The sequence below is a fragment of the Aptenodytes forsteri genome, unplaced genomic scaffold (assembly GCF_000699145.1).
Source record: "Aptenodytes forsteri isolate BGI_AS27 unplaced genomic scaffold, ASM69914v1 Scaffold193, whole genome shotgun sequence".
Classification (NCBI taxonomy): Eukaryota; Metazoa; Chordata; class Aves; order Sphenisciformes; family Spheniscidae; genus Aptenodytes; species Aptenodytes forsteri.
The window spans coordinates 12,942,399-12,998,217 of record NW_008795405.1 but is presented as its reverse complement, the minus strand read 5'-3'; the positions used below and the strand labels follow the sequence as shown (position 1 = coordinate 12,998,217).

Below are 55,819 nucleotides of genomic sequence, written 5' to 3'. Positions count from 1 at the left end.
AACTGCTGAAATCCCACAGTTAAAAAAAAAAAAAAAAAAAAAAACAACAGAGAAAATGCAAGTCTAAATTGTTACAAAACTGCTGATGCCAACTTTCCCCGTTTTCACCTCTGACTTTTATTCACAACTTGCAATGCTTAGGTAGATCACTTGGAACGGAACAGCCCTGTTTTCAGTCTCCCAGGACAGCACCCCAGCCTTGAAGCAATAAAGTTATTTGACGTATGAATCTCTCCTATTGACACTGTTCCACTTTGGGAAATAAGCATTTCCTAGATCAAAGACCGAAACTTGAGTGGGTATCTTAAACACAAGACTGCATAATTACTTTATATAAAATACATCTAGCTTGAAAGCTCCAATGTAATCTCAGCTTCAAAATGCACTCTGGCTGGGGAGTTATGTACTCTTCTGACACACAGGAAGGACTTGATTTAAATCCCTGTCATCGGTTCCTCTGTGAGAGCCCGCAGGACAGCGCTTCCATGGAGAGCAGCTCTGAGGAACCAATTTTTCAGGAAATAATAAACGAACATGCATCTGCGTATGTGCTGCAACTTCTGTGCAGCTGAGAACTGGGAAAGAAGGATTTGAATGTGAAAACGTCTGTCCTCTACCAGTACCTCGGGCACTCAGCATGAGGTAGGCCAGCCGGCATGTAAACACCCAAATCCCTAATCCCTGCCTGAACCATGAGGGAACGGCACCTGCCAGTGTTACAAAGCGGAAATCTTCAGAAACGTGATTGCTCATTGGTAAGGGGTGTTTCTACCTCGTTTCCTCTAATGGACGTTTCTCCTGTTCACTAGCAGGCCTTTACTGGTGTTCCTGTGGAGGTAACCAAAGCCAGCCGGTCTGCTTTGAGATAAACCCTGCGATGATGCTGGGGTCAGCACTAACTGGGGGAAAGCAGGCATTTAGAAGCCCTTTAGCAAAGATCTCGGTAGGTCTCAAAGACTCAGTCTGCAGCTTTTCCAAAGGAGTCAGGCTGGGGGATCCATTTGAAGACTCCAATAAGGTAGCGAACCTGTTGTCTTAACGATCTGTCCTTTCTCATCTGCAGAGGGAAAGCAAGTCGAGTGTGTCCTTATACACTACTTTAGTAAAATGGATGTGCAGTACACACTTCATTACAGCCGCCATGGGGATTAAAAGTAACTTGAGCAAATGGCCCCAACTCCTTGTAATTATCTTTTGAAGACACTCGATTGAAGACACTCGAAGACAAAAAAAAAAAAAAAAAAAAAAAAAAAAAAAAAAAAAAAAAAAAAAAAAAAAAAAAAAAAAAAAAAAAAAAAAAAAAAAAAAAAAAAAAAAAGAACTAGCTCAAGGACAGCAGAGTTTGCCAAGAGACTGGTAAGCAGGTAACACAGGCTGTGGGCTCAGCGGTTCCCCCCATGAGCCTGGCTCTCCCGCACAGCATCGCGGGCCGATGGCAGGGGCGGTGGGCCCCATGAGCCAGGGAGTGTGCGGAGCTCCTCAGAGAAGAAGGAGCCTTTCCATGGATGTCTGCAGGACAAGGCTGAAAGGCATCTGGCTTTGTGTCTGAGCAATGCTGCCCTCCGATGGCATGTCGCTCAGCCCACTCACTTCTGCGCTGACACCCCTCGGTCTCAAATGCTTCAACAGGCCCTTAACGGCACCGAAAAGGCAAAAGGAGGGGTTACGTGACGATCAATCTGTTACTCTTTCTGGCTCGGGGCCTCTGAAACATATTCCCAGATGACTGATCCAGCTGGCAGAGCCCCATACTCTGTCCAGTCCCTTGTACTGGGCCACAGCCCTTCCCAGCCTTCAGGTCCTGTTTCCCTCTGAAGTCTCTTGGCTGTGGAGCTCATTCCCCTGTTAACCCTTTCAGAGGTAATGCAACAGAGAAGCAAGAAGCTGAGAAGTTTATCTGAGAGCACAAATGCTCTTTTAAAAACAAACCTTCAAATCATGACAAGTAGAGGTCTGTAAGAAGCTCCTGACTAGAGTCGCATGCTCCTTTACTGCACCGTCCAGGGGGACTGCAACCCAGCCTGGGTCCTTAGGCCAACCCAGTACTGAGTCTTCTTCCTTCTGATGGAAGAGTAAGACCTCTCTTGCATAAAGATTATTTTTCTTCTGAAAACAGTTTCTGGCTCCTTTCTTACCTACTTACTAGCAAAGTTCCTCTTTGTTGCCACAAAGTGGCTGCAAGTGGCTGCGGAGTTGTCTCTGCAGACCCTGCTCACTGCACATCTCTACAGCTTTGTGTGGACTCCCTTCAATACAGCCACTCAGCCCTCATGGCCCCCTTTTGGGTTTTTTCAACCTACTAAAACGTCTTTCCATTACACCACCAGTCTCCACTCGAGTCAGTCAAGGCCTGTTGTTTATTGGTGGGACCTGGCTTTAAGTCCTGAATACATGTGAAGATTTATTAAATAAACACACCACTTGTCTGAAATGTGGAACAGAAGACTAAAAGGTCAGTGAGTAGTTCAGCAACCACAGAGGCACCCACACCTGAAACAACTTTTATGTGGACAAAGGCCCATGGCTACATTTTTGTGAATGCTCTTTGTGGAGAATGAGGCTTGAACTGGGTACACCTCATGCGTTTACAAGGAGCTGCAGAATATAAATGTATAAAGGAAATTATAAATTGAAGAGATTTAGCATAGCAGGAGAAAATGGCAAACCATGGACTCTGCTCAGATCCAGTTGGTGCCTTGGCTGATAACCGCGTATTTTGTGCACTTAGTGAAGTTGGTTGCATAAGGTGCTCAGATACATGGAGCCACTTTTAGCTAACAGGGAATACTTTTCTGCCTCTCCCTCAAATCCCCCAAGTACCTGTGAAATCACTTCTCCAGCACAGAAATAGGTCTGCCTCAAGCCACAGCAGCCCACTTTCCAAATTTGCTGTGGTCAGAGCTCTGCAGTTCTGAGGCAAACATGTAGCTTTTATGTAATAAAAAAGTAACTGACATTGTGTTTACCACATGCCTTCTCAGATGCTTCTCACATCTGCATAGTTTCCAGTGTACATATAGAGTTTATATATGTCTATAACTTTATAAAGTTTTAAAAGCTTTGGCAGTCTCTCAAGCCAGAGCTGTGATGTAGGTCTAGTGTGTGTTTATGGGGCCTGAGCTGAGTATCAAAATACTGGGAAGTTTCAAGTGCCTTTATGGACTTGCAGGTGGAGCTAAGCAGAAACTGTAACCCAGGTGAAGAGGATTTCTTCTGCGTGTAAAAAGCAAAGTTTTCCTACAACAACAAATTCCTGACTGAGCCTCACTGTAATCACTTAAATCACCAGATCCCAGGCAGTGCACTCCTCCCAGGAACCTGCAGAGCCACACAGCTGTCTGAATGGACACACAGGCTGTCATCTCTCAGTGCCACCCCAGGTCTCACAGCCCCCCTGGCCCCTCTGCAGCCCACACTGCTTTGCACGTGATGACGACAAGCCCGAGCTTCAGGCCTGGCCCACCCTCCAGCCTCCAGCATGCCTCATGTGCCATGGTCATGGTCTTCCTTTGTCAGGCAGGAGGGCCCTTTGCACGACTTAACCCTGGCCTTGCTGTGCCTGAATCGTGGCAGACCCCACTGGGGAGTGGGAGAAGGGAGCATCAGCAAGTGCCTGTCTACTCTCGGATGTAGAATTTATCTTTAGTCTCAGGCTTTGGTCCCACATCTCACCCCCAGACTTCCCTGGGCTCCTCCTCAGCGGGTCTTCCTGCTCCCACCCTTGCTCTGTCCTTGAGCAAAGCCATACGCAGTGATACACTCCACTCTGTGAATACCTGGCAATTGGATCTTAGAAGTCCATTTCTGAAAAAAACTCCCCTTGCTTGATTGTACACTAGCCCCTATATGGGCTACCACACACAGTGGTTTTACCACCCCACTATGACATGCTCTTGAAACCTGATAAATAGCTTCCGATGGTCGGCCACAGCTGGCTTCAAGCAGGCAATCCAACAAGCAGTGGAAATTTTGCATATAAAGCTATTAAAACAAAAGGTAACATGAAGGGTCAACTTCTTTCCATGCTGCTATAGCAAGCAGTGAGAAGATAAAGACAGGACACATTTCTGTAATGAACTAATTACAGTTAATACAAAAGAGCGTGGGATGTCTACTCAGAGAGGCTGTGTTCAACACTGATGGACACTGTAGTCTGCATTCCTTACAATACCTGAGGATCTGTTTCAAACCATTTCCTGACAATCTAATTTCCCCCTTGAAATTTCAGAAGATGTAGGCACTGCTTTTGTCTCCCCTCACTACCCTCAGAAAGTGAAGCACAGCTATTTTTACTAGCATTACAAAACACCTTCCATTTAAACCAAACTTGTATAAACAATGGAAGACTTTCACCGCTTTTATACATTATGCGGAGCATTGTTATTGCCCTTTTTGAGAAAACATCCTCTATGAATATATAGTTAGAATTCATCCCACAAACTGATGAACTGATTGCAATCATAGAATTACTAGAAAACTGACAAATTGTAAATAATTATTTCAAGAGGTAAATATACCTAGTCTTTAACTAATGATGTACTTGCAGCTTCCTATAAAATAACAGCTTATAATTTTGAAAAGACCAGATCCTCAAAATGCAAAGAAAATACATACCAGTTCAATGTCCCTACTTGTACAACGTGGAAGGTTTCAGGACTGTAATGGGAGAGATTGCTCTAATTGTTGCAAATAATTAAACAATCAGAATTTGCTTTTGCATAGGGTTCTTTGTCTATGAAGTGCAAAGAACTTCTCAGAAGCAGGCTCTGAGTTTTCCCCATTTCTTAAAGAAAGGTAGGAAAGGCTCTAAAACGAATCTAGTCTCAGCAACAGAGACAGACACTGAACCCAGCAGCATGCTGACTCCCAGCACCCTGCTGTAAGCATTAGGAAGTTTCCCTCAGATAAAAAGGCAGAAATGTGCTAACTTCTGCCCTCCATAACACCAGTGGAGTGCTAGCTAATTAAGGTGACAACACAATCTAGTCAGTTAACCATCTAGTGTCCGCCCAGGTAATTATATTTTAACTGTTAAAGGGCTTTGGGAAACTGGAAGTCACATGAATGCTTGGTTGGTGCAGCACATACATTTGCCATCTTAAGGTGATTAATGTAATTCCCAGCCCAGGAGAGGCCAGATGATGAGTTCAGTGCAACCCCTGGTATTTAAAAGCAACTGACCAAGAGAAATAATTGAGGACATACCCACACCACTCTTCATTTGTGACAGATAGATAAAGGAGTTTAGAGAAGAACCTGTATAACTTCCACTACAGATAGCTCCTTAGATTTGACTGAATGGACTGCGGCTCTTTTACTCCACAAGGCCTCCATAGGACATTAACATTGTACCTAAATAATGTAGCTGGACAGTGAATCAAGAACAAATGCTTTTCAGGACTTCCATGAAGGACCAGGAGAGGAAGTGACATGTGCTAGCTGGGGATTTTATATGCAGTTTAGCACCTGACTTAGTATGTGATGCTGAGCAAGCTGAACAGTGTTTCTGGTCCCCTGTTTTCCTGTCTTTAAAAGGAAGAGGGTACCTAGTTCCTAGATATGACCTCCTCCTACTGAGGCTGTAAGGCTCAATGTTTGTAGAATAGCTTGGGATCTTTGGAAGAAAGATGCATGAAATCATTATTGATCCCAAATGTTTTGTATACTCTGTTGCTGCACTCAATAAAACAATCAAATATAGAACATGTTTCTGCAAAGCCAGCATGTAGAAAATTCTCTATTGTCCCTTTCTACTTTATCAAGCAGCCCATGGAAATCTCTAGAGTCCCTAGTCAATACTATTTAAAACATCAAGACTGATTTCACACTCCACATTCTTTGTAATTTCTTTCTCTCAAACAGGTAGTATACTTGCGGGAAGAATGCCTTCCCTTCATAATTACAACACACAAAGCTTCAGACATGCACATTTCAGGTGAAGGCCTAAAATTTTAAAGGCTCTCATTATCCTTCCAACACAAAGAGACTTTCCTGGGGACCACTGCTTTTGCCTGAAAGGATGTGTATTTTGTTTCCTTTCAACGTTACAGTGAAAGATAATGTCATGACCACCTCATAGACTTACTGGTAATCCATTTCATGAACAATCAAATCCACCTATTGTATAAGTGTAGCTTTATTATAATACAAGAACTCATACAGGGTGGCCCAGGAGCAAACCAGTTCCAACTTGTCCCTTCCAATCATTCAGCTTCCACTGCGTGTCTCTTGGAGTCATAGGGCTAGCACGTGCATCTTGACAGCCCTGGAAATTATTCTAAATCAGTTCATCGTATTCCAACCCAACACTTCTTCTGATTACAAAGTTAATAGCTTGAAATGGACGTTCTAGAATTAACCCTGTGACCTGCTTAATTGGTGACAAGAAGAGCAGCAAAGTGTGGTGCAAGCACCAGGCTGGGAGTGACAACACCTAGTGATGCTTGAGGCTCCACTACTAGAAGCAATGCTGGAAAATGGAGGTAATTGTAGGTTTTTCATTTCTCCTTTTGGCCTGCAAAAGTTTCCTTTTCATAATTGACTTTCACATGCTACTTATTATGTGTATTTCTCAATAGGAAAATATCAGTGATGAGGCACAATGATGCAGCTTGATCGGATACTTGGCTAATTCTCCACTGTTTGAAGGCAGAAGGGAATTTCTAAGAAAGGAGTGTAGGACTCTTAGGACAGGACAGGTATTCAGAGCTGCCCAACAACTACTTTTGGCCAGTGACTGAATGATTTACATCCAGCCCAGTAACAGATGACATTAAAGTATTAAGGGCCAGTGAAAAAGAAGTATTTCTTAGATAAAAAGAGTCTTTAAAAATTCCTTCTGAAAACAAACAAACAAACAAACAGGTTTAGCTAGCTCACCACAGGCTCGAATGAGCAACATTACTGGCACAGCAAAGGGGGCAGGAACACATAGCTAGAGAGCAGCAAAAGGAAACGGGACTGTGCTACTGACCCCGTGTGCCCATTAGACTGGCTTAGTTGTAATGTGAATCTACTCTCTGACTGATATCCAGCCTATCTATAGAAACGTGTAAGACAGGAATCAACTGAATGAGTCTCGTTCTCCAAGTATAAGACTTGACAAGTCTGAATGTGGGTTTTAAATGCCTGAACAAGGAAGGAAAGAGATTCTGGTGATGAAAATTTTTTGCAGAACAAAAAAATTCCAACCTGAATCCACACTGTGTAAAGCATTAAGGATGTCTTTTTATCTTTGGAAATTATTTGCAGTTAACTGAATAACATCTCTGAAAACAAAGCCTCTTTTTATTCTCTCTCTTTGGATTTGCAATGGGAAGGATTTAAAGAACTATATTTGATCCATTAGGTTGAGGAACTCACAGTACCGTACATTGTTTTAGTGTACTAAATTTAGTTGACTTCTGTCTCTTTCAATTACCCTTCTAAAAAGGACAGGTGAAAAATAATGTCTCTCTTTATATCATTTGGTTTGCTGTTGATTAGTTCTTCTCTTCTAGTGCTTGCTTATGTTTTGCAGGGTAGGAAGGACTGAACAGCTTAAGGGGGGGGAAAGCCTTAATAAAAAGCTTTTTTTCTGAGTTTGAGCTTGTAGAGTCTTCCCTTTCATATTTATCTCTCATCAATAAAATGTCAGGATTGTTGATAAGGACACAAAAGTCAGACAGAGAATGGACTGAATCTTAACTTTGGTAAAATAGGCCAACTGTAAGAAATCCTGAACGTAAAAGTAAATTTCTAGGCATGCTATCTTCATCGTTAATGTGAAGCAAAACTAAATACAAGTTTTACATAATTAATCCACTGACTTGTCCATTTTTGCCACAGCAAGAACTGTAGAGGAATAGCATGCCCTAATTCTTAAAAGAACTGTGCTCTGCATCAGAGGTACTCTTAGACATTTCAGAAATAATTCAATCCCATTTGGTATCACTTATGTGCATGCCCTGTGTAAGCTATGTACAACTCTTAACACCCCTCAACCTCTCAAAAGGAGGTAGAAAGTAGGCATGAATTCTGGGGCAGGTCTTGAACTCAGCTTCTTTGCAAAGGATACAACAGTGAGAGGCAAAGGGTTTCTGACTGTGATGTCCTCCAACCATCAAATGGTAATCAAATACTTTGATGAGGAAGAAGCAAAAAGATGAATGTATTTTAGTGATCCGTTTAAATTTCCAAAATAGTAATTGCTGAACTTGGCTGCTCTCAAAACCCTTGTTCTGAAAACAGAAAGCAGCAGCAATGATCTGCCCTGAGTTTCTGCAGAGTCTGAATGATCAAAGATATATCGAAGTTTTATTCCCCCACCTTGTTTCAGTGCTCAAACTGGGCTGATACTCCACAAAGACCAAAAAAAACCAGGCTTCTGGAGAGGAAGGAAGTGCTCCATTCAGAAATTCGCTAATTCTTTCCAACCTTCCTGTTGGAAACGCTAGAAGACTCTACCTTACTACATTTGATAGCACATCATTAATTATCAGGATTAATCTACCACTAAAATCTAATGCAGAAAATTCGGCAGTGAACATGTATGTTTCATTGATTCCTCCAGAGAAACACGAAGCAAGAAATCCAGATCCCGTAATAAGACCTGGAAGAACTTTTCAATCCAACAACTGGATTGAAAAAATTTCTAGTGCATCCTACAACAGTGCTGGTGACAGCAAATTGGGTAGTAAACTAGTATCAAAGGCAGAGGTGATGATTAGCAAGCCTAAACAGAATTGTTGGGAGTTGTGACTTCCTGGAGACAGGTGTCTGTGGAGCAGATATCCTGAAATCCCTCTTTCCCATCCACCCACCAGATTTTCCCTACCCTTCCTCTTGATGAATGCCTTCTTCAGACATTGAGATGTCACCAGGAACTGGGGAAGAATGGATCACATCAGCACCATAGCTGGCACAAACATAAGTAACTGGTGATGCCTGTAAATTCTGCTATAAGGTATGTAGGTACGCAAGTCTGATAGTCTTTTGTGGGCTGATGGCTTAAATAACTTGCCAGCAGATCATATACTACAAACATGTTACTGCTTGTGATACAACGGCAGGTGTGTTCTTGCCCATAACTGGAACGCACCTATTAGGGCAGAGTTTGAAATTTACCAGTTCAGACAAAGATATTTTCTTCAGGTTGTGACAAAGACAACAAAAGAATGGAAATACCTTAGTAGACATTCATTTTTTTTCTTTATGAACAATCTATTTAATGAATGTTGTTACTCAGTTAAAGCTCCGCTTTATGAACAGGCAGTCATTCTTAAGACAGAAAATTATGCAAGTCCCTTTGCCACCAGAGATGCGGGTCCCTGTTTGGCTGTGTTCTACTAGACTGATCAACTGTTGGGCACATAATATCCCCTGGCACTTCTCTAAAGAAGTCTTGCAGTTTGAAATGAAACTTGCAGTTTTAAGAAGTTGGACACTCTCCATTGCTTGCTGCTGACCTACATGGGCTATCCACGCATTCAAGAAGGTTTCCACAGTAAACAAACTCCCAGTGGAATGTGACGTGACATGCAAAAATCTTTGTCCGTCTTCCAATCTAGATACTTGAGAACTCATGAGATAATTAGGGGCTTATAATCTATGCTGTCTCTCCCTTGGGGACAATTAATACATTAAGAAACTCAAACACTCCCAAGAAACCATACCAAGACAATACGTATACACAGAAAACTATCATGCCTATGAAGTAAAGGAATACTCTGGTGATTGAACATCACACATCTGGATAAAATTGTTTTCCAGAAGAAACCACTTCTTCAGTAAAATTTTTTCATTCCCAGTTTGATGGTCTTTCAGAAAAACTAATAGGATTGTGGAAGGCAACACCATGATGTGGAAACACAGTGAACTGTAGGCTTCTCTGATGAGTCTTCAGATGTGTCTGTGGGGGAGAAGTAGAGGGAAAATGACTAGAAGGGGAAAAACAATGTCTGCAGATCCTGTAAAGATCTGAGGAGATGCTACGGTGGAAGAGAGGAATAAAAGGAGAGAAATTAGGGGAGAGTGAAGAGCAAGCCCTTCTCCACTATTTGTGTCCCCTTGAAGGCTCCCTGTAGCCCCTCCAGAGTCCCTGCCCAGCTGTGAAACCCTGCCAACCCACAGCGATCTAATGGGTCCCCCAGTACCCATGCAGGACTCGCACTTCTGGTCCCAGGGCTTTGAACACTGCATGCATGGCTCTGATTAGAACAGTGCATCAAATAGCAATTAAAGTTGTCTGCACTTGAAGGGGGAAGAAATCAGATTGAATAGGACTGAAAGAGACAGATGAAGGGAAGACCCAAGGTGGATGGCTCTGTTTTGCTTTTTCCAGGCAGATATGATAAAGGGGAAGCATCAAGGCAACCACTGTTGTAGGAAAGGCCCACACCTTGAACCTTCAACCCTAGGCAAGAAGCAGAGAGCCTGTCCAGAACAGCAATCCCATTTCCCCAGCTATAAGCACAATAGTCTGTTGTGCCCTGGCCTGCTCCAATGCCTGCCAGTGCCTCAGGTCAGCTCTGGCTCTCCTAATTTTCAGTGCTCTTTGGGGCAATGTAAATTTCAATAAGGCTAATAATTAGCCTAATGAGGCTAAATAATTAGTATAATAAAGCTAAACTACTTGTTGGAATAACCCAAAAATTCCCTTGGAAGGCAGAAGGAAGAAGCATACTGACGTGAAGTAAGCAAAGTAACTAATAAAAGAAAATTAATTTTACCATCTCACATTCTAGTACACCAGGTGCTATGCAGATGGGTAAGAAGACAACCACCTCTTGAAAGAGCTTAAAACAAAGCCAACATGCAAAAACTGTGAAGAACACAGCAAAAACACAAACACATTTCAATACATTTATTTCCCACTCCTGCGGTTCCTCATTACCTTGGTCACAGTACCGGTAGTTAATCAAGGAATATCAAGTTCAAGCATAAGTTCTGTGGGTTAGCTTAACAGTTATTGTGTTGCATCGTGCAATTTCACTTATGAATTACTCATTCCCTGTTAGGGCCTCTCCTGCGATTTTGCTTCTATCACTACTCTTAAAGGATAATTCAGCAGTGTGTTAAACAGCCAAAAATATCATTATCTTTCCCGCAGGCAAGAGGTACATTTTTAGAAGAAGATAAACTTGATTTTCAGAGATACAGGATACCTGCAGCTCTTACTGGCTTCAAATGATATTTTGGGCACTACAACCTCAGAAAAGTCAGGCTTTCCATACAAACAACTGGAATTCACCCCCAAAACAGAACAGTTTCCACACAGAGAAAAAAGTATTCTGGTCAGATTTAGAGAAAACTTTGTGCTGCGCTTGTACCAGAAATGGATGATGAGTGTCAAAATTGTTTTTAGGAGGGCTTTGACCTGAGGAAGGGAAACAAGCAATCAGTGAGAGAACTCACTGCCACACACAGAACCAGCTAATGTACAAAGGTAACAGAGGCAAAAAATGTTGCCAGTCTCTAAGTGGTATACCAAGTGACACCTGGTCTGGATAAGAGATGAGTTTTAAATTCCACCTCCTTCCAGGTTTGACAACACTGATTGAAAAAACCCCAAAGCCTATAAATTACTGATGATCAGCTCTGTCAGTGACAGAAGGAATTAGTTGTTAGACCATGTCCAGATATTTTCAGCACCATATTGTCTTCTAAATATGGTGCTGTTTACTGTATACCTTCCGCTACGGCCATCACCAAGCATTATTAGAAGTGAGTCAGGGATTGCACATTTGCTAGCACGGATCCACTCTCACCATTCCAAGGAAACAGCTCCACAATGAGAGATTAGTGAGAATGTAAGAATAAAGGCATTTTTATTTTTTATAGATATACCTGTTTTCAGAAAGGAATTCAGTTTACTAGTAAAACTATTTTTGTTCTGGTTTAGCAGCAGATAAACAAAACTAGTTGCAGGGTTACTTACTTTCAAGTAGCTCCAGTGTTCCACTCCTCTCCTGGCAGAAAGGAAAAGGAAAGTACCTTCAGGTTTTCAAGGCACAGATCATGTATTTCTTGTGGTATGAAGCAATTTCTTTTAACATTCGGCTGTGCAATTCACCAATTCCCAGAACTGCATGTTATAGTTTGCATTCTGAACAAAGCTAAGTACCTTCCCTTCCAGGGCTCTTTTGTCTTCTAAATGCATCCTCCTTGGTTGTATTTCATGTTATTGTGTTCTCACTTTTTCCGTATAAATGAACATATTAATCCTTAATTTTCTAGGTTTCTTGCTCCATTTGCCAGGTAAGCATTTTTCTTCTCTCAGAGCTGCAGATGCAGATTACCACTGTGCCAGCTTCTTCCTGTCTGGAGTGGTCTGGCAAAAGGAATTAGCTCAGGAAAGTTCATAAAAATGTATATTTTCTTTTCACTTCTGCTGTACTTCACAGCTGTCTTGTTGTGTTCTCATCACTTTTCTTTCAAGTATACTTATGAAAAACCCATCACAGCAGCTAAGGTCTGCAGGGTTGGAAAGCTGACCTTCCAAGACAAGGCGTAGAAATACGGGAGGCAATCTTTCTCCCATCAAATGACAGTTCCTCCACAACTCTCTTACCCTTTGGGGTATCCCTGAGAAAATGCAAAACCTCAATTTTGGTTTGCTGCAGCATTCACAACGGTGAAAAAAACGCTGTCAGGATTCACTCGTCAGCAGCTTAGGCAATTGTGGAACTTGAGGTCCATTTGAAAATACTTCACGTATTCATATGCAGTAGACCTAAATGCAAGGGAATTAAAAACCACGTTTAAAGTCTGGCATGGAAGGCTACATGGGCAGGATATGCTCCAGTCTGAAAGAAGACAGGTTTTGGTCAGGATAAGATGAAACACAGACCACTGGAAAGAAGTACAAGTGCAATACTGCTGGTGACTTCATGTTTAAAAATATGGCGTGTCTGTGTAGAGAAAACTAGTCTGTAGCATCCGATTAGAGCTGTTGCATTTTTCTGAGCTGTCTGGCTTACTCTGCATACAGGCAAAACTCAGTTCACAGAAACAGTATATTCCCTTTTCTACATACCCCTTCAGGAGAAAAGGAAAAAAAAAACCAAAACAAAACTGTTGCTATAGAGGTATCATCCATAGAGGTAAAGAAGGCCTAAAATGAAGCAAAGAATTCATAGAATCACCTTTCTAAATCTTCAGCTGCTCAACCCTGAAAATATCAGGGAAGAAAACCAAAATGCATGTGAGTTAGCATGTAGTTGCATAAAGCTATCCATGAGATCCCAACTAGGAGACTAGAAATTTCCAAAGAAGTTGATCCCACCACCCCTGCTTTGTCCCTGCCTGTGAGAAAGGACATCATGAAAATCAGTCCTCGGGCAGACAAAACAGATTCCTTCTCCCTTTGAGACTGCATCATTGCAAAAAGCCCAGCACCTCCAAAACAGCATGGGAGGTGAAGGAATTGGCACTTATTGCCACAGAGCTCTTCCAATCAGTTTGATATCGCAGTGCAGCTACAAACGATGAGATCTGACTCACGTTCAATGAGCACCAGCTCTATGTCCTGTTTAACAGTGGAACTCGTGCACTATGGAAACTAATTTAGATGTCCCACTATATATGCTGGTAAAAGCATATATATACTGGTTATTCAGACATAATCTGGGGTTTGCCTCACACCTCCTACAATGAAGCTACTGATACTTATCTCTCGTCACCCATACAGGGCACTGCAAACCATCCTCAAAACAACTCATCAGCAACTGGTAGACTCTCTATTAAAACTGTAGCAGTATTAACATCTGATGTCTTCACAACAGTACAGATTTTTTTTGAAAAAGCAGAAAAGTCTGAGAAAGCCATTATTTGTCACAGGATGATCCAAAGGCTGTTAATCTCCTGTCTACACCTTAAGAAAGAAAAGAGGAGAAAAATCTAATTTAAACAAGTGCTACTAGGGATAAAAAATTCAGACTGATGCTACGTTAAATTACTCGGGAGGCTGAGGTATCCAGCCATGGTCTTCAGTAAAAAAGAAAATTATAGGGTCTATCAATTAGAGAAGCGGTGCTCTGAGCCTATGTGCTGGCATGCTTACAGTTTTTTTAATGTCTGGCAGGATGTTTTACAAACTAAACTCAGCAAGATGACAATTCTACCAGAAGGTGCTTCAGATGGTTTTGCTAATAATTTTGATCAGCTGAAATGGAGAAAAACATCACTTCGTTTATTTGGCTTTTCCAGAACCTGTCAAATCTGAGCAGAACCATTAATTGCCCCCTTCTGCATCTCCCCCACCTTCTTCCAGAAAAGACATACTTCAATTATTTTTTTTTTTCCTACAAGTCTTCTGCATAATCGGCCTTTGCAAACTTTGGTCATTCTTCGTGCACTTCCTTTGCTAGAAGGAAGTGCCATTTCTTGAGAATATTCATTGGAGGCTGGTACTGCGACTGCTGCAAACATGTAAGTGCTAACCACCATATATTGGCTTTTGTTTTAATAGCCTTTTAACCAACTTTGTTAATGGACTGAATGCAATTTAGATATGGAACTTGGCTAAAATGTAGCTTCAATTGGCTATTAAAATTTAAGAGCCAACTAAGATAGCTAATTACAAAAAAGCTCCAGTGATAATGCTAAGCAGAATTAGTAATAGCAAATGACAGTCTGTCTGGTCTTATTCCCAAAGGGAAAGAAACTCTTAACTGAGAAGTCAACCAGACAACGTGCAGAAAACCTAATTGCATTACTGGTATTATGGCATCCCAAATCTGGCAGCTCACTGGGACAAAACAGTGAGTAAAGTCTGTCAAACTACTCAGGAAAGCAGCTGACCCTCTTCTTAATGCTAGCTGCAACAGATACTGGGAATTATGTTATTATTTTGTATTAACTTATTGGGAAATACTCCCGTAAAAATTATCAAATCAGCACCATCTAAAAAATATCTTATACCCATCCTGAATTTGATTCTCTCTCCAGATATTTTAGATTAGGGGAAAAAATACAAACAATCTGTCTGCAAAACGTTCGAGCACCAAAAGAAGCATTCCGTGCTTCATTATCAATATCCTCATTACACCATCAGCTGAAGTGCCGACTAGTTCTCCTGTGAAGATTTATCATGTATGGTGGCCACTTTGAAACATAGGTAGCGGAGTCTTTAACATTCCCTACTCAAGTGTCTCCCTGCTGTGCCTGTAAATGTCAGTCCAGTTTTTTCACGGCTGTGCGCACAGATTAGAAACAGCAGGAGAGCTTGGGAGTATGACTACAATACCAGTAAGGACACTTGTCTTCATGGCACTGCTCAAGTGATTCTTGGAATGCAGGACCCTGCTGTTTTCTAATATTTACACACAACTGGAGTCATCAAGAGCAGTAAATGCAGTCTAAAGGCAGCTTGCTGCTTTTGTGTTAGGGGCTTTACTTTCAAATGGGGATGTCGACAAAAACCAACTACGCCCTCCACCTCTTCTGAAGCGGTGTATTTCCCCATCACTGTTTTGCAAAACGGCAAAAACGTGTGCAAGCGCATACTGTATGCAATACCTACAGTAGTACTGCAGGTATTATCACAGCCTTCCACTTGGCTCATCCTGACCGTCCCACACTTTAAACATCATTGCAGTTTACAGTGAGCCAGAGACATTCTTGCCCGTGACGACTGTAGTTTTGCACAGTCTCCTGTGAGCAGAGACAAGCCCTGAAACAACATTCACCTAAAACGGAAAGCACCCTTTTTCTTTACAGAACACTTGCCAGTACAAACTTTTTCCAGGACATTTTTGGGGTGGGAAGAGGTAGGGGTGGCTTATGAAATCTGCACCTCAAAACATTCTTTTCAAATATATGGAAATGTCTGTGTTTGTTGCATTTGGCTTTGGTAGTGTCAAAAGAAAATACACTCCTTGAAAACTTGGAAAGTAAAGAAAGGAAGTTTACCAGTAAATAAGTTACTAAAAAGATTAAAATGTCAAACAACTAAAGTGCAAAAGAATGACACTGAGTATGCAAGACAAGCGAGAGAACACAATATGCTTTCCTGACAATAGTTCTTCAGAACAGTGTAACTTACTGATGATTAAATGAACTCATTAAAATGATAGTTTGATTTGAGGAGTTTTAAATATGAGAGGCTTCAGCAGTCCTATTTTTACACCTGAAACAAAGAGAATGCTATGCTTAAAGTCATCAGCCGCACTTCGCTAATACCCAGGAAAATGAGTCTGTATAGCAGTCAGAACAGAAATAAGAAAGCACTAGATCTTTTAAATATGTTATTCCAGTTTTATTTCAAAACAACGGATTCCCTTGTTTTCAAAACATAACCTCATCATTCATTCAACATTTTATGCTACAACATACTTATTTCAGTGAGTAGCTACTCAGGCATTACACAATCAGGCAAGCAGAGCACTGGACATCCACACAAATACACTACCCATTGGCTCATACGGATTCCTTTTGGTTTGTCAAACTTCATAAAGCAGTCTCCCTGATAAGAACGATGTTCATGCCCTGATTACATGTATTTTTGCAGTATCTAAATGAAAAGTAGTGGTATTTCACACTGAAATTAAACACTGCATTTTTTGACTTACAATTCTGAAGAGAAGGCTCAAAGCCAAGCAAGGAAGTACATTTACAAAAGGTAACGTGCTTCTCAACTATTAGAAAAGGTAAACCATTCTTTTGTTACGAGAAGTACGTTTGAGTCAAGCTTTCACTGGAACTAGACACTTTACAAAGTTATTCATAATTATAACTTTTCTGGCCTTTTCACTAATATAAAAAGAAAACCTGAGGGGGGGGTTGAGAACGGGCATTGGTTTTTGGTTGGTTCTTTTCTTTGCCCTGGGCCCTATATCTGAAATTCTGGTCTCTCTCTTTCAGAGAAATTCTGAATAATTGGAAAAGTGATACAAACACAAATACTATGCAAAAAAGTAACTAAAATTCACTACCTGTCCTCCAAAAAATTTTTTAAACACATTACATAACAAACTAGAATGGAAGGACGTGATTTTTGTCTTATGTTCTCTTTTTTTCTATTCAAACACTTGAGAAATATTTAAAAGATGTCTCCACCATTTCAGACTTCATCTCAGTGTACATCTAAGTGACCTCCAATAAGACTTTACTCAAAATTAGAAGAAATCAGATGCACCACCACTGTTCCTTACAAAATACCCATAACGAAACTAAATAAGGCTTTATTTCTACATTATAAAGCAGAAAAAAGCACTTTCTTTTAGTTTGCCTTTAAGACGTGAATTTGTCTATATAAAGAATAAAAACACATTCTCACTTCAAAGTTGGCAAAATTTTGCATTAGAATTAAAGTATACATAAATTATGCAAATATTTTAATAAAACATTTCTTCTCAAAACCAGGTACAAACAGCAGTCCATGTTTTTACAGGACTCATCATTTAAAAGGGAAAGAAAAAGATTCCAGTGCTACAGTAACTGAAAAAAACCTGGAGATGAGCCAAAGAGCAACTTCATTTGTTGCTCCACCTATTATTTACTTCTGGACTCTCTTTCTGGTTGCTGTGCCTTTCTTGGATTTTGATGAGGTCATCTTCCGGGTTCTGGTAGCTACCGCATCTGCAATTCAAACAAAAAAAAGACAAGACTTTCTATAAAATAAAATAACAGAAGTGGATCACAAGAAAATACTTGTAGTCTTTAAGAGGACTGATCAACTCAAACCATTCATTTAGTTTTGACGGGGTAATGGGAGGACACGTGACATGGACTCAGAAGAATTCCTGGGCACCGATTTTCTCCTGAAAAACACATTGTACAATTCCACTTCTCAAACAGTAGCATTACATACAGTTGAGCAATTTAACAGCTCACGTCCACCAAAGCATGAAGAATCAGATCCTCTTCAAATCCTAATCTGGACTCGATGATCTTAGAGGTCTCTTCCAACCTTAATGATTCTATGATTCTAAACCCCTCCTTCCTCCCCATGCGCCAGCTTTCAGTTCTATGATCCCTCCCAGTATTAAGCCATTTTTGGTGCTATTTGGACCTTGCGCGAAGCTGATCCAGCTCCGCAACCTGGCAAAGAACTTTTTTTTGGTCTACTATTCTCAGTTTAGTGAGTTGCAGCACCTTAGAGCGTTCTGAATGGAGCTTATACGAGGGGAGATGGAAGGCACACAGGTAGAAAAGAGGAAGATTTTTGTTTGGCAGTGTCGAGCTGTTAAATCAGTTCAGCTATCAGTGCAACTTTACCTACAGATTTCAAGCTTTTATTTGACAATATTTTATTAACAAAGGTAACAAACAGTGCCATCTAAATAAGATTCCTGACAAACCTGGCAGGCAGGTTGTTCAGAGAGAGCATACTTAAATGCAATACTAAAAAACTCCCTGTACTTTGATTCTTTCCTGCCCACTAGCAGAGACAAGGAAAAAAAAACCCCACCACAGCTCATTTCTGTGAATCACATTCAACTGTAGTCACTGTGAGAAAAAAATATTACGTATCATAAAAATCGCTACCATTTTCACAAATGTAGTAACAATGAAATGTTTTTCATCTCCTAGTCATGGTATTATTTTTTTTAATCCTGACTTCTTCCTTGAAGTCAGTATGCCTAAATATAGAAGTTTTTGCTTGTAAAACTATATGTAACTCTACAGTTCCTGTCAACTTCTTAATCTGCATTACTGACAAAGAAAAAAAGGTAAAATTGAGTTTCATGGAAGTCCTTAAGAAAGAAGCTGCTTGCATAAGAAAACAGCCTTTGAGCAGTACAAGTCACTGATCGTTCAAGCTCAATGAGTAAATTTGGGGGAAAGCAAGGAGGCAGAGAACAATGCAAAACAAACCAAACTAGTCTTGAGCCTACCCAAAACCAAAACCACACCAAGAAAAGCAATGACCTATTGCAAACAGTTTTGCTTTCATGTTTGTTTAAATTTACATAACTTAATTTGTTCTTAAAATGTTGATTTGAAATTAAAAATACCAAAATTAACTTTGAAGAATTTTTCCATTCTTGAAAATGAAATGGAGAATGAAAAAATATTCTTGTTCCTTTTTTGTCCAAAAGCATTTGCTGCATTCAACATAAAACTACAAATGTATTTTTGTCAGACAATACACCTCTGATTAATAAATCACTCAAAAAAAAACCCCAACCCAACAATGGACAACTCTGGTGATAGTCTCTTATTGAGCAGAGCAGCTTTATCAATGAAAGATCTATTCTGGCAAAACACCCCCTCCCGCAACTGCTATGTAAAAATCAAATCTGTTCTGGTACCCTTACAAGTACTGGTACCTAAAAGCTATACAAGCAGGTATCATAAACTAAAGTAGTAACTTAACTACGTAAATCATTCCTTCTCCCAGCTAAATTCTGGTTTATCTTCAAGAATTATTTTATACTTTTCAAAGTCACAAAATATTTCAGCTACTATAATTACAAATTCTAGCAACAGCCATGTCTTCTGACTTTTCAAACTGAGTAGTCTTAGTGGTATTTAGGCCGAGTTATCTTATCAACTGCATGAACTGTACCAGTTCCATCCCTCCTGAGATTTTTCCCCGGAATCTTTGTATTGCAACAGAAAGCAGAGAATGACTAAGTTTTCTCTTCAAGAAAAAACAATAACGTGATATTTTTCCCTTTCATTAATCTTCACTGGTTTTGACTGAGGTAACTGTGACTTTTCTTCTCATCCAATCATAGACTGTACAATCAAATGCTGCAAAGACAGGTCACATTCATGTTCGATTATCAGAAAGACTGGCAATATGAAAATTATTACCTCAGGCAGGAAAATACTACAGGTGTTTGTTTATAGAGAAAAAAAGAGAGGAGTTACCAGATTTTCATGTTTGTATTTCAGGAATGTAGTATTTCATGGTAGTCACAGACAATACAAGCAATTGAAGCTTACTAATTCCTAATTCAGTAAGAGCTTACCCATTTCTAATTGCCCATGCTGGAACACCAAAAAGGAGAAGAGAGCTACCCTGCCTCTGATTTTCCCTTTATCTTTATTGCGTTAATGAGTTCTTTTCAAGGCTTTTCTAAACAAACCATGATCATGGAGAATCTCTACGTGAATCATAACAAAAAGGAAAAAAATCCTCGTCATGGTTCTTTTATTCATAATTTCAAACTTAAGCAGCAGAAATATTCTCTTAAACTATCTGATTAAGTTAATTATGTTAAACTTAGAATGACTGCTCTCAACCCATGTTTAGCTTCAAAGTTTGCAGCTATTTCAGAACTGAAGGTCTTCTGTACCAAAAAGCTTGTCTACGTTTTCAAAATTAGTTAGCCTGATAACTTATATTGCCCCCTCCCCACAAACTTTTCTTGTGGGAGAAATGTCAATTCTGTTTCTGAAAACAGGAGAAGTCCTGTGTGGGCAGCACCAAATGAGGACACAAAGCAAGCTATTACAAGCCAAGGAGAGGGTTCTCATAAAGCAGATTAAACTGAATCAGGCTGAAACAGCAATTTAAATGAGGAAGAATTATATAGGCAAAAATAAACCAGATGGTGTCACTGCACAGCTTGTTTTGAGACTGGAACAAAGTTCAGCAGAGGCATAAAGAGTCCCACAGGCTCTAGAGGAATTATTAGACAAGTTGACTGTGGTATCTGATCCTCTCCATGTAAACAGTATTATAAAGCAACTTTACAAAAGCCTAGCAGTACTGTGTAGAGTTTTGGGCTCTATCTTTCAAGAAAGTTCTGAGAAAAATGGAGGAAAAAAAAAAATCAGGATTATGATCATGGTTTCTAGCTCTCTAACAAAAAAAAAAAAGGAATTGAATTTAAATAGTTTATCTGAGGAAAGGAAAAAAATGGAGGAGAAATGTGATGGTGCAGCCTTTTGTACTCATCAAATGTACAAAAGGTTGCTGCAGAAAATGAGAGCAATTTTCATGTCCACAGTGGATAGGACAACTAACAAGCTTAAGGGAAGTTCAAATTAGGTACTAAAAATATCAAAATAAAACACTCCGCCTTATCAATCCCTTTTTAGTATTAAGGATAGTTAAGTATTGCAAGTGGTGTTGACCAGGGATGTTTTAGAATCTTAATCATAGAGGTTTTACAAGAAAATATTGGTATGTATGAAGATTAACACAGATGTAGATAGACAAGCCTGTCCTTAGGCTGGTGTTTAGAGCAGATCACCTCTTGATGTCCCTTCTCATCTTGTTTTCCAATTCTACATACACCATTTTAGAAACACACATAAGTCTTATGAGTAAGAGAAATAAAACTGTACTTGAGTCAAAAATGAAAGTTTCTATAAAATGACAAAGGCTCTTACGGTAAAAATAAGCAGACAGCAGAGTCCCAAGTTTCCCACTTAATTGCCTGCTTTGATGGAAATGAGGACAGTGAGAGATTCTGAGTGTGAAAACACAGCTACCAAGCAGTTGAAATCAGGTATGATTTAGGTGTTAATGGTGACTTCTAGGTTACATCATAGGCTAGAATATTTGAAAACAGAACCACATACAGATTTTTAGACTCTAGGCAAACATCAGGTAAGTGAAAAATATCTAGCAGCAGGCATGCTGGAGGTTAGCAACTGCATCACTTGCATATGCTGAATTTACACCTGACAGACTGAGTACATGCCAGTCTGTATAACGGCTGAAGAGTTCCAGCAGTTCTAGTCTATGCAAGCTCTTAAACTAGACTTGTAGTAATCATCATTAAACACAGCTAACATCTTTCACTCTCAAAAGAAGCACACGCAGTCGAGTACATTGATCAGACACAGCAAGGTTTCCTTTCTTAAAAAAAAAAAATCCAATGTGTGTGTGCGTGTGTAATCTCACACACACGCTTTGCTATATGTTTTATCTTGTTAAGAAACAAAGGTCAATAAATCTGGAGAGTTGGACCACGTGGTGGAGAGTTCTCAAGTGGTCTCTGGAAGAGATGTTCTCAGACTAGTCTCCACATAGATGTATCTTAATCATCACTTCTGTACAGACACCCAGCGTGCCACAGCAGGACAGTCTTATGACAGACCTGACGTTTCTTTAATGCTGGCAACTTCATGCCACATATACTGACTTGCCACAGTTAAGCTGAGAAGTGATGAAGTTGACTCCCTAGCCAACTAGATAGGATCTTGCATATGCCACTATATCAGATCTCAGTGCAATATATTAATCCAAGAATATGTTTTGTTACTAATTTAAGTAACTAACTGTGGACTTGTAATTTCCAAAGGAGACAAATTTAGGACTGTCAGTTCTTCAAAATTCTTCCACTGGCTACAGTACCACTTTTGTCTTGCAAAATGTGCTTCAGTCATATTTCAGCTGTCTTTAATCATATCAAATAACCAAGTCATTTTACTGGATGGCTCCTTAGGAGACCCTTCTTCAACTGCCCCTTAAAAGGGTTCTATAATCATCAAACTGAAAAGGGAAAACAAGAGAATGGAACCCATACAATTGCTATTTACATATGGAAGGAATAGCATTGGAAGCTGAAAGACTACACTCAGCATCCAGCTGCAAACATCAAATAGGAACTGAAGCCAGGCTGGGCAGCATTTAATGAGAGCTAAGCATCACACTAGTCTAGCGTTCTCAAAAGAGTCTGGGCAGTTTGAATATGGTGCCAAGGAAGAGCTACTTTTCTTTTGAGAAGATGAAATAAGGAAGAGTATGTAGTCCTCTGACAAGCCCTTTCCCAACTCTGCCAAGGAACCCTGCCTAGCTGATAAAAACTCATAGCGTAACACTTCTCAAACAAGAATTTTTCAGTACTTTGAAGGCTGTTGAAGCAACTGCCAGGGTGACAAATAGTAGTTTTGGTTAGTTGGCTTGTTCTCTTTTCTCCGCAGTTCTTTTCTCTACAAAGATTCAGAAATACGATTCAGAAAAAAGAACAGAGAGACCAGAAGAATGGAAATATGGACTTGAATTCCAGGAAATATGATTGTGGGGTGGGGATGAGAGAGAAGAAAGTAAGTTTGTAGAGTTATGGGATGGGGTTTGGCTTTAGGTACTCTATTCTTCCAAGTCCTCTGTTTCCTGCAACAAATGAAGCCAATACATTTCCATATGATAATAAGGAAAAACATCAGGACAGAAGAATGTATTATTCGATGACTTAATGCCTGTGTATTTCCTAAAGATAACATTGAATCTATGAGTGTTCTTTTAAATATTTTAACATAAAATTGTTCCAGATAAACCAAACTGATCTACTTCTATTTGTAAAAATCACTTTACTGAAGACATTCCAAAACAAAATTGTATACACACATACAAATCAGTAGTCACATGCAGCATGTGTTTAAAAATAGCCCTCCTCTCCACCACACAGCGATTTACAGGAGGAACAAAGTTTAATTCAAATATATTACTTGCAATCTTGAAAAAGCTAGTTCCCTGTAAAAATCTGAGTCATTGCAGTACAGGTTTTTTGTTTTTGTTTTTTTTTTTTTTTCTTTCCTCTAGAAAAATTTCACTTACAAATTTTATATCTGAGTTTGAATTGCAACACTTGTTCAGCATACTGCAATACATCTTCAGGTCACAGAAAAACAACAAAAAAAGCAGACATCACTTTTATTCTTAAATGATTTAGTTCTACATGTAAAGTCATTATACAAAACATTACCCCATGGAAAATTTTCCTCAGAAGATTTTTTGTTTTGTTTAATTTAATACTTTTTATTAGTCCGAAACACAAGAAAGTTCCATTCAAGTGTAACAAGGAACTTAAAGGTATTTACATTTTAAATGTGTTTAAGTGCTAGAAATGGTCTGAAGAGATTGTACAGAAATAAGCTTAAAATATGAAGGAAGACTAAGTAGAAAACTGTGTTCCAAGCAGACACAGGAGTAAACAGGAACACTCCCATACTTTACACCTTGGACATTAATTTTGTCTCTTTATTATTATAAGTGGCTCATGTTCAAGGTGCTTCTCAGTGAATTTGTCACTTGCAAATTGTCAAAGAAAACCATTATTCAGGAAAAACCACAAAAATATATTTATATCTAGTTTATTTTAGCCTTCCTACTCAAAATATTTAAGGATCTTTATACTTAAAAATCACCTCCTACCACACCTCTCCTAGTTTAAATAGCTTTTGAAGATCCTCAAACAATTTTGGCGCAGGCCATAAAAAGACAGATCACTTCATACCGTGTTTGAATATACTTAATGCAAAATATAAAGCCAGTCAATATTTCTGACAACCGAGAGCAGTATTTCTCTGCTCTAAAACCTGAATCTTCCTGTTAATTTCTAGATACAGCATAGCAGCACGTGCTTTTAACTTCTAAAACCAGATCACATAACTCTCGTACTAGAACATTTAACTTGCAACATTCCTGAGACAGGTAAGGGAAGGCTAAGAATGGTGCAGAAAAGGACAGATCTTTTGGTGACTAGTCACAGAGACAGACACACTGTTTTAAGACTAATACCCACTTACTCCTGAAGTCTGTTACAGATACTAGTCAATACCAAATCCTAAATAAGAAGGAACAAATGAATAACAGGCAAGTAGAACTATTGTACAGTACAGGTTTTGCTGAAAATGTTTCCATTAGGGTATAAAATTAAGAGGTAAAAATCTACCTATAATGTGGGCATTGGTGTGGAGTAGAAAGACAAGTAACAAGTGGCACCATAAACAAGCTCAAAAAAACCATATGATTTGCTTTCTGCTAAAGCTTGATGACAAGGCCAATAATTCTCTAAATATAAAAATGAGCCTAAGTGTAGATTTAATCCAACATTAAGTAATAAATCTTGCTTGAATAAAGAAAAAAAAGATTTCTAAGACAATACCCCAGATACTGATTTATGCAAAGCCATGCAATGTAAATAAACATAAAGCTAAGCTACCAATTAATTGAGAAATACTATTAAACCTCCATTTTGGAATGCCTTCTAACCAATCCATCAGTATGACTGTTTTCAGACCAGAGCTGTTCACATAGTTCTTTCTTTATACTGCAAGAGTAACCAAAGACCCCTGTTAAGGCCTTACCATGCTAGATGCTATCCAGCAATACAGACATGCACAGTAGTACTGACTATTAAAAAAGTACATTAAAAAATACAGTACTTCCATCATCATGAAAAATTCTGTTCTTAAAAAAAAAAATCTATTTTCTATAACCCAATCTTCATCAACCCCAAGATTAAAGAAAACTGCCAGTGGTAGAGGTTTTATCTCTATTGGTAGTTTTGAACCTAGGATTATTTACAAATTCTCATGAAACTCATTTTTCCAGCATTTATGCCATTTTAACCGAAGTTCCCTATAGTAGCTGCCTATTCCATACAAACTGATTAAAAATAGGTATATTAGTCCTGTTAATACTATGCAGTACACCTCTGCAGAAGCGTTGGTGGATACGTACAGTGTATGCCAAAATTTGGTAGTCTGCTTTAACAGCATCATCACTTATAAGCCTGTCTATTTTACTATCATACATGAAGGCAGCCAATAATGAAGATGGAGCTGTAACAGAGTGTGAAAAGAACTTTTTGTTTATATAAAAATCATCTCTTCTGATAACATTTTTCCTGGTGGAGAGACATTGACTGATATAATACTTCAACGTCATCCGTATCACCTTAAAAAGGATACCTCTTAAAATGCCAGCTTTCAGGAAAGCATATGGGTTCCAGTTATCACAGAAAAGGAAGAGGAAACTGATAACATGCTAATTTAAATAAAAAGCAGTTTAAGAATTCCACAAAATTTTGTGCGTCTTAGTTTGGAAGTACAACACAGCTTGTTTCTTGAGGGCTTTCTGAAATTCTGTTTCTAAAAAGAGGACTCTAACACTCTTGCTTGACAGTTCCAGAAATACTGATGGCTGACATGATTGAAAGAGATGGCCTTTACTGAACTCATCTGAAGTGGCCACTCTTACGCTGAGAACAACCAGGGGCAGCAGACTGAAGAAGCAATAATTTCAAGATGCCCGTCCTTTCTCAGTGCCATTCTTTCTTCCTCCTCCGCCAAGCCTGGGGGCTTCCCAGCCTCAGCAGTAGCAGATTTCATTACTGGCAGAGTCCCTGTAGCCACTGAGCACCCTGGTGTACTCAAACTGCTGCACAGCTGATCAGGATCTTTTTGGGCTGACTAATCTTTTGGGCTGGATTAGATAAACTGCATAGTCAGATGTGGTTAATGCTGATTATCTGAACAGCGAGAGGCTGCGTGGCTCTTCTTGCCACTGTTTTAAGTCCAAATACTCATGAGATGTTTGAACACCTGAAGAGTAACCTCTGTCCAGTTGCATTTATCCCCTTTTAGAAACCAATAAAATAGCACGTCAAGAACTTTTAAAATGTTCCTGTATGACTAAACTTCAATTTCTACAATTAAGAGGTATCAAGAAATTATCTGGACAGTAAACTTTAGCATATTTTTTTAGTCACAGGACTAGTCACATAATGGAGAAACAAGTTCATGGTAACATAAAACTAGTCAGATTTGGAAACACAGTTTTAAGTATTTCTATAATAAACAGCTATTTTCAATTTATCAAAAGCATCAAAATCACAAGATTATGAAACAGTTGCTCTTTCCTTTGACACAGATTTACGCATCATGTAATAAGTGGAAAAGGTTTTAATTCCAAATTTGTAGAGAACAAAATGAGTAAGTACATGTATCACTTTTCACCCGAAATCATTTGATATACTTCCCCCACTTGGTATTCATTAAATTGGGTAGTATAAAAAGGTGACATTAGAACCATTTCACCTGTAACTCTATTGAATTGGCAAAAGGAGGTTTAAATTTAAGCTTATGTCCATCACTCATTTTAACCACTGGATGCTGAAAATATATATAGCCTCCCAAATACCTTTACTTAGTCTGAAAAAAACCTTAGCATTTACAAAAAGCTGATGCTACCACTTGGACTGCAATTCCTCAAGTTCTTTTTCATCTCTATCGATGAGAATTTCAATCTACAATCCCAGGAAAAAAGAAGCATAAGACAAAATGAAAGTATATTCTGCTCACGCGTATCATATCACAACCAGAAAACAGTCAGCTGTATTAAGTATTTTGTTATAAGGTCTTAAATATAATCTAAAATGCTGAAACTATGAATAAACATCAGCATCACATCAAATAATTGTATTTCCTTGAAAGAAAGGATAATATAATTAACACTTTTTCAGCCACTGACAAACCAGAAAATTCATAATAAAGTGAAGCCAACAATTCAAAAGGCTTTCAAGTAAGAGAAATAATCACTGATTTTAATGATCAGAATTCTATAATGTGACAGCTGAAAATGAACAAAGGAGTGTCACCTTCTGGAATAACATTAGTTTAATTACTTGTACTTTGTACCATACTGTTTCAGTAAATATACTAGGGTAAATCCATAACTTACCAATAATATTACTGTCTTTGAAATGTTACATTTTCCCATCCTGCCATACTCCTTCATCAAAACTTTTTTAAACAAGCGGATTTATTTTGGGGTAGACTCCAGTACTACTGCTTTATTATTTTTAGACTACTTGACCATGGGCAACATCTGGTCTTCTACTTAAAAGTCTGAATCAAAAATTCTTTAGGAAAAATATCTTTGTAATTACTTGAATTCAGTTCACATCTACATGAAGGAGTTAGAAGGGTAGATCCAGAAAACAGTTTGACTGGACACTCACCATAAGCTTAGCCTATACAGATCTACTTAAGATTTCTGATCTTGGACTTAACAATAATCCTACTTTATCTGTCCATGACTTTTTCCAGACAACACCAAAATTATGCCAAATTATCTGAAATGTAGCTTCAGCATTTTCTATCCTGATAGCTGATCCTTTCCTCGACTTTAAATACGCTTGCTTTTGGGAGCTGCTGCTCCTAGACCCTGGCTTCTTCATCACAGTGTGTTAAAGTCCTGAGGAGTCAGCATATTCTGACAGCAAATTGGACAAGACGGAAGGACAGAAATGAGAATGGAGGAGAGAATGAATGACGGCAAAAGAACAGGGTACAACCACCAATTATCACCTAGCATTTCTACCAGCTTTAGGCAGCACAATTGGAGAGTATACCTTTCTTACACAGAAAGTTTAAATATTTCAATTTTAGAGTTAATCTAAAAAGAAATTACGAAAGATAAAAAGCACTCGAACTGCTAAAAGGTAAACAGTTGTATTGGGTATATGTGGCCATGTGGCAGGGTTTTGGTAAGATGGGGTCGGCTACAGGGGTGGCCTCTGTGGGAAGAGGGCAGGTGCTGTCCTGTGCCTGACACAGCCCATTCCAGCTGGCTCCAAAACAAATCCACCGTAGGCCAAAGTTGAGCTCAACTTATTTGTGGCACCTCTGTAAAAACATTTAAGAGAGGATGAAAAACACTGGACAGGCTGGGGGTGGTGGTGCGGGGAGGGAGAGTGAAAAACAGCAGAAAGAACACCAAGGTCAGAGGAGGAGGTGGTACTCCACAGCACTGGAGCAGATATTCCCTGTAGCTCATGGAGGACCCAGGATGGAGCAGATATTCCCTACAACTTGTGGGAGGGCCCACACTGGACCAGATGGATATTTCCTGAAGGAACCGGAGCACATTTTTTTCCCTGAAGGACTGCAGCCCAAGAGAGAGAGCCCACACTGGAGCAGGGGCAAAATGTGAGGAGGAAGGAGCAGCAGAGAGAAAATGCTATGTACTGACCATAACACACTTCCACTCCATGCCCCCTGCACCACTCAGGGAGTGGGACAGAGGAGTCTAGAGTAAGGAATTTAAGTTGAGCTTGGGAGAAGGGGAAGGAAAGATGTTGTTTTAACATTTGTCTTTGTCACTACCCAAATTTATTTTAATTGGCAATAAATTAAATTAATTTTCCCCAAGTTGAGTCTGTTTTGCCCGCAACAGTAAGTGGTAAGCAATCTCCCCATCTTTGTATCGACCCATGAGTTTTCCCATCCTATTTTCTCCTTCTGTCCCACTGAGGAGGGGAGTGAGTGGCTGGGTGGGAGTTTGGCCCTTAGCCAGCGTTAACCTACCACACCAGTACATGTGACTGTGAGAACGATCTTTTGACTTACCAGAAGGAGCAGGTTTCTTTTTTTCTGGACTTCCTGTATCTTCCACTTCTGCTTCAGTGCTCTCATTGGTTGCAGCTGCTGCCTTTCTTTTTTTCTGAGGGGGGAAAAAGAAAGGGGAGGGGGCAACTGAACTCAAGAGCAGAAAAGACCATACAAAGTAGAAAATATCTTATCCTCACAAGGTATTCCCCAATTTTAAGCATTATTTCTTCATATATTATAAAACATCTCCAGTTGTAGAGAAAGTTTATTCATATATTAATGCAAGAATACTAGTAATAGGCAATAGACAATTTAAAAGTTCAGTTCTCCTATCTGCAGATCACATTAGGAGTTGAAATTTTTGTGTATGAAAACACAAGTTTTCATGATCAAAAACTGTTTTTTATTTACATTGAATAACTGTTACAAAAGGAGCAATCTGAAAAATCTTAAGAACACAGAAAAACATTTTACCCAAAGTTGATGCTTTTAAAAAAGCAATTACACCTCATTAAATTCAAGTTTATCTGGATCCTTGCTTCTTAAGGCTTTCTTTGCACAGCTTAAAAGTAGCTAACACCCACTGACAGTACATTATTATTTTTTTCTAATAGCAACTATGGGTTCTGTTCCAAAGAGAGGTACTTGGAAAATCTGAACTCTATTCAAGGTACATTATCTTAAAACCTCTAAATGGATAGAACTGTTATTATCTGTGTATTACAATTAATCTTGCTATTGCAAAGTATTCTTAAGGTGATTATGGAAAGATTTTTTTTTTTTAAAGCCACATAATTTTTGCGAAGGATGAGTTGACCTGTATCTGTATCAGACATAGATGATAACTTTGGTGAACATTGAGATAGTTTATCTTTTCCTTTAATTTTTTTTTTTAATTGTGTGAGACTAGAGCTTTACTAATACAGCTTTAAAAGTGGCTACAACTTCACATAGCTCATGAGAGAAGGGGAGAGTGCATTACATCTTTCCTTTCCAAAGTGTTGCTTCATGATTACCATCTAAACCCTGCTGGGCTGAACAGATTGGTTCGATAATTACATACAATAACTGCAGTGGGCAGGTAACCCTCAGCTGGCACAGGGCAGCTCCCCTGTGAGAACTTCCATATGCAAACTGCACTGATGGAGTGCATTAGGTACATCTTTCCTGCCGGTGCACAGGCCTGATTACTGCCAGCCAAGACTCCAAGGTTAGCATGTCAGCAGATTTGTGATGCATTAGGCAGGAATAAACACAGACACTTTTGTTCATTCTGACCAAAATTAAGGAGGACTATTTCAGCGCTGTACTGCTTTTATATGAGAGATAATGCATTCCTCCCAATTGTACTAGAAAACATTTTAAACGCTCATCAGAAAAACAGATATCCAATACATGCTACACAAAAGCAAAATACATTTATCTTGTTTCCAAGCTTATGTAATAAAAAGTGGTTTCTTAATCTTGATGCAGGTGAATTACATAGCAGTAGAAATCAGGCAGCATTCATCTGACAAAAGCAACACCTGCGCATCTGAAGCTGAACATTAGAAGGAACCACAAATCACTAAGATCCACGTTTTTCCAGTTTAGTTTACTCCCAATATTTCCCAGCAACTCTTCAGCACTAAACAAAAGGAAGATGTAGTCCTTGCCCTAAATAATTTAGTCAAGAGCTCCAAATACTTCCTTCAACACATGGTACTGTTAGCTTCTTGTTTTGCTAGAACTGTTATAAAATATCACACACACAAACCAACATGCATTTACTATACAGAAAAAAAAACCCAAAACAAACAAAAAACAACCTCCAGCAGAACTGTGGACTGTTTCATTTACTTATACATCTGGGGAAACTTGAGTCATGGTATAGAAAATAAAATGTTAACTTTTAATATAGCAGACATCTGTGAGTTTTAGCCAGATACCAATACTGGAGAATGACTGAGATTCCAGAACAACCATGCTTATATGCAACATACAATGCACATCGTGGCTCAATTAGCTGTATGAGCTGAAAGCACAGGAGAATCCTACATTCTAAGAATTTATTTACACAGAAGCTAGAAATATTATCTCCTAGCTATGAAATAGCACAACTTCAGAACACCAAATAACACTGTTTTAAGAAAGTATTATGGTAGATTGCCCCAAAGGAGTTGAAAAGTAGGTGTCTTAAGACCTGTTGTGATTAAAGGATCAGTACAGCCAAAATGCCATAAATGCTCTATATTAGAGGCCACCATGTTCTCAAGGGTGGATGCCAGATTGCATTTTTCTTTTCCAAATTAGACATTAAGCATGCCAAAAGAAATTCAGCATGTGCTAGAAGATACTGGCTTTCAGAGGCAAGATGCTACTGATCAATGGTAAGTTAGCTTTACGGAAAGCAGTTTCTAACAGCGTTTGGAATTTGGAGCTTATCTTTAAAACACTCAGTCATCAAGTTGAGCTTCCTGTCACAGCTGAAAATACATATAATTTTAATTAGCATTCTGTGTTCTTCCTTTCTTCCTCTATGTATCTAAGTGTCCAGCTATTCTCAACTAGCACAAATCATCTTCCTGTTCTCCTAGCCTCTCATTAATGTCTGATATCCCCTGGAAGAAAAACCTAGTAGCATGAATTGCCAAACATATATTCTGAGAAGGAAGACATCCTGCTGAAGACCCTCCTTCCATTCATTCTTGAAGAAAAGTGCAAAATACACCCTTGGAAGGAGGACTGACACAATCTATTCTTCTACCCTAGTCTACACCACAGCTGTTACAAGGCATAGAAAATCCAACATAGACGGAAGAGTCATGGGTCCTGGTATTTGGTCAAAAGTAAGCAGGCTATGTCAACCTGATTTCAAGCAAACAATCTTATTCTGTCTGGACACTCTAGCAGTAGCTGGCATGAAGTAGCGAGCATGAAGTCCACTGCAGCGTGGACAGACGAAAACACTTATTCAAACAGGACAGTAACACTTATTGTTTTATATAAGTGCTTGAACATATTTGTGACAACTGAGCAAGCTGACCATGCATATGATTCCTCAGAGTAAAAAAAAACAAAACAAAAAAACCCAAACACCCCCTCTCCCCGCACCCCACCCAAACTCCAAAACCCAGTGTAAAAGCTAACTCCTAATTGATGCTAGTAGGTAAGAACCTATGGAAAAGTATTATCCCACCCTTTGGGAATGGTCTTGACTGATAATGGCTAAAGAAATAAGATTTTGAAGTTTTATTGCATTGGAAATGTGCACCAGCCATCTCTGCTGGACAAGGACATTAAAGGTCACAGATGTTGGCTCTGCAGCAGGCCAACTTATTCAGCAAAGAAACCAGCCAACCATTAAAAATGATTTTTTTCCCCCCCAAAAAAACCCACAGGTCTCAAGCCATGTCGATCCACAGGGAACAGAAGAATTTATGCTAATGAACTCTCCTTTTGGACAGATCTTTACACTCAGTTCAGCAGAAAATATTAGTATGAAGACCATGGTTGTACGATTTTAGCCAAAGTACTATTTACTGGGCAAAAAAAGAAAGAAAAGCTGGACATACATCCCCAGAAGACTTTAAAATCCTACAGCTTTTTTTCTTTTGTGCTTTTTGCCCATTTTTAACACACTACTGATCATGTCAGTAAGCAGATAGCATTCTTGTACTATTATCCTGTATTATAATTCTCAGTTCCCTGGTTCATGCTAAAGGAACCAATAAACTGCCCACCTGTTATTAACAAATACAGATAAAAAGTAATAAATGCAGTTTGAATTACGGGAAAATAATAATAATAATGGGCCTGTTGTGATAGGGCAAGGGGTAATGGTTTTAAACTAAGAAAGAGTAGATTTAGACTAGATCTAAGGAAGAAATTTTTTATGCTGAGGGTGGTGAAACACTGGCACAGGTTGCCCAGAGAGGTGGTGGATGCCCCATCCCTGGAAACATTCAAGGCCAGGTTGGACGGGGCTCTGAGCAACCTTATCTAGTTGAAGCTGTCCCTGCCCACGGCAGGGGGGTTGGACTAGATGACCTTTAGAGGTCCCTTCCAACCTAAACTATTCTATGATTTATTGTTCCATTATTTGACCATTTTTAATTGTTATTACAAACCATTTTAACATACAATTTCCCTAAGGCTTAAAAAGTTGCTACGCTGTATTCAAATGGGAGTCCAAATCTAGAGTTTAAGGCTTCTTAAATACAAGGAATAAAATACCCCTAGCCTACCACTATAGTCAAGACTCATAAATAACATATTAGATCACAGTGAATTCAATATGTGAATTCCAGAATCAAATACTTGGCATAAAGATGTATAGTTAAAACTAAGCTTTGAACTGGTCACAGAAAGGAAACTAATAGGAAACAAAAACTAGACTTATTTTACCTTACATGTATTTTGACCCATCTGGAGTTTTACCCATTTAAGGAAAATAAGGAAATTAACTGAATGTTCATCTGTTCAAATGTCATTGCAACTATATATACACATTCTGTTATCCAAGATATTATCTGTTATGAACACCTATAAACATAATTTTGTATTAAGCTTTAATAACAATTAGTGAAGTTAAATTAGAGAAATAATGCTTAAGAGTAGGACTTAATCAAACAAATGTTTGACTACTTGCTTATTTCTTACTGCATGCAGTTATGACACCTACTTCCAATACCACTTTAACTCTTATTTAGCTCAAAAAAAAGTATTAAAAGCAGACATAAATTTTTAGAGTAAAAACCTTTTGTATGGGATTTGTTTGCAAGTCTCCATTCTCTGACAAGCCAAAGTCAAGTACTCCATCATCTTTTTGCCCAATGGCCTTAAGACCTTGCAGAAGTATTTCTCGGAAATGCTGATAAACAGGTTTCTCTTCATAGTTCAGCAGCTTCACCTTTTCCATATATTTGGCTATTTCATCTAAAGAAATAGTACCTCCAATTAATTTCTATTTGAAAACGTTTTAATCATTCACTTTTATCACAAAAGTCAGAAATTATACATGCACTACTTATGCTATTTTTTGAAATGGTTATTTATAAACTCATAATTATAACTTCACTACAACACATTTTAGAAAAAAATTATACCAAGGTTCATTACCCAGTGATGACAGCATCACTGTTTTTTACGTGTTCATTGCAATGAAGAAAACAGTCAGTCGTAAAAAATGTAATAGGCTGATCTTCACCAATGAATGTTTGTTTACATGATATTTCTTATGTCTATATTTAAAAATGTTGAAAAGGAAACTCAATGTTATCTCAGAACTTCATCAATTTAAAGACTGAATCAATTAAAAAAAAATACATGAAACGTTTGACCACTGAAAAACCAGACAAGTTACACTTGACAGAGAAAACTCTCTTCTGATCACCAGGAGTAGCAAGTCACACTTGACAGAGAAAACTCTCTTCTGATCACCAGGAGTAGCTGGAAATAACTATCTAAGTTTAAGATCCCATGAAAGTGTATTTCTAATAGAGTCAGGTTTAAAACAATAATCTACTCAGCAAATCAGCAATGCCAAATAGAAAAAAATCTAGACTTCAAGTTCGCATTACTTTATATTTTGAATCTCTAAAATTCAGTTGTGAAAAATCAACTTACATATTTCATGTTTGCAAATACTTAATACTGCCTTTAGTCAGAAGCAGAGCATCTGCAGTTCATCTAACCGCAGCCAAAAGGAAGATTCTAAACTTCTCCTAATCAACAATCTAATTCATGCCACTTTGTTGTTGCTGATAAAAGTCAGAAGAAAAATAGGTACAAACTTAAGTAAACAAAGAGGACTTAAAGAAGAAACAGATTAGAGCACAATGCCTGAGACACACCTCTCAGGAAAAAAAGCTGCTGACAGTCTGACAACTCCTCACCTTTTGCAGCAACTGAATTGATCTGGTTTTATTTGAATAGAGAGTAGCACAGCCTTCCCTTGTATGCACTCAACGTACACCACGTAAATACGAATTTCAGAGCTTCTACCCACTGTCTAAAGTTGTTTACAATTTGGTGATGGCACCCAGATTGATGGATTTTTTTTTTTAAGAAAAAGGACATTAAAACAAATTATTAGAGAACGCTTACCACATGGTACAAACCAAAGTATTTTAATTTAAAATAGCTTCTCTTACCTGGTTTATTTTTCCCAGGAAAGCATTTGTCCATAAAAACTGAAATATTATCTCTACATCTGAAAAACAAAATTATTCAAAACTATTGTTTCTTTCAAAGTTTGAATCTTGCCCTGTTCTGATAGACTTCCTAAGTACCTAGCTTGGGCCACTGTCAGAGAAGGAAACGCTACTAGATAAACCTTTGGTATGACTTAGTACAGCCATTTTTAGGAGTGCAGTACATTTGAGAACCTGACGAATGCCAGACAGGCTGTCTGAAATACAGTAAGTTTTTGTTGAACAGTTTTTGATTCCTATAAAAGCAAGCAAGTAGAAGACTGAAGGAAAAGAACTGGTCCATTTTAAACCCTCACATACCAATGCTCTCACCTCTCCCTGCTAGAGGACTCTTTCTCTAGCTGATATTATTCAGAGCAGATCCCCTGCCAAAATAATAAATGAGGTGAAGCGGAGGAACCTTCGCTAACAGTGACGGAGGCCGAAGTGTTAAAAATAGAGATAAGGAAGCCAGATAACAAATACTTGTTAATGGGACAGAAACTGCTGCGCCAGGACAGCTTTCTTCATATTAAATATCTGACAAGAGAGGGTTGAGCAGGGGTGGGGGGAAGACAAAGGAATGTGACAGTGAGGGAGAGAGACCAAAAAAAATTATTTTTTTTTTTTTTTAATTCCCACATTAGTAGCCCTCTAGCTGGAACGATGCTCCAAGACATGTAAGATCCACTTTTAGCTCTCATCCCTGCCACTGACTTCAGAGCATGGTGTTATAAAGGCTACTCATACTCCATGCTTCAGTTCTCTTTCTGTAAAGCGGGACTAATGGTTACCTGTATACTGATAAGAGTACTTTTTGGCTTAACCACGGCAGTATTCTAAAGTGACAGTACTGTGGTGGATAAACAAGCATCTCACATATGCAAAAGAAGAGAGAGTAGAACAGTACAAGCAACGTTTAATTACAAGCCAAGGATACATGAGACACAATGAAGGGAAACTGTGGGGTATACAAAACAATAGCCTACTCACCAAAAGGGAATATACTGAAAGTACAAAGCATTTCTACATTAAGACATTTTCATTCCTATTTTTGATTTCAAAAGAGAAAGAAAACAAGTAGTTTCTCACCCGATTTTTGAGTCTCTGACAAAATTTGGATCTTTCAAATTATCTTCCCACGGTAGATGGCCACTAAGCCAATGAATCATACAGTAACCCAAGATCTCCAGATCACCACGTCTCGATGGTGCTAAATACATATACACACATTAAAAAAGAACAGTAAGAGCAGCTAATAAGGCACATATAGTTTAACAACAGTTAAAATTTGTAAATATGTTGAGACAATAGAAAGCCAATGCTAACAATGTAACACTACTCTATCTGTTACTTATTTCCTTATTTTAGAGTGAAAGCAAGGAACGAAAAAATATTGTTTCTACATCTGGAAGGGTAACTTAATTTTCAAGTCCTTTATCAATCTCTTTCTTCTACTGAAGGATATGACATGCTGCAGTTATCCCAATTTGGGGAGCTTTTTAAGTACTCTGATTGTGGAAAAAATAGAGCAAATTAGTGAAGTGATTGACTTTGTTCAAAACAGTTTTTACTTCCCTTCTTCTACAAAAAGGTAATAGTGCTAAAACCACAGCTCCTGAAAAAAATATTCCACGATACTGAAATATTTTATGTGGCCTGAAAACTGAACAGAGGACAATCATAGATCGGATCCCTAAGCCTTGCCAAAAAAACCCCAAGAAACACCCTAGAAGTATAAATGGGCAAATCAAGTCATCTTTGTTCATGTTCAGTTTTAAGCACAGGTGCAACAGTTCATCCTGAAGTAAACAATAATTTTCAACAACTGACATTTTTGCAGGACACATTTTTATGCTAATTAAACAAAATTTAAGAATGAAGAAAATAAAATTGGTGCTCACTAGAAATCCTCAGTGTTTAATCAGACATAGACCTGTTCTTTTCATGTTCAACCTTTTCTCACTTCTTGCCTTTTGATATTCAGTGACTATAGGCATAATTATAATAATTATGAAATAATATTTCATAGTTAAATGAAGTTTTGTTAAAAAAATCTTCTAAATATTAAGCCGTAAACAAGATAAAGAATATTGCCAAATATGAAGGAACTATGTTCACATTGAAAACAGAAACTATTTATCTCCTGAAAACAGGGCCTGTTTTTCTATCAAGAACTCATAAGCACTATTCCATTTCTATTTAGTTAATAAAAAGCAATACACTAAAAATCTTAACAGTCTTTATAAATTAAGGAAATCTATTTAAGAAAGTTGCATTAAAATACAGTAAATTAATATCAAAGTAAAAGTTAGTAAATGGAAAAAAAGAAAAATGCCAGCATAGTCCACAGAGAAGAAAAAAAAAATTTTTATAGATTCAGAAACCCGGTTGTTTACAAAACTCAATGCAGCAAATAAAGTCTTTTGTGTTAATAAAAAGGATGCACAAATGCCTACTGCCGAGAACGAAGTTTTATATCCTTACCCACACCCTTGTGTGCATCAATACTGGTATATTCAATAGTTCCGTCATGACACCTTTTAGGATCTTCTTTATATACTTTGTGAACTCCTTCAGGACAGTATCGGTAGGCCAGTCCATAATCCACCAAGTACACCTAGTAATTTCCACAAAGAATTCTAAGATTTAAGAACTATAAATACAAAAAATACGCAAATAGATGTAACTCCCAACCATTCTCAGAACTTAAAAAGTATTAAAAATGGTGAGTTTTTTTACTTTAAATGATCCTTTCTCAGTGCTTTATTGAGATTACTACATATGATTTGAAAACAACGTCTGACAGGTTTTGTTGTTTTCCATATAGCAGTCTGACCTGGAAGCCCTTTCTTGCTGATGCAGAGGACAAGTACAGTAAAATAGTCTGTTATTAACCATAAGGAAAAAAAAAAAAAAAAGACATTCATAGAGTTATAAATACACTTACTGTCCTACCCCCTTTAAAGTCAGCTGTCCCATTTGAACGCTACTACATACTATTACTTCTCACTAACACCACAGTTACTTTAAGAGAATGGAGATTATTTTACTTATTTCACGAGCTAACACATTTGGGCAATAAGACATACGTAATTCTGAAAATATGCATTGTTTGAGTAGTAAAGAGAGTTAAAAATACAGAAAAATGAAAGACACCGGTAAATCAAGTGGAACAATCAACACTTTAAAGACCAATTTTTACAAGTAACAGAACACTTATCTGATGGATTTCTTGAACAAAGGAATGAGGTAATGATGCAGACAGGCAAACATAATTTACCAGCGTACTATGTAATTTTAAGCTTCCACCTGCAAATACCTATCTGCGAGGCAATTTTTTTTTAATCTTGAGAATTTCTCTAGAATATTATTTAGGGCAAATAGTCAATTTGATAACTGTCCAGCAAAATGCATAAAAAAAATCGTAGAATATTAACTAGATATAAATGTCAAGCAGAAATAATGTTACCATATACATTCTTAAAAATGAGCTTCTGCTAGATTTCACAGGTTCAAAGCACTTCCATGTGTTGTCAAATAGAAGGTTTAAAACATGAGGAATAAAATGCATCAGAAATACCTGATTAGGGTTCTTGTAACTCACAAGAAGGTTTGAGGCCTTGATGTCTCCATGCACATATTCATGCTCATGGACGTATTCCAGAATATCAAGCTAACAAAACAAAATACAATCATATAAATGCAGTACCCAGCTCCACCCAGCAGAGGACCTGTACTCAGCACAAAAGTGTGATTTAACTGAAAGACTTACACTGGAAAGCCAGATGTTAAAAATATAATATAATTTTTAAACTTACTATTCTCAGGCCTAATTGTAGTACGGTTTTATGGGAAAATCGCTTTGCATTCTCTTCATACATCTTCTGAAGATCTCTGCCAAATCGGTCCATTATCATAAATCGATAACTAAATTCAAGGAAAAAAAAACAACGGTGAAGTTACTGAATTGTACTTAGCAAAGTACTTTATGTGTTATAATTGTACAAATTACTGATTGAAAACATCTCTCTCAAAAGATAAACTGCAGGTACACAGAAAACAAATATATGGGAAATACTTGACTTTTTTTAATGTTGTACACCAATTCTTAACTTTTTTACATCAGCTAGTCAAAAGTTCGTCCATCAAAAGAACTGTTCTTTATTCCTGACTAGTTATGCAATACAATAACAAGTACCCACAGAGGAAAATATCTGTATTGTAATTCACTATAGGTAAACCCAACCATCAATTACTTACAGAAATATATTTTTTACTTTATAAATGACTAAGTGACTTAACCTGGTTACTTAAAAAAGTTAATTTCTTCAAATATATTACAACCTTTTTTTTAACCTCTTATTAAAAAGAAAAATCTCTCACTTGCCAAAGGTGTTCTGATATTCATTGCTATAGCCAAACTGGTTCTATTACTGTAAGAGCTCATAGTAGCTATATTAAAGATTCTCATGCATGAAACACCAAACGCAAAGAAAAGTTTATCTGGGCAAAAAAAAAAATAATTGTGTTGTATTTACTTTTGCCTCTCAAAATTAATGTTGCTTTTACATTAGATTAGTTTTAAAGTTGAGGACCTGCTGAAACAATGATATTTCTGACATACTAGGGCATACATACCAACTGCCCTGTGTAGTGGTCCACACAAAGAAGCCTGACCTACTATAAGCTGCCAGAGAACTACTAAAACTTCTTGCAGCATAGCTGTATAGAGAAAGCCCACTAGGAAACAAGGACTGTTACATAAACAGGCATACCATTCAAGACCAAGTAACAAAAACCCTTCACGACATGGAACAATACTAAAAACTATCCCTAGGCTTAAGACAAGTTTAACATGAAACTAGCAATTATTCTAGCTCACAAATTAAGTCAAAAAAAACCCTGTCCCTAGGGAAAATAAAATACATTTAGAGAGAGCACTAAGTCCTTTATAAGTGTGAGTGAAAATACTCTTTAAGTGCACACCACACGAGAAGAAAAACTTTAAAAGGTAGTCATATTATTCAAGGACTTATACATTAGAAGTCGACTTTATTTTAATTCAAATATGAAAAGCTTCTAAACCACATATATGTATCATCACTGTATTACAGCAATGTTCTAGACAAATGAAAACTAAATCACTAAGGATGTAATAGACACAAATACGAGTAACAAACGAGTACAGATAAAATGTACTCTTGTAAGTACTCTTGTAATGTACTCTTCCTTAAGCACACCCTGTTATGAACATGAAACTTTGTAGCAGAAATTAACAACATGAAGGTAAGTGGAAAATACATCTTATAAAGTAAATTAGGTTAAAAGGGATAGCGGTTGTGGATTAAATAAATCCCAGTATATGCCAACAAAAGGTATATTCACCTGTTTCCATTTTTTTCATGCAAGCCAGAACCCCAATATCTTGGTACACCTAAATATTTCAGTTTATGGGACTTAGTCCACTTCCGAACTGAAAATACAAATAAAGATAAGTTCATGAATTCGCATCAGTAGAGACTTACATAAACAGGGAGTACTCGCATCATTTACAGTTTCTGCATACATGTGAGCTGCTTATTTCATGGAAATTTGGATGCCAAGTATACTGGAAAGTTAATGATGCATCCGTTGCAGAGACAGAGATGCAACTAAAATTTTGATTTACACAATACCACCAACACAACTATAAAGAACATCTTACCAAAAACCCCTAACTTTACTATATGTCTGAATTAGATTTCAATCATTTAAAAATAATTTTGAAAATGACCTAAAAAGATTCTCTTAAAGTTCGACCTTGCTCCTGTAGGCTCTATTTTCCTAATTGCTTGTAGTTCATTGAAAACATTTTAATAGACTGCTTACTTTCATCTGGCTTAGCAGCTCGCATGTAGAACTTTAACTCAGTAAAAAGAGGTCCATTCTGGCTGGGTTCCTTTAAGACAATTTAAAATTAGTTAAAAACTGCTGTGTTAGTGCCTAATAATTATTAAAAGCTCACAAAATGTAACATTCACCCTATAAAAGCATATTCTCCCTCAAACGCTCTACCCAGTGCTGATAAATTCAATAGAATATGTTCTTTTTATCAAAGAAGGTTGGCTCTAAAAAGTTATTATAAATTGCTTAACATTAAGGGTATCAAGGAATCCTTTCCCATAACAAAAGAACAAAAAATAACAAATTAACTGAAATGTATAGAATTACCACCAATAATTGGCTGCAAAAGTTTAGTAGAGAACATTAAACAACATTCATTATCTCAGATTTTCCAGATTAAAGCTGGGTTGCATCAGTTGCAATAGCCATTAGTAAGCCTAAAATAACACCTGAAATGATTTGATGGAAAAATCTTAACAAAAGTTAAACTCTTGCTGAACATTAGGTATTTTGCTCCCTTCATACCTTAGTTGATCAAGGTAAAAATTACAAAGGATTTCACAATTTCTCTTAAATTAAATTATAAGAACTACGCCTATTTTGACTTCAGAGTCTACCTTGTATTTAAGCTAACATAAGGTATTTCAGTTCCATTTTCTAGGAACAAATCTATGGTAACCACCTATTACAAGTAAAGTGCAAGAGAGAAATTGGTTTGAAAGCACCAAAGCTTTGAAATACCGCAAGAATTGCAAACGGGCAAGTACCTTGACTCTACATTTCCAGAACTTAGCACAGAAAAGAAAAAAAGTGATTTCAACTCTTGCAATTTTTAAGTGATTGATTTTGAAATAAGCTTAAGCAATTTATTTTAGTCTAGTTCCTCATATATGTCCAAATTCATTCTATCTCAGTGAAAATACCTGGTTTGGAATATCCTACACTTAAAAAATCTAACCAATAAAAAATTTAACCAAAAAGAAGTATGTGGTTACTGGCAAAGAAGCCCAGAAAGAATACAATCACATGATATTAGCAAAAGTTCCAAGATATACAACATCAATCTTAAATGGTTTTAATTGTAACTTTTAAATGCAGATGTAGTGATCCAGAAAATTGCTAAAGGCCAGACTGTACCATTCAGCTAACAGAGGTTTACTGCTGTCCGACAGTAACGAAGCAATGTAAAGAGATCCAACACACTGATGAACGTGGGCTTTAGCGTGCATCTGATGTATTGGCTCAGAGTAGGAAGACCGGTCAGAATGAGAGCAGACACCAGCTTAGGCACCACTCCTAGGCCTGGACACTCGATTATAAAGCTACTGCCTATCTCCACCTCACTTTCTCCAGCAGCGTTGCCCTGATAAACAATAGAGCCAAGACAACAGTTTTCTGGCCCCTCCTTGTGGGGCCAACGCTCAGACTTAAGCTATGAACCAGAAAAAAAAAAACCACCTAGAGCAACTGATCAATGCACATAAACTTTGGTACATGCATATTTACTTTCAGTAAGTTTATTTATCCACTATGGACAACTAATTAGTGATACAGAGTTTATATATACAAAGGAGAAGGGTTAAATAGCTGAATTCTTATACCGCAGTTATCTCGAACAAACGTTACTTGACCTATTCACTTGTTTCTGTGTAGCATAATCCATTAACACTCTAACTTAATTAGAATATAAATTATACATACTATTTTGATTCCATTTACATAGGTTTGAAGAATGTTATTTTCTTACTAAAACACAGTGAAAAACTGTAGGTGCTAAAAATCTTAAAATATCACTTGTTTCTGTGTAGCATAATCCATTAACACTCTAACTTAATTAGAATATAAATTATACATACTATTTTGATTCCATTTACATAGGTTTGAAGAATGTTATTTTCTTACTAAAACACAGTGAAAAACTGTAGGTGCTAAAAATTCTTAAAATATTTATCTTTAAATAAATTATTCCACAAAAAATTATGTCTCAGTGCTGAATAAAAGATATATCTTTCTCTAGTCGGAGCAAATGCTGAAAATCTGGTATCTTTTTGTACTTGAGGGGATGGATAAATGATTTAACCATAAAACAGATCTTCATGTTGACTATGAAGCTGTTCCCCCCCAATACCATTAATTCTACATACAGATAAATAAACGCATACGCTATGTTAAAAAGGCTCATGTAATGAGGTCCAATATTTGCCATACTAGACATCTTATAATACACTAAAACCAGAAAGACTTCAAACACAAATTTCTACAACTTTATGCCCAGGGTCATTCTAAACACATGATTTGCAAAACTGAAATTAAAGTCTAATTAGAAAAGATATCATAACGAAAGAGATTATGGAGTACGTGTTGAAACCCAACAAATTTCTTCAAGTAGTATTTTAAGAATTCTGATCTTTTTCAGTCAGCAATTTAATGAAGTGTTATTAAACTCTGCATCCACTCCTGAACAATGGCATCTGAAAGGTCCACATGTTAAAAAGCATTTCTTTTTTTAATAAAAACTGTGATTCATTTCGTACTGCTCAGACATCAATACTATGAGGATATGTCAAAGACTAAGCCAATTTCCATCCCGCTTTAATAGCTTAATTTGAAGAACACTACTACAGAAGCACATATTTTGTTAAACACTAATAATTGTTCAAAGCTGTTAACCACTTTGCTTCAGCTGATGGATCAACTAGGAATCACCGAGGCATCAGAAAATAGGCCCTTATCCATAGTTGTGTTATACTAGACTGTAGAGGCATAATATGTTATGGGTCATTTGTGAGGGCAGCACAAAGACTGGGGCTACTCTTTATTGCCATAAAGACAAAATTATAAAAGACAAATTAAAAATGAGTAGTCATCTGGGAGATTAGCAGTGGGGGTATTTACAGATTGCTGCAACAAAGCGAATCTAGCATAAAAGCAACCCAAGAGTTACAACAACTCTTCTTACATTGAGAGCCCAAAGTGGAGGAGAGAAGCAGATGGACAGGTTTCAACCTCAGGGAAAGAGGAGGATAGCAATTACACACAGCATAAAATAATGCATATCTGATGATTTTCCAAGCAAGTCAAACTGGATTCTCCCATGAGAGTTAAATGGCGCTCTGCTTCCTGATCAGTCCAAACTCGGCAGGAGCCAATAATTAGGAGCCAATGCCTCTCATAGGCAAGCCACCGCTGGTAACTTGAATGTCTGTTATCTGCCTCTAAAACAGGCCACAGCTCCTGCGTAATGGACACCCCCTGCCCTCGATGGCACAGGTTGGGCATACAAAAGCAGGTTGCCACCATGCAACAGCTGCAGGCTGGGGCTCCTGGTCTCTGTGGAATTCCTGCCCACAAACACCTAAGGCAGCAGCAGTACGCTGATGTTGAACGTGTGGTAGTTTGCCATTTGCATCATAAGCAGTGCTTTTTTCAGCAAGTGACAACATTTCGGAAAAAAGGTCATCACCAACAGTATCTTGGGGTGTCTGAACAGTATCAAAACCAGTACTCTGGAATTTCCCTGTAGTCAGCAGATATAAATATCAAGATTAAAGGCACATACTAACTAAAATGTATTTTATTTTCTAAATTAACCTGATCTTTTAGTTTCAGGAACAAATGTTAAAAGTATTAACATATTTACATAAGTGGACAGCTATTGCGGTAAAGCATTCCAGTATCGCCATATAGTTTAATAAATAAAAGATTAAAACATTACCGTTCTGAACTGTGCTGAAGAACTTATTTTTTACATTGTGAAGTTCTTGTACAGTTTTCTGCTATTTGCTTTTGTCACAGGACCAGAAGTACCACCAAGATAATGAATGGTCTGGATCTACTATGGTCCTTCCCATATTCCCAGGTTTTTTACTAAGACCTTACCAGGGAATCATATATAATAGTAGGATCTATACAAAACAATCTAGCAAAATTTAAGAAAAAATACTTTATACCTTAGAAAGAGAACATTATTGCCAATTCAAGTTAAATAAATCTTTTTTATTTTAAGATTAAAAACATAAGAAAATTTCAACTAATAAAAAGAATTTGCTGATTTGCTACAATGGGCTAAAAATGAGCTATCAACAATGCTTTTTCTTCTCTCTAATCATTAAGTTAAAAAAAATTATGTGTCAATGCCATTTTAATTCAATAGAAATTAGAATACATATGTGTTTTATGATAAAACATTTAAAGGACTTCATATCTGTGGGGACCTCGGGAATCAAAGTTTTGCTGTTTCCACTCCCAAGCCATCTGTCAGCTTACCAACATCCAGTGGTGAGCAACAGTTCACACAGACTCACTGCTGAATCACAGAAATTCTCCAAAAGCTAGCCAGATTTCATTCATTTTGTGATATTTGGGCTGTTTACAGGAAGCAGCAAATGAAACAGAATCTGATCCATTTCATGAACGTTTTTCAACTCCGCTGATGTTCCATTATCCACCCTCATACATACGAGTCCCAATTCTCAGCAGCGTTCCTCTATATCACCACACTTTTATTTTAAACAGCACTATGCAATTGTATTATTTTCAGCCAGATGTTTTAAATTACACATGCTATTCTAGAACAAACATTTTCAAGTTGTGAAGTAAAGATTCAAATGCTCTCTTACCACTTTTGCAACATAAGGTGCATCACTGCCAACTGACTTTGAAGAATTAACATCAGCTGTTAAAAAGGAAGCATTTATTAGTAGTAGGAGAGGAAACTGTCACAAAACATACACTTATTTGTTATGCAGCATGGACAAACAAATGACAAAGCAATTAAGTACTGATGTGAACATATATCAGTACCTTAGACTTTGGTAAGAGAACTACTCTATATGGCAAGACTACTCTATATGGGTATGGTCTTGCATTCTCCATTCTGTTTGAGGAGAACAGGCAGTTTACTAAATAAAGTAGTTCTTTTTTATTATTCAGTAACTTTTTTCTAGTCAATAGCATTTCTTTCCTTTTCTAGGACTGTGATAAACATACATAGTGGACATAAAGATGAAAAACACATTCTCTCTACTATTTTGCCCTGTCACGTATTCAAAAGTGACTTCCTGTTGCTACTAAGCTGTTGATATTTGTGACAGAAGGAGATACAGGTATGAAGGACATCAAGTTAGGCAAACACGAAGTACAGGAACAGTCAGGGGCACAGCTTTGTGCAAATGATGGGGAAGCAGAGGGCAAGCTTTGGCTTGAACAAAGCAGGAATTCTTAATGCAAAGAACTGCACAATTTGAGTGAACTGGAACTCCAGTCTCAGTAAATTTAGTAGCTCATTGAGCAAGGCTGAGTAAGTAATAGAGAGCTTCTTTGGCAAGAAGCCACCCACTGCTCCTGTTTTTCTTCTTAATCCACTTATGCTGCAGTCTGTTCATTTTGAAAGCAGGACGGATTATTAATTTTTTTTTCAACTCAGCATGAATTCAGCGCAACTTTTTCCACCAAGAGGAGGAAGACCATAAATGCATAGCAAAAGAAAACCTTATTATCACGACCACATTAACTTTCATCCCTTCAAAATTGTTTGGAAAATAACTAGGGGCAATCAAATTTTTTTTTTTTTAATTCCCTGACGTATCCTCAAAACCTCTCTTATCTGTTCATCTGTTCAAATAACAGAGATAATAAGTATAGAACACTACCCACTAAAAGAAGTTTGCCTTGAATTCAAACAAACAGCATTGCAAAACAAGATCTGTGCTGATGTTTTAAACTGCAAAGTCCAAGATTTCCATTTGTTTTGAGCATTGGTTACATAAAAGAAAGTATATGACTTATGTCAGAAGTTCACAAGGCAATGAAAAATTCAAAAGCAGCACCAAAGTCAAAACCAGCCAAAAACACTGGCTGATCAGTAGCCCCCATAGAATATGCTTAAATGGTTTCAGTTCAGAATTTGTGATATAAGGACACTCATGCAAAAATCCCTTCTTTCAGCCAGACCAAAAATCAAATTTAAATAAATACTAAACTATCCTTTCACTGCTAAAAAGTAATAAAGATTTTCACTTAAAAAAAATGAATGAACTACCACTGGAATCTCATACAACCGCAGTGCTTACAATGGCCATTTGTCCACTCTTGTAATTTTTTTCCCAACACCATGAACCAATCTAAGGTTCTAGTAAAAAAAAAAAAAAAATCACTTGAAGACACCCTGCATTTCTAACTTAGGATCAATTTTTCATTGCTTTGAATAAGGATAAACATCTCACTCTCCATTTTAAAGCATTATCCAACATAACTACACTTACCAAGGTACAGGCGTCCAAAGCCTCCTTGCCCTATAGGGACACCTAATTTCCATTCTTTTCTTGATGTATCTGCTAGAACCTCCCCCAGAGCAAACACTTCAGCAAGTTTCCTTTTTGCAGGGGCTTTTTTTCCAGCAGTCTTCTTATTACATGGCATTTTCCCTGGAGGGAGAGGAGGGAAGGGAAAGAAAAAGAAAAATAAGTGTAAGTTACATGCTGACCAGACTTATTTTATGTAGAAATCTGTTAGAAGCATGAAAAAGTACGGACTGTTCAAGTTTTAATCTGTTACTACAAAGATACTTTAAAAGAAATATAGTAAGTAGTTTCATTGGCATGAATTCTAAGTAAAAAACAACTATTTTTTCCAGGCATCACAAAAAAATTTGGCAGCAAAAATCTTCACAAGAGAAACCTATTAGAAGACCTTGTATAATACATGCTAGAAAAATCTCAGAATCTATCGTACTCAATCAATCACAACCAAGTAGGTCTAAACTTAGAAAAAAGTAAACTAAAGAAATAAAGCCCATCACTTTTCCTGGAGTGAAACTTGCTTATTGAAGAAGTGTCATATAGTCCAAGTCCTCAGTAAAAATATGAGGAATTCCTCTTAGCTGTAAAAAAAAAAAAAAAAATTAAGTGATTCAAACAGTTAATTATTTTTTCTCCTATATAACTGCAAACAACAAAAATGAAAGTCTTATTGTTCACAGGGCAGCATGGTACAACTGGTACCTAACTACCTATTTTGAGAACATAAATGTAAAAGTATTACCGTTGCCTTCTCCCAACCTCAGGTCTCAGATAAGCAGTATTTCAAGAAACAACATAACAGCCCACTGGAACCAAACAAGTGCATCTTTCTGCAGAACAGGCCTCATTTTGAGCAAATAAATGTTTTGAGATTTTAGCAGAGCCAGATTTTGATTCAGTAAAAGAACTTACTGAATATGTGGCCATGATATGGCAAAGAGTACACTCGATCTCTTTACATGAAAGGCCTTCATGATTTGTTTTGCAAATAACTGATCTTTCCCTCTACCTTATGAAGATAAAAGGCATACAAACAGACACACAGTTATTTTCTAAAAGATACCATTCTGACTGGTGGGATTTTATCATTATTATTATTTTATTTTGCTTGGGGAAGCAGGAAGGAATAATAATACACAATTCAGGAAGTTTCTGGATAGCAAAGTATCTTTTTCCCATTAGTCTAGCTACTCAATACAATAACCCTAAGTCAAATGCAGTTACTTAACATCAATTTCCTCTTTTAGTTCTAATGTTCCTCTAGGACTTTTTTTTCATTTCTCAAATAGAAAGCCACATAATTATGACAGCTGTTCCAAAAGCACTCCACCCTCTACAAGCCTCTTTTCTGACTGGGTAGTATCTTCAAGAAATTTTCTTCCCCAAATAATGTCTATCACCCAATTGACATCTGAAGAGAGCAGCCCATACCCATTACTCTACTTACTAAATGCAAGAATAACTGTCAAGTTTCCTGAAAATGTTATTCTGTCCGCTAATACTCAAGGTTGCAGCTGTGACTGACCAAACCCCTAGGGGCAGAATGTGACTCAATAAAGCCCGACAATGCATGGAACGCTCCATGGAGATGGACAACAGTGATGTGCCCAAGGAGCTCACTTTAGCTCAACACAAAGGGGACAGGTGGGTGGCTTTTGTTGTAGGTAAACAGCTAAACAAGAGTTGAGTGGAGCTCAAAATTGTTGAGTGGATCAAATGGCGGTGTAAATATCTCTCTGAGTTAGCCAGGCCAGCACAGGGGGAGTGAATAAGAGGCTCAGCCCAACATAAAAGTATAAAAACTAAACAACTAGCAAAAGAATTTCAACGAGAGCAATGGGCTTGAGCTGATTTCAACCGAGGTATTCGTTCCCTGTGTCACCAGTATGGTGACAGTGAGTGCATTATAGAGACCCGTAACGAGAATCACATCAGTATTGTGACTGAACTGTGTATTGCAATTGCTGTATTTTGCCAAGTGTAACTTACATTTGTATTGTTTTCAGTATATTTTGTATCACTCTCCTAAATCAGAAATCCCATATAGCATCAACTATCTTCAAGTAAGTAAATTTGATATTAAATATTACACCCTCCATACATGGAAGATCTAAAAGAACCTGGTACGAGAGTATTGGACTTGGGCACCAAGCAGTCTGCAGACACCACAGTCATTCAATATAGGAATAATTGCAAAAGAGAAGGTGTATGATTCCATGCCAAAGAAAAGTTCTGCTTTTTCAGGGTCCTTATTAATCTGAGAAGTGTCTCTGTGTCATAGAACCACATCTGAACACCCACTGCGGTTAAACGAATAACTTCAACAAAATAGTATTATGAAATACTCACATCACAGGAAGCGACTGATATTTATCAACTTACATTGCACAAGCTTCCTCATTATCACAAAACAGGATGTTTTAATTCTGCATTACTTTCCCGTATTTCCACTTACTTCTCTACAGTAACATTCTGCCCTACAATCAAGATACAGTTTTGACATTTTAAACTTAAATTTTAAGACTAACTTTACCCCCAACTTTATCCATACCCTGTCTTCCAAGAAAATCCTCTCTTTTCTCTTTTTTTTTTTTTTTTTTTTTTTGTTTTTAAGACTTCAAGGTGATACATACTGTACTGTGTTAGAGGAAGGTTCTTCCTCCAGATTTTCTACAGGAAAAAAAATGAGATTTCCAAGCACCAAATGCAATTCCAGCTAGCTCATCTAAGACCACAGCAATGAGAACATAATGGTGTCAAAGCGCCAGAAGGAACAGAATGGTAGGAACGGCTACGTGTTGATACCACTTACAAGAGCAGGCCAAAAAGATCACAGCAGACCTTTCAGCAGGTTCTCAGGACACCCAGATCAGGAAAAGGATAAGAACAAAGGACAGACAGAAACCCTTAGAAGTGCTAATGGGAAAATAAACCAGAATTCTGGAGCCCCAAGACTGACTCAGATAAGGAGAAAAAGAAAGCACAAAAATCAGCAGTGTTGCCTAATGATTCAGATGTGGGACTAGATCACACTCACTGGCGTCTAAAGGGTACAAAAACGTATACAAAATGAGCATACTGTCCTCAGGCTAAGAACAATGTAAGAGACATGAAGAGGGCTTGAAGGACTGCATCCCTTGACCGCTGAGTTACTACAAATAGCTCCAGCGAGACTTGGGACAGATGCACTTAGGTGCTCGAATGCTGGACAGACTGCTGTCCAGTAAAAGAAAAAATTGTAGAAATTTTTCAATAAAGCTAGCAAGCCAGTGAAAAAATCATGGATAGGCTTCACATCTTTGATATTCACAGTGAGTCTCTTGATAGTAGCCTCACTTAAAAGGGAGTTAAGTTTACTTAAAATAGCTCCTCAAGAGTATTAAAAAAGGAGCTGGCGTTTCCCTCTTTTTTTTTTTTTTCTTTTTTTGTTTAACATGGTCAATAATTGTATGCCTGAAGGTATTTAGTTAAAAAAAAAATTAATGACAACTTCCCTTTATCCATAAAAGCAAAAATTCAAAATGGACATAAGTTTGAACGTCCCCAGCTGGGAACCCTGCCCTTAACAAATACACTAGATACACATACATGGTTTCTTGGCTGTCTATATTCATATCCATCTGTTAAGATGGCACTGTGCCTACTTACAAGTTGGTCAAACTATCAGTAGGCCATAGGTGCCAAACACTGATCGCTTTCAATGGATAGCATGCACAATACTAAGCACTCACTCTTTTGCAAAAAAGCTGTTATCCATGGAAATATTTAAGCAATGGCTGCACATGCTTTCACATTTATTTGGATAAATCCATTCAAGGATATTCTATTGATTGAAACCAAAACCACCTGGAGACTACAAAAATTTTCTACATGAAAATATAAAACTGGGAAAAAAAAGACAAAAATAATGAAAAAAGATGATGACATTTTAGGGCAAATTCTATCATTCTATGTGCTTTTCAACTCACAATACAGCAAACACGAGGGGTTTGTCAGAAAACTTATGAACCAGCAAACACAATGTAGAGCTGCCTACCGTACATTGCACAACTGGAATAAAGTTATCTACTTCTCCCTAAAAATCACCTTTAAAAATTCACACACACACAAAAAAAATCACCTTTAACTTTCCTGCATCTCAATTACCTCTCCCCATCAGTAAATGGAAATATTTTCTATCCCACAGGTACTGTGAAGCTTAATTCATTAGTGCCTGCAACCATGCTGAAGTCCTTGGAAATGGAGTGCCATAGATGTCAAGTACTATACTATCATTCAAGTATCAAACAGACCTGACCCTACTTAGCTAAGGTATCTGACAAGAACAATTTTCAAGGTGCATGACTGTAAACAGCAGCATTTTATGTGGCTACAATATGCTCAAAACAAAAATTTTGCTACTAAAAATATGAATAACAGAAGTCTATTTGTCTAAACTCTCTCCAAAAGCCTCTTAGTACTACAAAGGCTATTTCTCCTGCTTCTCCCTAATAAAACATCTTGGAAGAAACTGAATATGCTGTACTCGAGCTATGCAGACAATTTTGCATCAGTAGTGCAATTAGTGGTGTTATCTTTACAAATGTTGTCTGCAATGGTTGCTACTCTAGCGATACTTGAACTCTTAGAATAAATATGAATAGCCACTTCTCAATTTTTATTGGCATCCATTCTCACTAAAACTCCACAATTAATATAAATCGAATTTATTTTGAAGGAAGTATTTCTGCTGTATGGCAAGTCAGACTGGTCTCTTCTTGATCCTCTTTTTTTATTCTCTGGAAATTGTCATTTTTATGGTTCTTTATCTCAGTAGGACCTATTTGCATTCTCAACACAGAGAAGGCATGTTGGTGACCTGTGCTCCTCTTCATGAATGGGTAGTCCCAGCAAGACCTGAAATCCATGCGTCATTAATACTGTTCATCAGTCATAGCAAGACATCTAAGTCTGCCTGCAAAAAAGGAAATAAAGACAAGCAAACAACAAAAACAAGTTTTTGCTCAAGGAGCGGGAAGGAAAGAACATGACACTTTAAGACTTCTGAATACTGTAGAACTGTTTCATAGGTCCCCAGCTGGGAACCCTGCCCTTAACAAATACACTAGATACACATACATGGTTTCTTGGCTGTCTATATTCATATCCATCTGTTAAGATGGCACTGTGCCTACTTACAAGTTGGTCAAACTATCAGTAGGCCATAGGTGCCAAACACTGATCGCTTTCAATGGATAGCATGCACAATACTAAGCACTCACTCTTTTGCAAAAAAGCTGTTATCCATGGAAATATTTAAGCAATGGCTGCACATGCTTTCACATTTATTTGGATAAATCCATTCAAGGATATTCTATTGATTGAAACCAAAACCACCTGGAGACTACAAAAATTTTCTACATGAAAATATAAAACTGGGAAAAAAAAGACAAAAATAATGAAAAAAGATGATGACATTTTAGGGCAAATTCTATCATTCTATGTGCTTTTCAACTCACAATACAGCAAACACGAGGGGTTTGTCAGAAAACTTATGAACCAGCAAACACAATGTAGAGCTGCCTACCGTACATTGCACAACTGGAATAAAGTTATCTACTTCTCCCTAAAAATCACCTTTAAAAATTCACACACACACAAAAAAAATCACCTTTAACTTTCCTGCATCTCAATTACCTCTCCCCATCAGTAAATGGAAATATTTTCTATCCCACAGGTACTGTGAAGCTTAATTCATTAGTGCCTGCAACCATGCTGAAGTCCTTGGAAATGGAGTGCCATAGATGTCAAGTACTATACTATCATTCAAGTATCAAACAGACCTGACCCTACTTAGCTAAGGTATCTGACAAGAACAATTTTCAAGGTGCATGACTGTAAACAGCAGCATTTTATGTGGCTACAATATGCTCAAAACAAAAATTTTGCTACTAAAAATATGAATAACAGAAGTCTATTTGTCTAAACTCTCTCCAAAAGCCTCTTAGTACTACAAAGGCTATTTCTCCTGCTTCTCCCTAATAAAACATCTTGGAAGAAACTGAATATGCTGTACTCGAGCTATGCAGACAATTTTGCATCAGTAGTGCAATTAGTGGTGTTATCTTTACAAATGTTGTCTGCAATGGTTGCTACTCTAGCGATACTTGAACTCTTAGAATAAATATGAATAGCCACTTCTCAATTTTTATTGGCATCCATTCTCACTAAAACTCCACAATTAATATAAATCGAATTTATTTTGAAGGAAGTATTTCTGCTGTATGGCAAGTCAGACTGGTCTCTTCTTGATCCTCTTTTTTTATTCTCTGGAAATTGTCATTTTTATGGTTCTTTATCTCAGTAGGACTTATTTGCATTCTCAACACAGAGAAGGCATGCTGGTGACCTGTGCTCCTCTTCATGAATGGGTAGTCCCAGCAAGACCTGAAATCCATGCGTCATTAATACTGTTCATCAGTCATAGCAAGACATCTAAGTCTGCCTGCAAAAAAGGAAATAAAGACAAGCAAACAACAAAAACAAGTTTTTGCTCAAGGAGCGGGAAGGAAAGAACATGACACTTTAAGACTTCTGAATACTGTAGAACTGTTTCATAGGAGGGACCAAAAAAAAAAAAAACTACCTGAAGTATCAGTGACTTGTAATACCAACTGAGGTAGATAGTGAACAAAGACTTTCTTGCATAAATTGGACATTCTGTGACTGAACTATCATTGTGTTACATTTTTGAGGACCGCTATAATCTCATTTCCTGGCAAATTAGACATCTAACAAATAATGTTACTTATGGAGGAAGAGGCCCTAGGGTTCTTTCCCCAACTACCTGAAGTATCAGTGACTTGTAATACCAACTGAGGTAGATAGTGAACAAAGACTTTCTTGCATAAATTGGACATTCTGTGACTGAACTATCATTGTGTTACATTTTTGAGGACCGCTATAATCTCATTTCCTGGCAAATTAGACATCTAACAAATAATGTTACTTATGGAGGAAGAGGCCCTAGGGTTCTTTCCCCAAGAAATAAGAAAACGCCTTTTTAGACAAAATGCATAAATGTACATTGGTGGACCACAATTAATGAGAAGCATTTCATCACAATAGCACCATACTGGGCAAACTGAACACTTTTTTCTTTTTTTTTTTTTTAAACACACTGAGGTGACTTTTTAAAATATCAGAATGCAGCTTGTTCACACAGGAAACAATCATTTACAAAAGGAATTACTGTGTTGCTAACTAATGTTAAATTGCCTTCTCAAGAATACATTTCTGAACAGTATTAAAGGTTCTCCTGAAAATCCTGAACATCACTCAGATAGTTATTGCAATAAAGAACACGGTAAGCTTTATAAGGTGCCAAATCGTCTGTCACTCCAAACCACCTCACCACCAAACCAACACCAAGCAGCTATGCATGTGAGCGAGACACTTAACTTGAAGGCTTTTTGATAGTTCGGCACACTGTATAAAAATCAACAGCTCTGAAATTCGTTAGGAATCCTACCTCATTTGGGGATTATCCCCAAGAATTAAGTAGACAGCTTTTTTCTACAGAGGAAGGCACAAGTCTTTTGACACAGTAACAGCTACAGGAAGCTTCACAACAGCTTTTCTTTTTTTGCTAATGATCAGAAGGACCCATGGATTCCCTATGAATTAATAAAAGTCTTAAGCACTAATTGAAAACCAAAAAAAACCAACAGGGTTCACCCTGCCTGCAGTTGCGTAAGTCTTAAACAAGGAAGGCAAATGGCAAGAAATACAAAGTGAAGAAAAACCACAACGACTGACAGACAGAAACCAGCTTAGCCCAGTTCTTACACAACAGGCCTGTCCTGATCCTAAAATTGCAGATTTTTATTTGTGATTTGTAGGTTTGTATTTAAAAAAAAAATATTATCTTTAAAGCAAAGCTTAGGAATGCCTCCCAACCAAGGTGATATTTTGTTTGTTAGTCACACCGGGATGTTCCTGAAGGTGACAAACCTTTAAGTGGCACAGAGTATAGCTTTTACTCCGCCTCCCCCACCTCGCCTTAGTGATTAAAAAAAAAAAAAAAAAACACAAAAAAAAAAAACAACCCACGAAGAAAAGTAACTTAGGCCACTGCCACCAAAGGCAGCTTTAGAGCCAACAGCCCATGAAGGCGGGGGAAGTGGGGTGCAGCAGACCCCCAGGGGTGAAGCTGAGGGAGCTCCTACCCACCTGCCCCCACTCTCTGCCTCCCTCACGACCCAGGAAGATGCCTCTGGCGCCACGGGCTAGGACGGCGGGGGGAGCAGGGACGGTGCCTTCCCTACCCCCGGCAGCAGACGAGAGGGATGAAGAGGGCCCGAGCGGGCCCCCGCGATCCCACCAGCCGCCGTGGCGAGGGAAGCGCAAAACCCCGGCCGCCCCCCGCCACGGCAGACCGAAGGGGAGGCAAAACAGCCCCCAAAACTTCGCCTCCTA

At 37.8% G+C, this 55,819-nt stretch overlaps 1 protein-coding gene across 1 annotated transcript; it reads right to left on the bottom strand.

The window, feature by feature from the left end:
* Window positions 1-16,225: 16,225 nt before the first annotated feature.
* VRK1 (vaccinia related kinase 1) lies at window positions 16,226-47,484 on the bottom strand. The gene is made up of 12 exons (XM_009280820.1): window positions 47,327-47,484; window positions 45,683-45,738; window positions 41,049-41,118; window positions 40,566-40,653; window positions 38,999-39,107; window positions 38,761-38,853; window positions 37,665-37,797; window positions 36,270-36,390; window positions 35,139-35,197; window positions 33,743-33,921; window positions 29,023-29,116; window positions 16,226-17,559 (listed from the first exon to the last, which is right to left on the bottom strand). Exons 1-12 carry the CDS (start codon window positions 47,481-47,483, stop codon window positions 17,477-17,479), a joined length of 1,242 nt encoding a protein of 413 aa, XP_009279095.1. The 5' UTR covers window position 47,484; the 3' UTR covers window positions 16,226-17,476.
* Between the last annotated feature and the right edge of the window lie 8,335 nt (window positions 47,485-55,819).

Excerpts from the sequence above, each read along its gene's own strand:
- VRK1 (XM_009280820.1), bottom strand. The coding sequence starts at position 47,483 with ATGCCATGTAATAAGAAGACTGCTGGAAAAAAAGCCCCTGCAAAAAGG. Across the intron at positions 45,739-47,326 it reads CTTTGGACGCCTGTACCTTG|CTGATGTTAATTCTTCAAAG; the intron begins GTAAGTGTAGTT and ends CCTTTTTAACAG. Across the intron at positions 41,119-45,682 it reads CACCTTATGTTGCAAAAGTG|GAACCCAGCCAGAATGGACC; the intron begins GTAAGAGAGCAT and ends ATTGTCTTAAAG.